Here is a 70158-nt window from a genome sequence, read left to right as displayed (position 1 = left end):
GGGTTCAGCGTGAGGTTCTTAGACTTTAAGGTACAAAACCTGATCGCCACCGCAGACCTTCGGTTTCCGATACGCTTGGAAAACCTGAACCAAGTGCACGGGCAGTTCAGCTCGTACGAGCCAGAACTGTTTCCGGGGCTGATCTACCGGATGGTGAAGCCGCGCGTAGTCATACTGATATTCGTGAATGGAAAGCTAGTTTTTACTGGCGCCAAAAATCAGCGCGAAATCAGCGAGAGCCTCGAGAACATCTATCCCATTTTGCAGAGCTTCCGGAAAAATTAGTCAACCATTTTGTCGATCTTGTTTCGGGCTCGTTTCCACTGCTTGGTTGCGCTTACGTTTTACTCAGTTTTAGTTCAATTATAACTTTTATTCTAGCATTTTTGTGTACTAAATTAATGTTTTTTACTTCAGTTCTTATTTTTTACCTTGGTACTAGAGGCTTGGCAATATTTTTTTTATCATAAGCATGTTTAAATACATAAATACGTGAATATTTGTAATAAAATATGTTTCAAAAAATGTTGTGACCAATTTGTGTAAGAATTCAATGAATTTCGTGTTCTTTGCAAGGTAAGGTAACAGCGAAAGAATAAATCTTATACTTTATGCCGCCCATTTACTACGGTATCGCTGGCTATTAACGATCATATGTAACGTAATGTTTATAAACCGCCTAATTAAGTTGTGAAAAATTGTCCGAAAATTCATTCGATTGACGAAAAAATTAAATTTTTGTACTCCTTTCTTATCGAAATCTTCTTAAAACATATACTAAATCTAAAGAACATTTCAATCGTTCATTGGACAAGTGATAAGAAACCGTCTCGAAGGCTTATCTTATCTTTAGTTTATCATCCGTAGAAAGCAATGGGTACCCGCGTGAGACGGTGCAGCAACAGAGCATTCCATTCCAGGACGGATGGCTCCTTGAAGTCTGAAGTCATACAGTTGGCTGACGCTATAGTTTTGTCACCGCCGTCGCCGTCGGCATACCGCAAGAGCGACTGCGAACGTGTCTGCCGGTCTAGTGCCGGTCGTATGAGCTCATCATGGCTGAGATTTTCGCCATCTTCCGCACCGGATTTCAAACCCCTTCCAGGCAGACAGCATAAGCAAAAATGAGAAAGTGAAACCACGTTCCGAGTCTGCCACCCGAGAGTGACAGAGTAAAACGATTTTGGAGCGAATCCTTTAGGCTATCGATTTTGGCAAGAAAGTGTAGAGAAAACAAAAAGGAAGTGCAAATGGGGTGCTTCATTGATCCAAACTTTGGTCCATCGCATGAATTGGATTCTTCAAATGCAAAAATGGTGCCAAAAAACGAGATTAAATTCGTATGCTTGCACAAGTGCGATCCTTCTGTTCGACCAGTCCGGCCGGAGTCTCTGAAGAGTCTGTCACGGGTCTCGAGAGTGGGAGGTCGTTGAACGCCGCCCGCCATGTGCCTCGATAGTTGCATAATGCATTCGACGGTTCGGCAGGTTGTGCGGACGAAGCACAAATGGGCATTTTGTTTCGCTTTCGTGTAATAACTAAGTAAATTGACCCTTTTCGCCCGTTTCGACACAAAATATACATCAAACAATGGCAGAATTTTACGACCCGTAAGTAGGTCAATGTGGTGATAGAGCTACCAGTACTTTGCGTCCGAACGAACCGCCGGAAAGTCGGTAGCCGGGACAATTACGGCAAAACACGGGTGTGCCAACGTTCGATGATGAAGGGTTCCCTGATTCCGGTCTTTTTGATGGGGTCATCAAACTTGGGGAGTCGCGTTCCGTAAGCAGTGAATGACTCACACATTTTTCTTATAGTTTCCTCGAAGTATCGAAACGAATTATTAGTGAAGCATTTGTTGAAATCTATATCTGTATATACGTGTATAAAAAAGAAAGTCGTGTTAGTTACACTATTTTTAATTAAAAAATGGCTGAACCAATTTGGGTGAAAATTTGTAGGAAGCAGGTGTACCAGTGTACCGATAACTGATACCCGCAATTCGGTCCCCCGACAATTGATCCCAGTAACCATAGACAAAATTACGTATAGCTTTCATTTTTGTAACTGTGAAAATTGAACAATAATTTTTTTCAGAAAACGGAAACGAAACATTCACTCCACCTGGGCTGGGCTTCCCGGAGATCGGCGGCGCTGGCGGGGCCAACGGGACCGTCTCGATATCCGCCTCGAGCACGACCCTCTTGGCGTATCAGCCACCCGCGGGTCCCACTCCTCCGGGGAGGGGGGTTGCCATACAAACGTAACATAAAATACAGCATAACTCGGGTTGTTTTCGAACAAATCGAACTAAATTCTGCCAGTGGGAGTTTTGCCATGCATCCACCGGGAAGCGAGAAGGGAAGCCTATCGGATACGTCACCAGGAAGTAGAATCCTCTGAAACGCTGGATAATCGAGAAATGAGAATAAAAATGGCGGGGCGATGCACTCCGGCAACAGCTACTACACAATAAAATGTCATGTCAATAAAAACAATAAAAATAAAATCATAGGCCATTGATAAATCCTTTTACATTTTTGTTATTCAAACCCGTCCTGGTTATGAGTGAATGGTAGGTCCTTAATATGGCCACCCGTGCCGTGTGCTGCGTCGTGATCGAGCACGCCGCTCACGCGTTCGAGCATGCGCCTCTAACAGCTCCATTATCTCGGACCCGTGTATTTGGTTACTACTGAGTCGCAGCAGCGTGTGCTTCTTACCCCGTCGGCGGTAAATCTGCTGGAAAGACGGAAACAGGATATCTCCCTGCAGTGGTCGTCCGAACGCTGGAGGATGTAATCCGTAGCAGGACTATCCGTAGCCCGATGCGCTTAGAGTTATAAAACCATAATAATTGTGCAATTTCGCAGAGCACCACTTGAGTTGTTTTATTGAATTTGAATTACCGCACGATGCGTAACGGCAGCTCCGATGATTCCGTACTACTTGCGAATTACGTACCAATTCTCGCTACTCAAGATATTGTTACATTGGCCGTTGGTAGTTTATAAAGTTAGTTACTGTTGTTCCGGAACTCAATTCACTTGTATGAAGCCGACTGAGGAGAGTAGTTGAAAAATCGATAGAATCTCATCAGAAGCCAACGATAATTTATGCCAAAACAAGTCCGCTTTATCGAGCATGTTGACATCACTTTCCAGACCCTAGAGCCTTACGATGTAGGCATACTATTTCGGCCTACCGATGCCACACTATGCTGTTGTCCGATGCTCGCATAAAAGCAACACGCTTGTTCCAAAGCACTGAACTGACCTGACCTGACCGTAGCGTTGGTTCCCTTAGCGAGACTCAGGCAGTTGCAGGATGTTTGTTGAGGGAGATGATGACACGACATAGACCCCGAGTAAAAATATATTTAATTCGTTTCTTGAATGGTGTAGTCCGTTTGGAATAATGTGACCCCGGGGAGATTGCTTCCATCGGGATTTAATGCTGATGAACAGCAGCGACATCGAACGAACCACAATTGGTTAATATAAGACGAAGAGATCGAAAGCTATTCTACAGAAAATTAGATAGAAATAAAGTAAACCGAGTATCTTTTGATAATAATAACGATCATCCATGAGAAGGATTTGTTTCCCCATTTGTCCGCTACTTTGGAATAATATCAGTTACTCCTCACGGTACGTTGCAACTCATAAGCTTTAATAGATCAAGAAAAGGTTTGGTTTACGGTAAAGTATTGGTCCACTTCGATTTCTTTCTAAGCATTTAACTGCCCTCAAAAATGGTTGAAATAACAAAATTCATCAAGCTCAACACACTACAATACACTTTCTGCTGCTGTCGAATGGTTTTTGGGCACTCTCGTGCAGATCATTAGCGAAGAGATGCCAACAGTGCCAGAAGAACAATAAAATACACCGAAGAAACCTTACGTTGAAAAGCCTGAAGTTGTTTAATTATTTAGAATTCCTGACGGTCCTGACTGTCAGTTCGTAAGATAGGCTAACAAACGGTTTCGCCGTGGCGGAACGGTCCGTCCTGGCCAGGTCCGTCGTTGCCTCTGGATGTCCCAGAGTAAGCAGCCCACGCACCGGTTCCTCGGACCGGAATGTGTGCGCATGTGACCGGCCCGCGTTTGTGCGGTGTGCTATTTTGCCAGCTGCCAGCGTCGCAGCCGTTGCTACGCGGAGGCGGCAGTTCTTCGTTCGCTACTGCCACGGACCCCAGGATTCACCACCGGTCGACTTGCGAAACAGCCTCGGCCACCGGTGCCATCGCCTCTTAGGCAAATTGAGTGGGCCACTGCGAGGGAAGGCGTGCGCGCGCGCGTCGCCCCGCACCGGTGTGTGATTGTTTCTCGTTGCAAAACACTGTCCGAAATTCAATTTGCCCGTTGCCCGTGAAGTTCACACAGGAATCAGGACATCCACCGTCCTAGCGCTCACAAGGGTCAACCCCGGTGGCCCATCTCACGGTTGGGGTTTCGTGGCAGATCAAATCCCACTTTCGCTTATCTAAAGTGAAGTCTTGGCAACCTCCGAACGACGGCGGCCGGGGATAAACCGTTCCGGGGTCCAATGATGCCGCCACCGGGGCGCTTTGTTCGCGCCAAGCAGCTGCGTGTTTGGTTCCTTTTTTTCACCCTTCTTTTTCAGAGGTGGCGGCTCTCGGTTGGAGCAGTAATTTTGCCTAGTGCCTTGGGGACCTCGCTAACTGGCCGTTTTCTACGGCGAAAATCGAACGACCATTCTGCTCGGTTTCGGTTCGACCTTTGACATTTAGCGCACAGGGCCCGGGATCCCGGGTTTTCCACCGCTCGTGTCACGGACCAGCCAAAGTTGGTTCGTGCTCCGAAGCATCCGACCGACCGAGTGTGAGCGAGGCAGAAAGAGCGCGCGAGAGAGAGAGATAGAGAAAGGTATCCTCGTGCAGCATGTTGCTTCTGGGATAATGAAATAACAGTCCACTGGATCGGGGCCCGGTCGGTCCTCGGTGAAACATCTTCACCCACGGAACGCTCCGGTAGCGACCCCCCAGCCTGTTGCCTGTTGATCTTTGTCTCACCTTCGTCTCGCGGCCCTCGTCCCCCTTCGTCTGCCTCGCTGGCAATTTTTATCTTAGATCACCGCTCCTGGTGGCGGGTTTTGAGACAGCCTAGTAGGTATCAAATTTCCACCATTTGGCGATTACGCGGCGTTAACTCGGCGATCTTGTGGTCGTTAGTGCGTTAAGCAGGAGCGAACTGCTTCTCAATCGCTGGTCACACGCTGGTCTCGAGGTGTCCGGGAAGCATTCACGCTCGAGGACGACACGAGTGTTAAGGTGTCCTCTCGGTCCCGGGCACACAGTCGAAGGGCTACGTTGGCCGTTCCCGTTAACTCATTTCCACAAATCGCAAATTAACTTAATTGATGTGACCTTTCACCACGACGCCCGGTCTCGGTGGTCGGTGCATTGCATTTATTTCCATTTTATTGACCGCTGCAGGGATGCGGTGCAGGGACAAAACATAACAAAAAAATCTCAATTACACCCAGACGAGATCATAATCACCAAACCGAACGATAAACCGCCCTCCGCTAATTGTTTCGCGAACAATGGAACCCCCTCACAAGCGTGTTTGTGGCGTGTGTGAGCTGCTTTTGTTCACCGGAAAACCCGGCTACGAGTTTTCCGAACCGACCCACAACTACACGCACACACAGTCGGGCGGACGGCCTATTGACATATGGCCTTTCGCACAATTGGCGCTCATTGCCAGCGAAAGGCGAGGGCGTGAAAACTCATTTTCCGAATGAATTCCACGAAAGCGGAAAACGATGGCACTCGCACTTTATTAACCGCCTAGCGTCCGAGTGTTTCGGGTGGTTTAGTTTTTCCGCGAACTCACTACGAGAGTGGGACACCACGGAGCTGTATTGCTGTAACTGGGCAGGTGGCCTGTGACCGGTTTGCCGCAGTTAAGCGCTTCGTTTCATTAGCACCAGCATCGGACGACGGGAAAACACACTTCGGGCGACATTTCCCATTACGACGGGGGCGCCGGGACACTGCACGCTTAGTTTGCGTGCCGGGACCGGTGCCCACTCGCAGCTGTGCGGTGGGTTTAATGAATTCCCATCAAACTCCGGCCCCGATCGGGCTCGACGACGGATGCGCGCGGGGAAGGAGCATTCCGGTAAGCATTCCGGCACACAGCACGCCGGTTGACCTCGTCCGGCGCATGTGAGGGGGATTTCCGATGACTGCACGGACATTTCCCCGAATCTTACCACCAGCAGCAGGAGCACCAGTGGCGCCGGTGACGATTATTACACGCGCTGCTTGACGCATCGATGCCAGCAGCACCATCAACTGGCGTCTAATGGATTCCACTGATTGTGTTTCGATTACGATTCGCATAATTTTGCACCGCCCCGAGACCGAGGCCGTGTAGGTTCACCCTGTCCCCTGTCTGCTGTTGTGTGTCCGAAATTCGATCAGACGGATCAAACCAACCAATATATTCAACCCACGGAGGGGTTTTGGTTTGCGTTGCCTTCCGGAAATTTGAATTACATTTTGTGGAAAGAATCAATTTTTCTGAGAATTACTGAGAAAATCTGCATCCGAATCGTGGGATGCTGATTAACAGAAACGGAAACGAAATGAAGGTACACGTTAAGGGCAATGATCCGAGCACGTGGAACCACGAAAATGCAAGGCTGCAGCTACTGAGGCCTTCCACAGTCAGATATCATCACTTAGCGTAGGAAAACAACCCGTAGATTTCCAGCATTTGAGAAAATGCTGCTCAAAATGCACCCTTCGCGATTGTTCGTAGCGGACAGAAACTGTGTGGTTTTAAAAGAATTAAATGCATAATTAACCTTAACGCTTGTTTATGTCTTTTGGTTATTTGTATGGATTTATATAGATTACTCTTCTAGGGATTGCCGACCGTAGTTTGCAATGGATTACTCTCAGCTAATCCAGTAAATGCTCCAAACCTCTTTCCTAGCTCTGGAGCGAGAATATCAACACCCGGGCAAAAATTGAGCTGAAGTGTAATATTCGCCAAAAGCTGCTAATTCCCTACAAAACTACACTTATTTTTACTTATTGGCCTAGACTTAGCCGCAATCTGTGCCAAGCTATTCAAAGTTTACCAATTACAGGGTTTTCAAATAGTGGAACGTTATAGCACGGCATTTCTCATTGTAACGCTGCGATTTCTCATTTTTCCGGGACATTTACAATATTGTGTCAGGGAGGTAAATTTAGGATTGATTTCAGGAACTTGTTCTGAATAAGTTAATGTTTTTCTATGTGACAAGGGATAAAGTGTCCTTGATGTATTTTTAGTTAGACTATAGAATCAAAACAGTGTCCACGGAGCGACCTTTGTTCATTTCACGCACAAAATTTAATGGAACTGCCTTGTTGAATAGTTTCAGTCATTATGAATAACGAAGAATTCACTTTTAATTGTTTCTCCTCACTTTTTGGCCACAGTGTTATTTGATGGCTATATGTGAATTACAGCTAAACCTAGCACGATTTGAGTGTGTAATAGTGTTGCAAGATTTGATCGACCAGTGGAATCCACAGTTGTCTCATTTGTTACAGAAATGGACCAACATGCCCTACCGGTTTTATGTTCCGCTACATTTTTCCTAACCACAAAATGGGACCAGAAGACAGCGGCAGCAATTGTGGCCGCCCATGGTTAGCGATTGGGTGAATATTGGTTTTCATCGTTAAGCGTTCCACGCCGGGCCGGAAGGCGAACGTTGCAGAATCGCGACCTTTTCCGGCTTGTTTCCAAGGAAAATGGAATACAAGCACTCTGCTGCTCTGGCCAGCTCGAGCATGCCAAATGCTCCGCCACGCAAGATAACATCTCACTGTCACGTACAATCGACATGGCAGGCTGGTGAAGTTGATTGAAATATTACTTCTGCAAGCGTGGCCACGCGCCCACTGACCCGCCCGCACGCTGAAAGGACACCCGGCACCCGGCCGCCGCTGCTGTTGCCAGAGCGCCAGAACGCCAGCCTTCGAACGCCAAAAGGGTGTAGATGGAGGGTGAAAAATGATCTTACAAACGAGGGAAGCTGTCGGGTTTCGCGCCAAACCAACCATGCTGCAGGTCCGTCAATAAGTGGTGTGTGCGTTGTTTTAGTTCGCCAACGCAACTAGTTGCCGGACGTTGGATCGAAGAGAAAATGGCACCAAGTTAAACCGCGCAAGAAGCGATTTGCTTCGGGAGCGAAGTCAAATATCTTTTAAAGTTTTTCCCTTTATGTAATTCATCGTCACAACTCTGGCATTTATACAAAAGTCTTACCATTGTGGACCACCTTTTATGTTGCGTAAAATTTGAAGCCATTGTTCCGGGCGTTCATAATAAAAATGGCAACTGTTGGCCAAGAAGTCGTAGCAATGGTTTGTCAAAGTTGGAAAACTTGGAATCCCCTGGGTCCGACAGGATTGACCGTGCAATTTGACATTGAGTGCCGAGAACATTATTTGCACATTCCAGCTAAGAGAATTCAGAAGAAAGGTAGCATTTAATATTATGCCCATCCATTCGCAGTTAGTAATGCGTCAGGACTGGATGAACTGGAGTGTTTTAAGTAGAATTAGCGTGTAGATTAACTTACCCATCCAACGTTAGATATTCGAAATAGAATTGGGGAATTTAGAACTCATTTGGATTTCTTTCAAAAAAATTTCCCGATAAAACAATATAAGCCAAAAAGAATTTCCTCTTCCGTATGTATATAATATATATATGTATAAGTATATATATATTTGTGTTTATTTTATGTACAAAGCAGCTGACCGGAGTGGTTGTGACGAGCTGTCGCACTCACTCGATATAAATGTTGTAAATTATCATTAATGCATAGAGAAGATATGTACATTTGTAATGTGTTTATCTGGTTTTCGTTCTTATGATGGTTGGTTTCAATATTTTCTTATGCTGTTATCTGTTTACTCCTCTGTAGTGGAGTTGCGTAAAAGTGCTGGGATACTGTAGGTGGCATATCATTAGCATCGTTTTCATCTGCCTTCCGACCTTTGATAGTGTTTTGTTTGTTTGCTTGAGAAAGTAGAACCCTTTTTTGCACAATGTTACACGTACACATTAGGCTAACACGTTTCGTTCACACTCAAGCCACGGCCATCGCGGGTGCCGCCATTATCATTACTATCACCAGGCAAAGTTTCATTGTCTATGTCGTTTTGTAGTTCACTTTGTCAATTTCCTTCAATCGCTGACACCGTGGAAAGGGCGTGTGTGTGACACGAGAATTATCGAACAGATAGTAATTCGGTAGCACAACATTGGCCTCCCTATGCCATACGATGCTGCCATGAACCTTAACCCTATACTTTGGTAGCTTTCGCCTCTCGCGGTAGGTGCCTGGTTCCAGCTTTTTTTTTTAATACTTAAGTAATTTGTGCAGGTAACAGCATTGTCAAATTTGTTTTAAGTACTTTGCAACTCCTGTCCCTATCATGCTCGATAGTGCAGCCGGTTCTGCCGGGGGCGTGCCAGAGGCCTATCAACTACGAGGACATTGACTCTACACGCGCAACCATCCACACGTTTCATTCGAGCACACAAACACCGATGGTGCCACTTTCACCGTTCCCTGCCGAAACTCCTTTCATCCTTTCATTTTTCACACACACACACAGAGTCACGCGAACAAAAGAAGGAGCCCCGGAACTCCAGTTTAGTGTCGGGTTATCCCCTTCATAAATTGGATGTTTAGCTTTGCAAAAGAATATAAAATATAATCAATTTCCATTGATCGATGCAGACCATCCCTTTTGCTGCTGTCCGTCTCTCGCAACCTTCGCCTGGCGCATTCTGTCGAAAAGTTGGCACTACTTCAAAAGTATTCATTTATGCTGTTCGCCCCCCGTTTTCGCTTCGTAGCAAATGGAAAACTCTTCTTCACAGATCAATCAGTGCGGGTAGCAAATAAAGAATAAGGAGCGATAAGATAGAATGTTAGAAAGAGAGAGCAACAGTGGGGCCTTTTCCCGTTCACACTCAGTCGCACAGTCATTCAGTTTTGCCGGTTGCACCGACAAATAGGTTGTTTTAAAAACGATTGAATATTTATTGTCAAACTTTGTGTGTCTGTGTGTGTCTGATCCGGTCCCGATTCTGTGAACCGGTTCTTGCTTCTTAGCGCTATCATCTTTAGTACATTCAATGCCGCCCTTATTCTGCGGCAACCTCAAACTGGAGCCTTTTCCGACCGGCCCCCTATCCTTGTACAGCTTTTTGTCCCTTCGGAAAAGTTTCGGAAATTGCGGCCCAAAACGCCAAGGGACGCGGAGACCGCAAATCGCCGTCCCGGTAAGGGTTGCTGAGCAGTTCCTACATTTTCTTACAAAAAAAAAATCGAACATCCCGAAACAAAAAACCGAATGGTTTCGTTGCGATCGCACGGAATCAACGCTTCTCCTGCTGCTGCTACTTGGTCAGTGGCTTGGGAGAGGGATATGGTTCCTGTTTTGATCCCTGCCCCAGGACTGACCCAATTCGATGATGCCATGCGTGTTTTTTTTTTGGTTTGGTTTTCTTAGCAGTCGGTTTGGGGTGAATGTCCTCCTCTGTGGTAGACCCTGTGCCCATGGTTCGTGCAGTTGGCACGCGGCCAAAAGGGCGCCTGAACCCACGGGAAGCCTGCTCCGGCCTTGGTCTGTGCCACAGCGGTGTCCCGGCCCCGGACTGTGGCAATTTCGGTTCGATTGACTCTGTTCGATCGCAAGGAAACTATTGCTCACAAGAAGTGGACTAAACTATAACTATAATTTGCAAACTGGAAGAGGTGGTTCTCTTTGGCACGTTGCTGTATATCCCTTGGCGTTTGGACGTGCTTAGGTCACCCGAGAAGCAAACCCGGTTTGTGGTACTTAGTTTATTCCTGCTTTCGGAGCGTGAGAGCGGATTGAAAAAGTGCTTCAGTTGTCGCTGCGTGAAATTCGTTCGTAGGTTTTTTTAGCCTTAAGAATACTGTTAGAAGGAATATTTGTTAATATTGTAATGGCCGCCGGCAAACTTTGCAACGCAATCAAGAAACATTTTAACCGAACATAGCCCGGAGTGTGGCGTTCGAGAAGGTGGTTGAGCAATGCATTTTTAACCGAATCTGGATGATGAAAACTTTCAATAGAGAAGCCATTTTGCTCAATAAAAAGCGTACGTGTTTCAGATAATTTACAGGAAACTGTACAGATGTTCGCTCGTGTAGGCGAGCTGATAGTAGTAGCCATAGTAGTGGTGTCCACATTCCGCGAATGTCCTTAAAGCTCTTTATCTCTCTGTCCCTCTCTCTCGCTCTCTCTCTCGCGTTTTGCGCCATCCAGAAGAGTGTGCACCAGAGGCCGTACCGGTTAGAGGTTTATGTTAAATATTTTACTATTTATAACACTTTGTTCAATAGATTTGTTAATAGCTACATGCAGTCCATGCTCTCTGTACGTTTTGTAGGTTTTTCCACTTTGGTTAGGCTGCGATGCTGTGCGGTGTTGTAACGCGTTTTGCATGCTTTCTTATCGTTATACTGAAACGTAGCTGCCAAATGCGCATGAATGGGTGAAAATTAGGAAGCTTCTTTAGAAGTGTGTTCCACAGTGGGTGCGTTACTTAATTAGTGCACGGTCGCTCCAAGCTCTTACTCCCCCTCGCCTGCTATGCTCGCTGCTTGATATTTGATTGTTGGTTATTAGGAGGTGTGTGTGAGGCTAGTTTGCAATTTGTCATCTTTGTCCACTTTGCTTACTATTTACACGGCGGTCAAAATGATGCGCGAACGAAAGGCGTGTTATTGCGCAACCCAAGCATTGCTCAAAGCAGGCCGCCTGCATTTTGTTTGGTGCTCGAGTCCGATTGTTAACACGGATAGCGCACAAACAATCACAAGCGCGTAGGAAATTATACAATATGTATATGTATATATATATATGTATCGGAAACATTAACTGTAGATGCTCTAGAATTGCTGTTACTGCCCCCCGTTAGGTCCTCGGGTGGCGTAATGTACAATGCCGCCACTAGGGATTACATCTATATGAACCGTAGTTAGACGTGAAAGTGTCACCATCATCTGTTAAGTCGAACATCTTCCGACCATCCATTATGTAGTGTGTTGCTTCTTAACTGATATTGTGTCACTCGACGGCTCGGCTCGCGCACACACAGGCCCAGTGTTCGGTAGGTGGCAGACATAGGACCCCGGAAACTGGTGCGCCCAAACATCACCGTTTCCGGCGGTCCACCGGTCCGCTACCACTCCACGCACTGGTGGCGTGTGGCGCGCGAGTTGCTAGTTCGACTGTGTCATTCCTCCTCTGGTTGCGCACTCAGTTTAGTCCGTAGTCGGCGGACATACCACTCAACGGGGGCGCTAGCTGCCATTTGGAAGGGACTTTGCCACATCTGTATGCCTTTAGGTGAGAGCTTACAATATCTGCATTGTGTCTATGTGTGTGTGTGTTGTGTAAAATGTTGGCCGACTCGTCCGACCCATCCGAACTGGAGAAAACACTGTCCAGCCCCCAACACTTCCGGCCAGTGAATTGACACGCCGCTTATATGCCTAGTGTGCCGCCGACATCTCCGACATCTGGACAGCCGTGAAAAAGTGACAATCCCAATTTGCATCACGCATCCTGCAAATCCCAACTCGCACAGACTGGCGAAGCGCAACTGGTATGGTCACTTTTGAGCTCCAGGTCCAGGATGGCGGATGTATTGTGTAGGTATAAATGTATAACAAGACTCCACTCCGCGCTCGCTTTGCGAACGACCTCTAGGAGTTGTGTCCTCTCTCTAGTGTTGTGTTCTTCTACTTCTCCTCAAATATTTACACACTTCGTGTTTCAGTCTCAGCTTTTGGTTTTGTTTCGTTTTAGGTATATAATAGGTGTGTTGTTGTGCGCGAGTGTTCCAGAGACTTCGACACACACTGTCAGACAGATCAGATGCCGGACCGGGCTCGCCTACTTGGCCTCGCCAACCTCATCTCTATTGGGATGGGATGCAAAACTAAAACACGCTTGAGCAGATAGCGTTCCCAGTATGCTACGGCGAACTATGGTTTTTTTTACGGGGGTCACTATCTTGAAGTAATTGCGAATTGCGTTAAACAGCCATATTTGAAGACTTCCCTGCCTGCCTATCGAGTGGGGGAGGAAGTAGGACTCAGCGTGTAGCGCTTACTTACGCGAAACCCCGAGCGACTTATGCCGACCGCTTCAGACCGTCCAGCTGCTGGACGAGCGATTCCTCGTTCGACACGAACCGCTTGTGGATGTGGGCCAGCTGTTTCTGGTGCTCGAGCTGCTGGCGCAGATCTGCGTCCTGTTTTGGGCGAGGAAAAGACAGAAGAGGGCATACCAAAGATGGTAAGCAAGAGAACGCCAGGGAGAGAGTGACATCCAGCCGGACTTACCTCAAGGTTCTGACGCATGGTGATCATCGCTTTGAGCGTGTCGTAGATCTTGCTCGATTTGATCTGCTTCAACTTGCTGGCTTCGTCCATCTTTAGCACTCCGTCGCCTCCGTCCTGCGGTGGTTGTGCTTGGACCGCGCTAAGCAAGCTCGCCGCAAACGCGTTCCGTGGGCTGGTTGGTCTCGGTAGGACGACCTCCTTCTGGCCGTTGCCCACCGGCTTGGGCTGGTGCTGGGCACCGCTGGGCTTGTCCGTCGTCGTCGGGCTCGTGGTGGTGCCGCTGGGAAGTACCTTAGCGCCGGCCGGCTTTGCCGTCGTCGTGCCTGTGCTGGCGAAGGTCGCTTTCTTGGGCTGCACGTTGCGCTTGCGGTCCCAGTGGCTCCAGGAGTCATCGTCGTCCTCGTCATACTCGGTGTCGTAGTCTCCGTACGACGCAGCCGCAGCTCCGTAGCTCGGGCTGTCCCTCTGCCAGGGTTCCGGAGCAACGGGCGGTGCCGCCGGATGCTGGTAGTCGCTGGACAGGGTGCGCAGTAGCTTCTGCTGTCGTTCCAGCAGTTGCTGCTTCTTCGCCTGCTCCAGTTGCTCCTTCTGTTTGCGCTGCTGTTCCAGCAGGTCTCGCTGTTGCTGCTGGATGGACTGCTGCTTCTGGGAGTGATGCACGGCGGACGTGGTGGTCATCGGTGGCGGCGGCGGCGGTGGCGGTTGCTGGTTCTTCAGCACGAACGGGGCCATCCGGTCCACGAACATTGGCGGCAACCGCTGGCTGGGGGTGGTCTTCTGCTGCTGCTGGTGCTGGTGTATCAGCGATTTCAGCTCCTGGACCTCCTCGTCGTCCTCGTCGTCCTCGTCGTCGGCTTCGTCATCTTCCTCGCCGTCTTCGAGCCGATTGCGGGCCATACTGTTGCGCAGGCTGCTCAGTTTGCTGAACGCGTTCCGGTTGTTGGTCGAACCGTAGCCAGGATCTGAAACGCCACCACCCGTGCCGTAGCCGTAACTGTCCCGGTAGCCCGCGCTCGGAGCGTCGTACTCGTAGTCCGGTTCCGGTTCATCGTACTCGTCAAAGTCCTCCTCGGCCGACGAGTCCGGGTACAGCTGTGCTGGCGGCTGTGGCGGCTGAGGCACCTTGCCACGTCCGAAGTTCTGCAGCTGCTGGTTGTAGAGGATCAGGTTGCGCAGGAAGGTCGAGTCCGGACGCGACGGGCTCTCGTACCACTGCTCCTGGCCGACCGGATAGTAGTCACGGGCCCGCTCCCGCTCGTCTTCCTGCAGCATTTCCTCGTGTAGGTCGTCGAGCGGGTTGCTCGACTCGTGTTCGTCCGAGTAGCTGTAGCTGGGGCCGTGCGAGTAGTAGTACGGTGTCGGCTTGTACTCGCCCCGGTACGTGGGCAACCCGTACGAGGTGTACCGCTCGTTGTTCCGCTGGTACCGACGGTGCGGCAGCTGTGGCGGTAGCGCCTGTGGCGGCGGCGGCCTGTAGTAGAAGCTTCCGGCCCCGTCGCTTCCGCCGTAATAGCCCAGGTCGTCGTAGTAGTCGGCCGTCGGCTGGTACGGCGCAAACGGGAAGTACTGCGGCGGGACCTGCGGCTCGTAGTACCGGGCACTCGCCGGCAGATGGTGGTACACCGGCAGGGCTAGCGCCTGGCCACCACCGGGAGCCGGGATCACATTGCCCCGGGTGTACCGCTTCGTCCCGAACACGGGATAACTCGGCAGGGAGCTTGCCGTGTCCGTGCCCGTTGCCGTCGCCACGGTCGCCGTGCCAAGGGTCAGCAGGCTGCAACCGTAGAAGAGAACCGCCACCTGGGACCACATCCTGGAAGTGGGAGATTCCCTGAGGGCGTGAAAGAAGACGGTGTAAGAGAAGAAGGATAATGGAAGCGCCTCGGTGATAATAACTGCCCAGGACCCCGCGGCCTTGAACGATTGCGACGCTGACGCACGGACGGGCCGGCGACGACGACGTCTGATTATCCCGTTCCGCCTTCGAAGGCCTTCAAGGATAACCAGCGCCAGCGCCAGAGAGATACCGAACCCCGGAAAAGGGCCCCCTTTGACCGGGTTGGGGTTGAGACGAGACGCCATTTGCGTCATCGGTGCTAGACAAAGACCGCAACGCGCGCGACAGAGCGCACTCCACACACACATACACTACACCGGGTGTAGTGTGTGTGTGTGTGTCGTGGCCACGCACGTTTCAGAATTGCTCGACGGTTACTGTAGATCCGCCGCCGAGACCTTGACAACCCTTAACCTTTGAGCTCGCCGCCTGGCTAGCACCTTCTTCACCCCGAATCAAGGATCAGCTACGTCGAGGACCAGTGGTGGTGGTGGACATGAATCACACCGCTTTATTTGACCATAATCATTATCATTTATCTTGCTCGCTCGCGTTCGCTGGACGTTCGACTTGCGTCATTCGACCGGACCAGAGATGTGGTGTCTCCGTTGGAGTGGATCACCCCAACCCAAGCTCGGGTTTTGCTCCGATTCTCCAACAGCTCCTGCCGACCGGCGGGAAAAGTGTTTTTCCCGCACGCGACCCTCCACGCCGGTTCTGCGGTTCAGATGGTGGAGCTATTTCGGGAGCTCTCTTCTCACTTCGCCTGACTTCTTTTATTGTCCCTTTATTAGTGTCCGGGGGCCGGCGCGCTGCCAACAAGTTTTCGACTTTCCAGACCGGTCCACAGAGCAAGCGAGCGACCGGCAAGCTCCACTCCGTCGGTGCCGGTGCAGAGATATGAAGTTGACGATAAAAAGTGAGCACATCAACCGCGAGAGTTCCGCGCGGCTAGGCTAGCTGTCGCCAGTAGGACCGGCCGCCGGAATGCGTCATCGCCGACCGACCGACCCGAAACGACCGAACTTCTCCGGACACGGACCAGTTCGACCGCTTGTTTGCCAAAAATAACGGGCGCAACTGGAACACGCCACGCCATCACTTCATACAAACGGGACGGGACGGTCCTTCCAGACGCCCGGCCCTTGCCCGGCCAGAGTGTGTCCTGGGGCGACGAAAAAATGGGTGGCTTCATTAGCAGGAAGCTGGTTGTGATTTTGTTTATGGCCCCCGTTTCGGTGGCGCCTCCGTGCCTTCCCGCCACTTAGCTCCGTCGTCAATCACGATCTCTAAAAACTCGCACATTCCTTCGCGTACATTTCTGGACAACTTTAACATTCCAACCACCGGACCGGCTCCCTGGACGGTTAGCGAAACTCCCGTCCCGGAGGACGAGTTGGCAAAACATCGCTCAACGGTGCCCTTCGTCAGCGCCGAGCATTTTCCCAGGAAATGCTGCGGGCCTCTGGGATTCCGAGCTTCGCTTCAAGGTTTCCCACAACCCGCGTCAGTTCAAGGCTTGTCCTTTCTGCTTGTCCCCCCCGGGGGCCTTATTTCACAATCCGAATCCCCAGTCCCTGGCAGCGCACTTCAAACAGGCGGCCACAACTTGCGCCCTTCAATCGGAAGTTGCGCTGGAAGTTGTTTGTGGCGTCTTTGAAGATCTTAGGCCGCGGATCCACGGAACTCTAGGCTGGAAGTGGCGATGACTACCGAAAAGTGGTTCTCTCTCTCTATCTTTCTCTCTCTGTTCGACAGTACCGGAATACAGGGTGGCTCGATCTGACAACTGCACGAGAACCGGTTCTGGTTCCTTTACCGGAGCGCTGCTCTGGGCACGCTCTTTGAACCGCGTCAACACAAGGACAATTTGCATTCACGGGAGAACCCACGGTCACCTTCGGGAAATCGTTATTCAAGCCGGAAAATCCAGAGCGAAGCCAAGGCCGGGAAGTCAAACTTCCCGGAACCATCCATTCATTACTGAGCGGGCGACCGGAGAGCGGCTTTCGAAGTAGAAACTTTTATTTGGTAAGCTCTTCAATTCTATGGTCCCGAGATTTGGGGACTATTTAGATTGGGGACAGAGGGGGCCACTTCCACCGCCGTCCGGAGACGTGTCCTAACAATGGCCTGGCACTCGAGCAACAGGAAGCGTGACCCCGGCGTGTTAGTGAAGTGAGTCCCGCTGCAGCAGTCCGGGGACATAATGGGGACAGCTTAATTGGGTGCTCGCAGCTCGCAGCCGGAACCACCAGCACCAGCACCAACGGCCTGTTTCAGTGTGGGGCACGAACAGACCGCAAGCACGCACACACACACACAAGCCCAGGATGGGGGCTTTGGAGCACCGGAGCACCTATTTGACCTATATTGCTGTCAACAGGTCGGTCACGCGCTGCAGAAGGTTTGATGACCGAGTCCTGCAACCCCCGGGCCAGGTATTCGGGCCGAGCGGTGTTGCAATGATTGCATTTATGGCCCAGGCCCTCTTGACACCGAACCCCGAGCCGAGCCTACCGAAACTGGGTCAACAACACTGGGACGGACGGTTTGGGAACTTTGTACTTACTTGGAGTTGCGGATGGAGTTGCACTGGAGCCTCTTCTGAAGTTTCACTTCTCGCACTAAACTGTGGCCTTCGTCCACTATCTAAATGTTCGCTTATCTCACTAGAGCAGGTTGCTATCAGTCACTACACTTCTACGCAGGAGCACCTTTGGCTGGTGTTGATCATCCTGGTCCGTGGTGGTGGTCTGCGCCTTCCAAGCGTCGGGAACTGACTGTGGGAAAGCTTCGAGAGCCGTTCGCCTATTTGCCTCGATGTCCCCGGGGCAGGAGAGGTAGTGCGTAGGCGTTCTCGCCCTACGCCCACCCACGCCGCACTGCTCCACACGCACACACTCTCCACTCCGCTGTTCGACCTACACACGTGCGTGCGCTGAAATAGGTCTTTCGGGAGTTGTCGCTTCGGGAGTCGGGCCACAGGATGTCACTTCTTCTTTTTACACTCGATTACACTGAACTCATCCTTTTTTTCTGTTATGTCTCTCTGTGTTTGTGTATGTGTTGTGAGTTTCACCTTCCGGTTCGGAGAGCTACGAGAGCTGCTCGTCGACTGGCTGCCGTTGGAATATATCTGATCCGTCGCGCTCCGATCCGGTTCCTTATATAGATTCACCGACCCCCTTTCCGATGGCCGCGTCGGGCTTCGGGTCGTGCTCCAGTTCGCGCCCGGTTCGGGGCGGTCGCCCACACGTTTTGAATGAAATTTCCCCCCGGCATCACGTGCCACACGCCACACCGCGGCCATTTCCCGGTCCAACTCGGCACCGAAGCGCGCCCGTGTTGCGCCTTCGTGTGCTGCGCAGAACGCCGGACGGCCGCCCATTGAGCAAAGTTCCGGGTTCAGTGTGTGTGTGTGTGTTTGTGTGGTACGTGGTCCGTGGTGGTGTTTACGTTCGGTTCACTTCCCTGGTTCGGAAGTCTCTGCAAAACGTCATCGGTTCGGAGCTTTCTTTCATCCCCGGCACCGGATCGCAGCGGAAAGCTTCCGAACTCCGACGAAAGTGTCTCGCGTGTGTGTGTGCGTGTCAGAAGGACTTTGCGGTCCCCAGTGGGGGACTGTTATGACGTCGGTACGGTTCCTTGCAGGGCACACTGCAACATGGCGCAGTATCGCGTCCCGCACACACACACACACACACGAACGCGTTGAGGTGGTGTGCGAAAGCTCAGTGGCGGCCACACGGTGTGATGACGGTGCTGATGCGGTGGCAGGGAGTCTATTTTTAGCCCAGAGCTCAATTGCGCCGCGTTGCCATTTTGTTTTTGCTTCCGCCGATTGGATGAAGTTTCTCCCCGCTAAGCCCTTTGTCACCCGGGATCGGAACGTCCCGTTCGTTCGTTTGGCACCGTGCCATCATGGACGAGTGCAGGTCCTGTGTGTGTGTTCGTCCCCATCTAGGGATCCTTTCTCCATTAGCCCTTTACGTGCCCTCTAAGAAGGAGCCTGCGGGGTTCTTGGACACCGCTTGGTGGAAAATAGTTTCTACTGTTCCGTGTGCGCGCGTGTGTGTGTGTTTCGCCGGCCGTTGTCGAAGGGAGCGAGCGCGTCAATGAAAGCGTTCGCTGCTGTCCTGGGTGGGGATTCCCCTTTGTCTCGCGTCACTAACGGCCACTTAGTACCGTGATCCTTGCGGCCGGCGTTCGACTTTTGACCGAATGTTTGTCCGGGTGTCCTTCTCGTTTGGGTCGCAATTTTTTTACGCTAAACCCTCTCGGGTAGTTACCAGGACCCCGGGAACCAACCTGGTTTGATGACGTTGTATGTTGGAGCAAAACGGCTTCCGAAAAGAGCCAATCCCTCCACGCGGCGCCATTCACTCGCATCGGGGATTCATTAAAAGTTGTGAATGGGTGGACAACTCCGCCGTTTGATTAATAATGCAGTTTTTAATTAGTTCGCCAGCATTACTGGCCAGCATAGAAAGAGGGACGAACGGGTGGCTAGCTGGTCAGCTGGTTCCTAGGCCAAGCTTTGCGCCCGTGGCCGGGTCCGCATTACGTCCGCAATGTTTGTCCGGGGCTCGGGGCAAAAACCAATCGCTACACACGCCACACCAGCGACTTAGAGCTGCCTCGGGTGGTCGGGGGCTCGGGGGTCGTCCTGCGGAAAATGGCTCCTACGTCTCGGCTCGGCCACCTTCACCCGGCACCATCAGCTTTTTCTCACGCAACCGCACAGCTTTCGAGTTCGCCCGGTTCCATTCAACATTAGCTAACGTCGACGACTGTGGTGCCGCAGAAGAGAGGGAAAGAAAGATTGAGCGAAAGAGAGAGCGAGAGTGAGGGTGCCAGTGTAAAGCTTTCATTCACAAAAACCTACCAGAACCCTGAGCCATCCCATGCCCATTTCCCCCGGATTCGGTCCGTGGTGGGGCCAAAAAGGAGAGCGAGAGAGGACTAATGGGAAAACGCCGAGCATCGAGAACGAAGTAACCACAGTTCTCGGGGGTGCATCGGGGGAGGTGCGTTCGACTTCTTATCGAGCTGAGCCCGAGCCCGGGGTGTGCTGGTGTGTGTGAAGGCTCGCATCGCGGTTCGGTGTGTTGGTGTGTAGAACAGTTTGGTCGTAGGAGTTTCGTTGCGGTGAAGTTTTCCGTTGGCCGACCGACTTCTTGGGTTGTCCCAAGCGATGCACTTCGGCCAAAGCACTGCATTACGCCCACGGCCGGTCCGTCTATTGATCGCGAAGCAGAAAAGGGACCGCTCTTGCCGGAATCCGGCTAGCGTCTTCTCCGGAGCCACTCCCGGACCGTTCACGGGCGAGAAGACGGTCGTTGGATGTTTATGAATTTTCCGACCACTTTTCGGGGCGAGTGGGGGCGGTACGGAGACGGTTGATTGGTGGGGAAGGGGGCTCTAATTAATTCTCGCCCGTTTCGCGCTTTTCGGTAGTCGGCCGTCAGCCAGTGTCCACCTACGCCTCGGGGCACTCGGCGAATTTAATGGAGGGGCCCACGCTCCCGAATATCCCAGGGCCGGGCTGTCATTTTCTAGCGCCCACACATCGCACAAACTGGGTGTGTGTGTTCCAAGGAACCAAGCACAAAGCAGCTCAATATGGCTACGGATTAGGATGCAGATTTTCATTTTGTTTCCAGTTTATTGGCCTACGGACAGAGACAGATTCGAGCTCATGGCTTGAAGAGCACTAGTTTTATAATTGTTAATGATGATGGTCATTGAATTTATACGTCAGTCTAGAAAAATAGAATAGTCTGAAGCTAGTCATACAAAACCGGGGCCTATTTCTAGGTCCAGTCCGCCCAGGAGTTGCGATGATCTCAACGAGGCCACTCAAAAGAGTCTCAGACTTCGAGATCAGCCATACGATTTCTATATTTCTGTTGCATATTCATATTGAAATGATCAACCAGGGCTATAAATACGGCCCGGTGCGTTCTTCTAAGATTAAAAAAAACCAGGGCTCTCACAGTTAGTTCGGTTACAGCAACATGTTGGATAATGGCCCGTGCTCGGCTCGGTGCTCGAGAGTTTAAACTTTCAACTGAACACAACGTACTGGAACGTGCCGTAAACTGAGACCCAGCAATGCAACTGCACTCCGTTTTGCATCATCCAAAGAGCAAGTCGTAATACGCTCAAAAGTGTGTGGCAAAACGTGGCTTACGTAATTCCTTTTGTGCTCCTAAAAGCTCACAACGCTGAGTACGTAAATGAGGCGCATTAGTGTGAAGAAAAATACCCCAAAATGTAAAACATATGGAAACATCCCTCGACGCGGCGACGGCTGCGACACATCCTGGCCCATCTGATGCGCAATAACCGAGACGACGGCATCCCCGGTAAGATCGAAGCATTGTTTCTCCAGAAGCAATCAGTGAAATGAGGGCCCCCTTGCTGTGTGCTCGTCCCATTATCTCGCCCGCGGATCGGTGGAAGAATGGATCCGGATGGGCCTTCCCGCCTTGCTAATGCCAGGCTAACCGGTGGATCTATTTTTAGACGCGCGCCATATGGAAGGTTCTGCGTCAGCCGAGGGCGAGATTTATTCGTGCCGTCCTGTGGTGGCGGTGTGTTCTACTGACTTTTGTGGCTGTCCTTGTTGCGCTCGTTATCTCGCACCCAGCCGGTACGCAAACAGTGGGCTTAGCGTCGTTATCTAAAAGTGTGCTCCCGTCGCCCCGTTTCGGTTCGTGTTGCAGCATAAAGACCCCGCAGTGTCCCCCTTATGCGCGCCGACGCTCGTCAACCGGGCACGCTGACATTTTTCCCCGTGAACAATGCGTATCCCTTCGGGTGCGCTGCGCCGCGCAAAGTTGAGGAAGCATTAGTTTGAGGAAAAGATTTCTGTTAAAATTCATTGTTCTTTTGGTGGGCCTGCCGCCTTTGCCAGGAACAGGATTTAATACGCTGCCACCGAAGCCTTAAGTTGTGCCGATTTCCAGCCTTCCCAACATGGATTTGGTAAAGGAAGAATTATCCAACAATTCTTTGTTGTTCGGATACTCGCCGAAAAGTATAGTTTAAGGGGCTTCCGAGTGGTTCTGGGTTTTTTGGCGTTTTCGGGGGATTTTCACGCAAAGTTAGTTAATAAAACTGATCCAATCGGAACACTTCGGTGCACTTCCTGAAGACTGGAAGCCCGCAAAAAGGGGTATGCATTGGACCCCAATGGAACCCACGTAGACACGAGCGACAGGGCACAGAGCAAACAGTAAACATCTGCATGGCGACAGTCGGGCTAGCCGTGTTAAAAATAACTTCCACACTCCGTCGCCCAACTCCTTCGGAAGGACCTCCACATCGTTTCCCGAACGATGTCCAAAACTACCGTCGTCGATAATAGTTTTCGGTTCCGCCTTCGCGTCATCGTACGAAACGCGACCGCTAAATGGCAACGGTCTCAATGGCTCCGTCTCCGCCTGTGTCTACCGGAACTGGGCTTGCACCCAACTGGAAGCTGGCTTCCCGCAAGCCCCTTCAGCCGACCAGCCGAGGGCCGGTCGGTTGGATATGGCACATAATTTTCTCCTTCCAATCGGCCGACGCGTTGAGTACTCTCAAAGTTCCGTGGGAGTGAGCCCCGCGAGTTCCGTTATGGAGGTCATTAAAATGGATATTACGGGCACGGGCATAAGAAACTCCATAAATCGAACGAAGCTGAACACTGGACAGCTTTTATTGTATGTAAGGTCGTACTTTGGGTCGTCAATGGCCAAATATTTGATTCCCAGTTGAACCGCTAATTCCGCTGTTCAACCACCGCGGTGACATAATAAGTTGCTGCTCTTACGCTTCGTCCTGTCATTCGCAGTCGAATGACTACGTAACACAACCCCTTTCAAATGACGCAACCGTGGGGCATCATTTATGTTTCCGATGCTTCGACACGTAAGATGATGGGTTCGATTATCTATCGGGCGGAAGCATCGCTTAGGAATGGTGTGATTATGAGATTAGCATCCGCTCCAAACGTTGCACAGTTACAAGCAAGTTGGAAACGGAAGTAAATGCTCTCCGCGTTGGGCAAAGGTCATGCTGTGCCATAGTTTTATGTATGGGCCCTAAGTGCATCGTCGCGTTTCGTCCGGTTTATGATTCAATTCGGCTGACGTCACGGGGGCGTTCCGGGATCGCGACTCACGACTCTCTCACGCTAACGGGAGGCAACTTCTTGCAAATTCTTGCGGTTAACGACGATTCGGAAAGCCAACCGTATCTAAAACTGGAGAATAAATGAAATAAATATGTTGTTTTGGCCACAAACAACGGAATTTTGCACCTTATTTAGCATGGGAAAGCACCATTGTGACACTAATCTACCGATGTCACCGTTCGATCCATCACCGGGGAGCCAACACATCATCTCCAAACATGTCACATGCGCTGCGCCGATTCATCCAATTTCCCCTCCTTGGCCTAGTGCGTTGGTTTGGCCCGGGCCGTGGGACCCGGACGCTGTACGGTTACTCGCCTGTGTATGTTTCGCTCATTGTATTTCATGAATTTGAAGTAGCTACGATCGGAGCTGGGCTCCAACTTTGGAACCGCACTCGGTGGAAAGTAATTTCACAGTGTCATCGTGCGTGACACGTCGTCGCTGAGCTTGCCGAGCTACGTGGCCATCCGTGGGTCCATATGCTGGCAATATGGTCGCCCAGGAGTCTCGGACCGGAGCCTAGCTTTTGCGGAGGCGTAAGACGACGATCGTTGCGCATGTCCAACCCGGCGGCCGTTCCGTTTTGTGATGGGGTGCGGTTTGACTAATCAAATTTTGTTCCTTCGCCCGGACGCAGTGAGTGTGTGCCAAAACTGCATCCAACGCAAAGTATGGCCGACAGTAGGCAGTTGGCCAGCCCAGGCCACAGCTCCGTGCTAGAGCTACAAAAGTGGCAAAACGAAAAGCCTCTAATTTCGCTCCCGATTCTCCACGATGGAGACGCCTGGTGGCCGACGCGAAGCGGCGACGGTTTCTCAGTTTGCGTGGCCACTGGATCCTTTCAAAGGGAGTTCCTTAAAAGTACTACGCATCCTAAATGAATTACCCGAACAACCTCATGAACAACAAACTACCAAACTATCCCCTCCGATTTGGTTCCCCGATTGGAGCCCCGACGATTCATAAAGGACGCAACAAGGGGAGACGCGTCAAATACCCGACCCACGGGCACCGGTTGAAGTTTATTTATTCAAATAAATATCGATCCACACACGCGCACAGGCACACATGTTGATTGGGACTTGGTCCTCTAGGGGCGCACCGAGAAGTTTTGCCTGCCACGTTGTGTGGCCCCGGCCTGACCTGAAAATCAATTACAACTCCGTCGGTTGGTACCGGGCGTGATACCGTGGCGTGGAAGTATTTCCGGATGTCGGCCCTGCGACGATCGGCAAGAAAGGATAACCGTTCAAGCGCGAGCAAATCGAGTGACACGGGTGCGCGCATTTCGTCAACGCCAGCCTAACCCGGCCCAAAGTATGGATTTTCACCTCACTGTTCAGCGGGCAGGTTCCGGAATAGACTTCGTCGATATTGAATTTTCCGGGTCGTTTCGTTCATTACCAATTGGCAAAGTCGTGTGCCAGGATGTGGCAGGGCAATCCCAGCGGATGATATGCATTATCGGAAATTGTCTCGCGCGAAAAAACGGGCAACTATCACCATCATTAGCGACCCATTTTGGGTTTCCACTTTAACCAGCGCACAATACCGATTCCGAACGGTTGCACCATCGATTTTAGCTATCGAGCGCTGGAGTTAAAAATATCATTTCACTCCTCAGTAGGTAATTTATTATTGAAAAAGAACGTTCGTTAAACTATTCACTACAATCGGTTCCCGAGGCTATTTCTATCGCCGGAGCCGTGGCAGAGCTGGCAAATAATGAGAATCACGATCCGCAGCTCCGTTTACAGAAACCTCGGCCACCGACGGTAAAACGTTTCTAAGAATAGCTACGTGATTTCCATTTACAACCGGTGCCACCGCCGGCGGGTGTTGTTGTTTGCCGGACCGGAAGCGCCCGGGGGTGTTGCACGGTAAGCCACAAAACCAATTTCTGGTCACTGCGAGCCCCCGGGGCTCGATCCGACCAACCTCGGCATCGCTCCTCCCGAAGTCATGAAAATCATTAAACGCTTCTTTGGCAACGGCCGGCCGCTTTCCACATGGACGAAATTTCCTTGACAATCGGACGGTTTAAAAATAATCTACGGGTCGACCTGCAGGACCCAGGTGCGACGCACTTTCAGGACACAATCTGGGCACAATCTGGGCACGGCAATCGCACACGAACGCTAAGGGCAACGTTGCGTTAATAACATGTTTGCATTTCCGTGACAATTGGGGTGAAGGCGTGTCGGGTTCACCGAAGTGATGCGCACCAGCTGGCCGCTACTGATTGATCTTGCCCAACCACACATTGCGTAGTTAGTGGTCTCTCCTGGATTGACAGGTGCCCAATTTTCGGTGCTAGTCAGCGGACCCCAGATGTGCATCAAATTGGTTTCGTCTAACACGCGTTTCTATGTCGCTCGATTGATAGTTGATTTAATGATCCGTTTTCAACAAGCTGATACAAGGGTTGAAAGATTTTGGTCGTTAACCCGCGAAATACGATTTCGGTGGACGATCCCATTGTTGTGTCGCCAACTGCCAACTAAAATAAAAACTGACGTTTAAACCGTCCGCCCCAAACGGTACTAAAAGCTTATCTGCACGCCCTCCCTTGGGCCGGTGTTCCGGCCCGGTGTTGATGTAATTTACAACCGACCGGCAATTCTCTCCAATTTTCCCGCTCCAGTCACGTAGGGCATCAAGGAATCGTGAGGACTTTCGACGGCGGAGCTACGGTGCTGGATGTAGACGAAAAAAAAACCATCGATTGCGGTTGTGATATTTTTAGTGCTGATGGAAGGCTAGTCATTCCGCTAAATTTAGCACTCCACCGATAGCCTTCGCGTTTTGTTTGTCCGCCGGTTGGATGGACTCGGTGTTTTAGTTTTTTCTATAGTCCCGTTTAATGATGCCACGGCCAGTGGAAGTGTACACCCGCAGAGCTCGCCGGTGGCCTCTCCGATATCGATCGATCAGAACAGTGGCCGTTAGTTGGGAGGCGAAAAGTTGCGTTGCGAAAAGGATTTTATTAATAAAACCGAGGAGGAATTGATAAGGTTTTTGCGTTTGCTCGGAAATTTGTCCATAATTTACTCCGAATAAATCCCGAAGATGATGTTTTCCTCGGGCGAACTGTAAATAGCAATAACACCATTACCCGAGCGATGGATATCCTTAGCCTGCTTGCCATTAGCATGCCCGGTACAGCATGTGTGCGCCGGTGCATTCATGTGGCACAATCGTACAATGTAAAGCAGCTCCGGCCATACGGTCGGAGTCGGTGTTCCATAAATTTCGCGGAAACCTGAAAATAGCGGTAAGTGTCACCGGCGGTGTCATGTGCCCCAAAGGCAACATAACCGGTGTCTTCCTTGAGAATGTCGTCGCTGGAAATCTCACACCTCTGGCCCGGCCCATGATTAACGAAGTTCCGGCCCCGCGGCATTGGCAACGAACCGTAACTTTCCACGTCGCATTTAATTTTGTGAGCACGGAAAATGGAAAACGCATCAACTCGTGCCTCTGCTTCCGTTTTGCTGTTGTTTGTTCGGATCGCGGGTAGCGCAGGAGAGATAATCAAAGCTGTCGGGAAGCTACTTCAATCGATCAACGGGAAGTCGCCGCTTCCAGTGCACCGTTCGTCCTGTCGAGCCGCGCGTGTCACTGTGAATCGATCGCAGTCGATGAACGACCGAGGAAGAGGTGCTAAATTGTGCTGATTGGAGCTAAAAATAGACCGCGCCACCGGCGGTAGCCGCTGGTGGTTTTGGTAGTTCGAACGTCACATCACGCAAGGTCCAAAGTTTTCACTTGATGTTCGAACACCTCCCACCATACGCGGTGCTTTCTCACGCGATTCCGGGTCTGGACTGCTGTTGCCTCTAATTTATGCGGCGACGTGGCACTACCGAAAAACCCGGGGCCGGGGCGCTCTTCAGGTGGCGCTGATAAAAATAGCGACCGAACGTGGCATGTACGCATCAGCGGTCGCGCACCATATTGTACAGAAAGCTTGTCCATCTACTGCGTAGTACCTGCGGGGCACTATTCGAAGGGCGTCGGAATATTTGGGAAATTGTCATAAACCTTGGTCATGGGACTGATGTCACGTCAGAAAGCCGTCGTCCCAGGGCAAATCTGAGCGCAAGGGTTCGTCTCCTAACTGTAAACCAATTATACCAACAATAGAGAATGGATTATCAATTAGCAATAGACCAACGACAAACCACAGCAAACCATCAACATTCGACGGAGGAAATGCCACTGCATCTGGCATCTTCCGTGATGGTTAGTCGATAAGTTTGTTAAGTTGATAGAATTTAGGAACAGTATTAATAGGTACTAGGTCTAAGAGTTGAGAACCGGACTGTTAAAAAGGTGGCTGTACCTGTCGATTGGGACTTCCCAGTTTAGCGGTTTATTCATCATTACCTTGTTTTGACATCATTTAAATGAGTTCAGGTAAAAAAAAAAAAATAGTTTGCAACCGATCTTTGAAAGGGTTAGATCATGCCAACTTTTGTGCCTAAAAATGACGTTTTGCGGGGATTATAATTTTTCTGCTCCGCTTGAAGAAACCTGCTTCGGAATTGCATCAAATGTTTGTCGGGACTTGTGTTTGGAAGTTCGCAGTGCTTTCAGTGGTTTAAAAAATTTCAAAATGGCGATTTTAACTTAACAAAAAACAGCGTCCAAGGACTCATAGAAATGGATTTTCTGATAGGACAGAAAGGTGTGGTGTTTCACAAGCTCCTACAACCTGATGAGAACGTTAATTCCGATCGCTACTGACAACAAATGATCAATTTGAACCATGCATTGATCGAAAATGACCAAAAAGCCGTTCCTGTTTTCTGAAATGGAGGCGCCTGGTGGCCCGTGGCAACAAGCACCAGGCGCCCCAAAAAACAAAACTGTTTCAGGATACTATCAAATCACTTGGATGGGAGCTGCTATCCCTCCCCGCGTTATTCACCAGACTTGGTTCTTTCCGAATATCATTCATTTTCTTCGATGGGACACGTATTTGCTGATCAGCCCTTCGTTTTTCTACGAGAAAGTCGAAATCGGATGACTTATCAGTTTACTTAAAAAGTTCGAAGAGTTCTTTCGTCTGGGAATCCATGATTTAGCAGAGAGATAGGAGAAATGTATAACTAGCGATGGCACATACTTTGAATAAAAGAGAACATCGCATTAAAATTTTATAAACGTTTTTTGCGTGTTAAAAACAGTCCGGTTCTCAACTCTTAGACCTAGTAAGTACCACCCAGTCCGTTTTTTTTTTATAGAAAAACACTGTTAAAGTAGAACAATTGTGTTTCGCATTGGATATAATCATTTTAGTGTTTCATATTTTCATAGTCCATCATTTTTTACGCATTTGTTCAAGTACAAGAGCCTTTCGCGGCTTCTTTGAACTCGTTTAATCATTTCGAGCAGTGGTCCTTATGGGACACGAAAAATTCTTGTTCGTTAAGTCTTTCAAACTTCTATTTCAAAAGAGAAGGAGAAACATTGATTTTGTTGATGTCGGCGGCAGTGGCTTAAGGCTTAGGCCTCAGCCTTCAAACCCCCCGAGGATTCGCCAAATCTTTTAACAAAGCTAAGTCTTCTCCCATTAAGCGGGTTTCCATTGTAATACTCTTAAATGTCCCTGACAAAAATCATCAATTCTGTCTCGAAAAGAGAACAGTTATAGCGTTTAGCGTGATTTTGGTAGCGCTTGAAACCGAAATTTGTTCACATTTTTGGCTAATGTCATATCAATGCTCGAAACCGTATTAACGTCTCTTGCGTAGCTGCGGTAGCCATCGATCTTTTGCTATGCGAATGCCATATAACATTTATACGAAGATGCTTTATTTCTCTCGATTCTCTGCTAAATCCCAATCGTACGATTAGGCGCTCACAGCCAGTAAACCGTCCCGAGGTTTCAGCCTCAAAACAGCTTCACCCACGTGCAACATTATCTTTCGGGCGTGTCGGAGCAAATCAGCAGCAGAGTTTCATTGGCAAACACAGTCAAATGTCAAAGGTGGTCTCCAATTTCTGGCGACGCCGGCAAGGTTTTGCGCGAACATAAAAACCCGAAACTCATGCATTAGCGCACATTGCTGTTTTCTTAGTCCACAAAATCGAGCCCAAGGGACCTCGAGACCAACACCGGCAGATTTCATTTCACTGAGCCCACATTACCAGAAAATTTGCCAGAAAGGTATGCCGTAGGCCCGTTCGTTGGTTCCGGTGCTGGCCTTCGTCTCCTGCGAGATGCAGCGAGGTGAACTTTGAACTTTTCAGCTACAATCGAAAATTAAGCTAAAGAAGTTAAGAAAAATATTTAACCTTCCAGGGACAGAAAGTGAGCTTTGTGTTTATTAACTTTCACCGGTGGCCTTCACCGTGCCCCGTCGGGCGTCCCTCTCTAACCTCCGAGCTGCGGGCTAATCTTAAGGTCAGGTGCCACAGGTGGGTTTCCCATTGCCACCATCGCTAGCTGCCGATTGTCTGCTGCAAAAGCGGTGGCCGGTGGGCTTCTACACGGCGACGAATTGTGAACGATCTATAGGGCTATAGGATTGTTTAAGGACAATAATATATAGGGAACCAAATTCAATTTGGGTGGAAAATCCATTAATTATGATGAAAAGGGAGGTGGTGCTGACAAGCTGTTTCTGGCGAATGGTGTGACCTTATTAACATGACATGCCAATGACTTCCAATTACTTGGATACATGAAGTGGAGTTCGGGTTCGATCGAGGTTAATGTGCACGTACATAATAATGCCACAAATTAAGTTACCATTTCCATGACCCCACCGATCTTTTCGTGACCCAATTGACTGTGTGTGCTGGTCGGAATCGAATCAAGGGGTTCCCCTTGCGGATTATCGCTCCCTTCCGGTTTCTCTCGAGGGGCAACCATCCGCGGGCGAGTTCGTTGACTTTTCCACGACTCATTCTGTCCCGAGGGCGGACGTTGAACGAACTGTTGGCCGATCGATCGAACCGCTTCGATCGGATTGAGCCCGGGCCCGGAAGTGGCGCTAATTCGTGCACGGGAATGGCAGCCACCGGTGGACGTGGTTGTTCCATTATTTACTAATGTACACTGTCTGCCATTTCCCGAGTGCGAAAACAGGAAGCACCAAGCATGAGGGCCACCAGGACGAAGGCCTCCGCTCCCGGAGGCAGCTACTGGTTGACCCAGATTTTGGCAGAGGATGGATACATTCAGAAAGAAGTTTTCCCTGCTACCGGACTGTATGGAGACCGCATCCTTCAGGACGGTGGCAATTTTTAAGTCAATATTTTCCGTGCCCGCCCGTTGAAGGACCGGCAGCGAGCAAGCTGAGCAAACGTCCCACGGGAGATCCATGGCTAAATCAATTTAATGGCACAGAACCCGTAAAGTCAGCGGAATATGCAGCAAATGCGTGCACCGGAACGATCCATAGATGGAACGAAACTATGCAAAGAATCGCCCGGTCGCAACCATTTATCTATATATCAGGCTGGGGAAAAAGTAATCCATTATTTTCTCGGTAGATGACTTTAGTGATCGATATCTCGTGAAGTATCGATCGTACAGCTTTAAATTTGGGCTTGTTTTAAAGCTGATACTTCACACTTAAAAAGATGTTTTCACTGTTTATTGTTTGTTCCATTGTGAGTTATAGGGTGTAAACAATGGAAGTCACCAAAGAAAAAATTGGGTATATTTTACAATTTTTCTTTGAAAAAGGCGAAAATTCAAGTTAGGGCGCCGAAATTTTGCATGGTGTTTATGGTCCCGATGCTCTAACAGCTAGCTACGTTAAATTTTGGCTTCGTTGACCCTATTCAGTTATTTTTTTTGTTAAAGCCTAGGCAGACACGTCATCGAAAATGTCGATAAAATCACAGAAATAATCAAAGTTGATCGGCATATTAGTACTCAGAGCATCGGCCAGGAGCTAAAGATTAACTACCAAACAGTTTTAAGCCATTTGCGCAAAGCTGGATCCACAAAGAAGCTCGATGTTTGGGAGCCACCCTATTTACACTAAAAAACATTATGGCTTGAAATTCCATCGGCGAAGTTTTGGCTAAACGGAATGAAAACGAACCATTTCTTAAACGGATAGGTACTAGGAATGAGGAATGGGATACATACGACAATACTGTCTGAAAACGATCGTGGTCTAAGCCTGGTGAAACATCTTACCCGGTGGTCAAACCAGGACTTACGGCCAGTTAGGTTCTACTGGGTATATGGTGGGACCATTTCAAGGTGCACCATTTCAACCGGACTGCGATTGACGGTCATGGTCCTGACTGATTTTCCCTCAATATGCCAGAGTCCAAGCTTTTGGAGTGTTTCGCTGCGCTGAGCTGGCGCAAAGTAATGCTGCTCGGTAGGCTTGCCGCTCCTGGCACATATCAATTGTCCCCAGGCCGGCTGCCAATGCCGGTGCCTAGGTTCCCCGTTTATTGTGTATTTATTTTTTATTTATTTATTTATTTTGTTGCAATCTTCCGCTTTGGTTTGACGTTGGCTTTTCTTTCTTTCTTTTGGCGCTACAACCGCTAAGCAGTCTTGGCCTGCACCAGAGACAATGTCAATCTCTGATGCTCTTTTTCTGTAAAATTTTAATTTTTACGGACGGGATTATTAGCCCCGCGCCAACCCCCCTCGGTCACGCCGGTATCGGGAATCGAAACCATGGCCGGTTGAGTGACAACCGATCCCGCGATGCGAACCCAGGCCAGCTGCGCTGACAGCGAAGAGCGTTACCGACTGCTCTATCAGCGGGGGTCGTTGGCTAGTGCGCGTGAAAACGAAACACGGATTTGAAACGTTTTTTGTCAAGTTTCCAAACCGAAATGGCCCTGTGGAATTTTTAGGAATTGTTGAGAATTTAGGAATTGTTGAGTTTTTAGTTCAGTGTTTATTTTAATTAATGTGAAGATCGCCGCACGAGTAATTTTTGATTCGCACTTAGTAGGAATTAGTGTCGCACGGATCAAATTAGTCTGCTCTGCTTTGCTAGGCTAGTTCGATCTCAGCCCGCCTAATCCTCGTCGTCTCTGTTCACCCACTCCTCTCTCTCTGCTCTCTCACTCTCGCTTCTATCGCTCGGTCACGGTCGATCGGTGACCCTTTCCTTGCGTCTCTCCAGCGCCCTCTGTCGTTTAGAGCGCTTATCGACTTATCGCTTATCTGGGAATGGTACCAATATTTACAACAGGCCCATTGGCAAAGGTCAGGAACGCGACTAACTGCCGCGCTGCTCAAAATGGAGATCAAACGAAGCCGTGGGATTGCATTATGCTTAGGTTGAAAAATTACAACCAGCGACGAATGAATTAGTCACGTAAACACGTGTGGACCACTGGTGTGTCGTACCTCAAAACACTATAAATTTGTTCCATGACAAATTGTTGAGTGTAGCACAAGCGGCCCAACTCATGTGCAACTCAGTTAATTAAAAACACAATACTCAACATGGAGTTCAAACGAAGCCGCGAGATTGCATTATACTTACCAGCTTACATATATATACCAGCGACGATTGAATTAGTTTTGAGTCTTAAGCAGGTCTCCGGCGAGAGAGAAAGCAGTATTTATTAACACTGTCGCAAAAAACTAAATTGTTCTGGACAAAGTTTGTGAAGCCCGACCTCTTCAATGGGACAGTCTTTGGCCTACTGTAGCTGTTGAAAAATAGCTCCTTTTGCTCAGTAGGCATAGTGATTCAGTCGAGGCTTAAGCGTATGAGTGTTTGTGCGCGTCTAGTAGGCCATAAAATGTTGCAACGCAACGCTCTTACATCGCTTCGATCGGTTCGAAAGTGTGAAAAGCGAGTTCAAGCAGTTGGCCGCTTATTTCATGCACATCGATTCGATTTCAATTACGTGTTTCTGATTTTTACGATTCATCGTTAATTCAACTTGCCCGAATGGCAGAAAATAGGGCACATTCAGATCCGGCGAGCGCTCGCGAGAGTGCAATCCGACTACATCCGGGACGTGCTCCAGCCGGGAGTCAGACAAGCCGGCGCCAGTCCGTCGCGGCTGGAGTTTCGCGTCTCGGGACCCACTTTTGGAACTCTGCCAGGATTCCCGGGCATAGGAAATTTATGCTTTAGACGCTTCCGGGTGTGGAGGATCCCCGGGCGTAGAACGCTGATTGCTATCGCGTTTACCCCGTTCTAAAACGCGGTCAGTGAACTGTGCGCTCCGATTCCCGACAAACAAGATTATGGCCCTTTTTTGCGCCAGCTATACACTGTTACGTTTTATGGATCAATTTTGTGCTGGATTTTAAGCTGCACCCCACTATTAATATATTCTTGATAAAACACAAGGGTTAAATCCTTTTTTTACCCATTCATTTCCGAATAAAGATAAGTTTTGCCATGCGTTGTGCCACGGAGTATAATCTTTATCAAGGTACCTCTCACGGTCATTTACTTAAAATGCATAAAACGATTAAAATCCCAAAATACAAGAAAGCTATCGCTGACTACGCTCGTTTCCGTGAGATGTCGCGCGTGTTCCCAATACTTCTTTTCGAAGCTTGTCTGGTCTGCACTGCGCCTGTTTTGGCCGACAAGCGGAGCTTTTCATTCATAAAATCGTCCTCGGCGTTTTTCCTGTCCCTTTGTGGGGTTTGGCTCGCCAACACACACACATACACACAGACGCACAAAAGAGAGTTCCACAGCCAAGCCAAGGCCACAAGCACCTGTAACGCGAGTCGGAAAGCGGAAAACTCTGGTCCCGATGACTTGCATTCCACCAGGGATTCGAATATGCATCGCGATACAACGGTTCCACACAATGAACGGATCTACGTCAGAGCCGAGTTGTGTGTACACAAACACACAAACATGCGCCGAAGGAGGCGGCAGCGAACCAACGACTTGCGAACTTTCGCCGAGGGCACTTTCGGGTCTCTCCGGAGTGGAGGGTTTTTTCTCATTTTCAGCCGTAATTTACTGACAGCCCATAAATTTCCCCATTTCGCAACTGGCGGAATCTTTCGGGCCTCCTGGCACCGAAAATGCGTCTTTTCGTTTTCCGGCTAGCAGTTTCCCCGTCAGGTCCCGTGATGTACTCAGCCGCAGCCGTGTGGCTGTGGATCATGTCATCAGGTCACATTATTGGTGTTTTTCATGTCACCCTCGGCCAGTGCGGCGTACTCCTACGCACGAAAAGGGACATCCTTACCGGAAAAACATCTTACGATACAAACAAATTTCAAAGCGACCGAAAAGCCTGCCCAACAAATGGGTGAGAAAACAAAGCTCACGCGCGCGTTATCCAATAGCTGCCACCATTTGGCTCCCACACGATTTCCCTCGTGTTCCGCGACGGTGATAAGGTTGGAGCGACAAGAAAGGAAGTCAACCCAAAATGAATCCCACGATATTCGATGTTTATAGATTAATGTGTGACACGCCGCACGTTGTGAGGCCCATTGAGGTTATCCAAGCCCGTGTGTGAATCACACCGGGATGAATGAATGTAGCGGACGGATCCATCGAATAGTCCAAACACGTCCAGCTCATTTTCTCAGTCCCGATGCCCAAACGACTCTGGTCAACTTTGGGCCCTCTGATGTGCTTCGATGTGTGTGTTTTATAAGTCGGCCCGTTTTCCAACCCACCGCAACCCACCACGACACCGGAAGGGGGATTCACAAAATTATCAATGAATCTTGCTTCCCGGAAAACCCATCACTAAGCCTCCGCACCGAGGGAAACAGAAACGAACGTCACACGGCTGCGCATTTTTTCTTAGACCTTCCACGCAAAAAAGATATGGCGTAACATCCACCGGAAGGGGTGTGGATTGGAAATCGGCTTTCGCCCACCTTCGATCGTGAGAAATGTGCCCACAAACTCCTTCCGCCAGTCGTCTTCCGGTGGTAGCCGAACGCTACGCCCACGGACTACCGTTCGTAGAACGGGCCACGTTTTGGGGCCTGTAATTCGTGATTGGTGGCCATTGATGACTCCCGGAATCCGGTGCCGGTGCCAGGGGGGCTCAGTGTTTAATTTCCTGCGGCAAACACCTCCGTTCCTGCGTTCGGGTTGTGTTTGTCGCCCGAGGTGTGCTGCGGTTGTGTGGTGGCCCCACTATTCACGAAATAGCTTGGCATAGTCCTGTCAGCAGCAGCAGCAGCACGAGGACAATCGGTGGTTGTGCAGTTATATTTTCATGTGCGTAGCGAACTGACCTGCAGTTTGCTTTATTAGATAACTTCATGCCGAGCGTAAAGGAAACGTTTCGTTACGAGCGTCGGTTTATTGCTCGGGCTGCGGTTTATGTACACACATTAATATGTTTACGGCTCATGAACACTAAAATCAGGGTCTACGGAATCTACTAAACAGCAAGCATGCTTTATTGAAAACAATTCCACCAAAAAATAAAACTAATTTTCTATTTTGAAACCATTGTCCACAGTTGTTGTGAAACGTTCCGGAACAGCTGGTTCCGAACGCAGCAACTATTGCTTATCGATGCGCAGGGCGATGCAATAAATTTGTAACCGTCGTTGCGATTGCGACAAGAAGTAGCAAAACCATTAATTATGCTTCTTATCACACCTTATCGTACGGGTAAAAGGGTTACCCCATATTCGGGCGACAAAAAGAGACCGAAAGCGAGCTTGTCCTATGAATGTTGATTTTTGCTCACAGCAACGGATAAAAGTTTGAAGACTACCTGAATGAAGGAAGAATACATTTCCCGTCCGTGGCTCCGGCTGTTCGGTGTGAATAATTATGCAAATGATGACATAAAGCTTCCGAGGGACTGGTCCAGCTGGAAAGCAACACTCTTCGTGCACTACCCGGAACAGGTCCAAAGTGTTGGCACTCGATTTGTGATTCCTTCGTGGCTGTCGCGTTGAGCGAGGGCGCAGGCGCTGGCCCATTCGTGCCAGTGTGTGGGTTCGTGTCGCAAGAGAAAGCGAGACCGGCGAGGATGTTCCGCTTGGGTGTATGTCCGGGAAAAGGAAAAGGCTACACCAAACATGCAGCGGAAAAAGGGGCTTGGGAAGGAGCTTTCGCGGTAAAGCTTCAGCCGTCGTCACGCTTGGGCCTCGGGCTCAGTTTTATTCCGTTCGTCGTCGAGTGAACTACGAAAACCACATCAACAGTGTAGACGACGCTCTGAAGGTTGGTTTCCGCAGCGCAACTTTGACATTTCAACGGTGGCCGAGCGACCTTACCTCGCGTCTCGGTCGGTGGGTGGAAATCTTGTTTCCGGTTTACCGTGGCCCCACATGGCGCTGTTGTTCAACGGGTGACGGTGTCGTTGTGGTAGTGTGCTCGAGTGTAAAACCCCCTATCTTGGTGTTAGTTCCATTTGGGTCACCTTTTTCTTTTGTACACAACAAAAGGCAAATGTGCCGTCTTATCAATTATGTCGCGCCATTTTGCACCCTTTCGAGAAAGCAAAATATTGAGGGCCGCTATTTGTGTCTAATGCACTTGGTGATTGGATCGTGGCAATTTAGAATGTTTGAATGAACCTTACCAAGCAGCGCTCGACAAAGTTTTATTGTTTTATCAAACAATCTACTGGAAACGTTATTAAATTGTGACACAACATTGTCGGATCGGCTGGCTAACAATGGCCTGTTCTGTTTGATTACAACCATCGTTTCGCTCGGAGTGCGAAGGGGTTTCCGTGGCAAAAATCGATTTCCTCGGCCTCTATCAAATGGTGGCGATGATCTAATTAATTATACATTCATGAGAGCGTCACTGAAGCGTCGGGACACGGAGGACTTTACATTGCGATAGGTACAGGAGTTTATTTATATAAATTGAAGGTCACCTGATCCTGTGGGGGGAAAAGAGTGCAAAGAGTGACACTGTTGTTTAGAAAATACACACGAAGCCTCCAGCCAGACGTCACCGAGTTCCGCATTTCGTTGATGGTGCTGCTCTCTAACGGGGTGCCTTACGTATTTTCTCCTTTCGATGCATTGAGTAGGAAAACCGATGTCTATGACGGGCACTTTACGACCGACTAGCAGTAACTACACACACGCGGAAGTAGTTTCCCATGTTTCGCAACAAGTGGTCGATTCCTTTCCGCCTCGAGTCGTGTAAGCAAAAGGTACTCAGGTCGACAAATGAACGCATAAAGTCCTTACAGTTCCGATCTCGGTGCTGCTCTTCTCTGCAAGCTCCGCTCGCTAAGCTCGGTGAACGCTGACCTAATCCTGTGGGCAATAAATCACACAATAAGGTCAACATCAGGCACCCTTCTATTGCTGGGACATCACAACGCTTGCCCATCGCGTAACACAATATACTATTTTCTCCCCATTCGGTTTGCCAGGAGAGCTTTACGGTGTGCTCGTTACGAAGCGCGGCACAGCATGTACGTCCTTTTGGTTTTAGCCTCGCTGATGGCTGCTAACCCAGCGTTAGCGTACTTATCAGCGGGCCTGAAGGTAAGTGGCACACGACGGTACAATAATACGGCCCCCTCGCTGAGGCTGACTCCTGCATTCGCATCATCTTCCTGCAGGATCAGTTTCTGTCGGACGTGCTGTTGCGTGAGCTGGCCGATAGGATGGGGAAGGATTTGGCGGAGGCAGCTGACTCGTACATCGACCCGGCAGCCCTAGACGACCTGTCCGTCGGTCGGCTGGCAATGATGGCGCGCGTGACGAAAGACCTGGAGTCGGAGCAGCTCGATTACGACGCCCTGTTGGATGGTTCGAACCCGAACCCGTCGCCGCGCGATCAGGAGTACCTGCAGCATAGCTCTCTCTGGGGGCACCAGTACGTTTCGGGTGGTGCCGGCGAAGGACCCAACCGCCCGAAGCCACAGGTGAAGACCGACGCCAGCCTGCCCGCGTACTGCAATCCACCGAATCCGTGCCCGGTCGGATACACGGAGGATCAGGGTTGCACGATGGACTTCGAGAATACGGCCGCCTTTAGCCGCGAGTATCAGGGAGCGCAGGACTGTATGTGCGACACCGAGCACATGTTCAACTGTCAGGCGACGGCACAGAGCGAAGGCAACCCGCAGATGGACTCCGACTTGGAGAGCTTCATCGCCCGGCAGTTTCACACGCAGGAGCACAAGAACCTGGTGGCCAAGAAGTTCCACGTCAAGAAGGTATGCTTCGAGCACGATGCTCAGGGGTCTCACTGCTGATTGACATTTACTATTTGCGGTTTTAGAGCTCCAATCCGTTCTTACTTGGCGAGAAGCTACCGGTGGCCGCCAAGAAGGGATTCAACGTGAACGTCTAGGTGAGTCCAAGGCTGGCGTACGCGCAAAGCGCACCTCTGACGACCGACCGGTTGCAACACCCGTGCACAAAAGAGGACCAGCAAAAGAAAACCTGTAAGAAAATCTCTAAATAATCATCAACGGACAATGGCAATGAAAATCAAATAATCCTCCCTACCTTAGGTTATAAGGCACCAGCAAACGATACACTCACATCCTATCCAATCACAAGTGGGACCGAGCAAACGAACAGAACAGAATTACGACTAAAATTTTGCAGTAGCCGTAGCTGGGCACAATAGGCATGAATTTTCTCGTTTCCCGAATCCGCACGGTCGGAGGGATGCTCTGCAAAGGCAGGAAGTACTCACTAACTGTCTAACTTTTCACTCTGGCTAGACGATTGATGTTAGGACAGAAACCAGCAACTTTATGGCACCCTTTTTGAAAGCGTTAGGATCGCCTGCTGATCAATTCACAACCGGGCGAGGAATCTCTGACACTCGACACTTTTACCCACCACCTTTTCCCGGGGGCACTATTAAGCCGGTCCCCGGCACGGCCAGGCGATCCGATAGAGTGTATTCATTGTTACGGTCTTAGCAGACACTTTCAGAAGCCAGTGGCGTAACATAGCCGACACGTTCAATAAATGTAAGAAAGTACGCCTTTACTGCTAGCCTCTTTCAACACGTTCGACGATCAATGTTTAACGGCAGATGCTAAAACTAGTGGAGTAAGGTTACTTCCAAATCTATATTTTTCTACCACGCAACTAGCAGCACTTAAAACCGGAGCTTTCACAAATAAACATTACGCTTTGACGATGAACAAAAACAGCTTATAATACCCTTTCCATCACGAAACGGAATACAGATAAAGAACCCCCAATTGAATTCCTCGGTACCAGCCACTGAGTCGAAAAAAAATTCAAATACGTGTTAACCTAACAATAAGTAACTAAAGTAACCTGAACAACACCGAACCTTGATTTTGATTGTGTTGTGTAGGCCCATTATTCTCAAAATTGCAAACGGAGTCAATTCTATCAGTCAAGATGACCAGCAAATACCTTGCAGCTACTTTACCCCCAGCAAAGTAGAAAATATGCAATCTTCGTTCTGGAAACTACACCCTGTCCCATGAAATCGTTGTTGCTTTTAGACTTTGGTTTCACAGGCCGTCTGTTAAAGTATGGAAGAAGTTCCAAGTGCACTTGCTGTGTGGACGTGCGCAACGATAAGCCTCTTTCCTGATCTCTTTGTCGCAAAACCCAACAACAGCCGGGTTCGGTAACATTTCGGTTCCGAAATCCACAGCCCCACTTCATCCGGGCAGTTATCGTGTGAACCGAGGGCGAAAGGAAATGAGATGCTCGTTGAGATTTTCCACAACGAGTCGTCACGTTGGTGCAACTTACCGCATAGTTTATGCAAATTTTTGTTTACGGTCGAACCTTCATAGATGTAAGCTTTTCGGTTTCTTTCAATTTTGCTGATTAAAGAGAACAACCAATCATGCTGCTCGCAAGAGCACCAGCCAAATGCTATTCCGTAGACATAGTGTAGTATATCTTTAACAACAGTAGGGATAGTGAAACATCGTGAATGTCACCAAACAAATAAATTAGCAATGAACAGCTGTGATTTTCTTCTGCCCTGCAACACACGCGAAACTGATGTTCGAGTGTGTTGAGTCCAAACGCCAAAGATCAGTTTCGGAGGCAAAGAAAATCACACCATCGATTCCTGGGCTGCCGAGTTACCATCAGGGCGCCAGGGTCGGGAAATTATCGAGCCTAATATTCAACCGTAAGAAGGAAGAAAACAGTATCGCAATCGACTAGAAATTTGACTATAACTTCTTCGCAACAAATTACACACCGTGCAGATCAACAGGTTGCAAAACAAACAGCAAGATGGCAAACCTTTTTGCATTCCACCGCAAAGAACAAGGTTGCTGTTGGAAGCACGACTAACACTTAAACAGAATGCGACACAATGAGCAATGTTGCAACCTTGATCGATAGGGTTGATCTTCGTGTCCGTTTCGGCTGGCTGCATCTACATCTTGAGCCATGGGCTTTGGACCGCCGGTAAGCCATCAAGGCGAACGAACATCGAACGGTAGAGGCGTGAATGGTGTTGCGAAAAATGAAATGCAACTACATTCCATCGACAGTTGGATTCCATTTCCTTCGCCCAACACGCACGCTTCCATCGGATTCGGCGGATTCGGAGCCCACTTTTTCGAAGTGGACACCAACGGCAACCCATCGCGCAACATGATTACACTGAATTGCATTACACACAAATGACACAAACGAGAGCGCGCGAGTTGTACGCGCGCGAAACACACGGACCAGAGTGTTGGGATGTGACTAGGGCGTGAGAAACATGTATACATGTTAAGAGCAACATACCAATTTAAAACCACACACCACAAATTACTGTTAGTGATACGAGAGAGAGAGAGATAACGAGCGGCTAAACGCGAGAATGCATATTGTAAAATGGCATATTTATATTATTCACACTGATAAAGTCGCCGTGACTGGCGATGAGCACGGAGAGAGCAAAAATTATATATATACATAAATACATGTAATCTACTTTTGTATTTATATCCATAAATATTATATATATACACACAAACTCACCTTACATAAACAGTATGCCGAGGTAGTGGTAATAGGAACGTGTAACGAGATCAGAACAAAATCGAAACAAAGCAGCTGTTTAGTATTTCGATTATTTTAATAAATATGACAATATTCAACTAATAATTATAGTATACACGCAAATACACAAACACACCGATTTAACATGCCGTTTTCTAGCGCCCCCCTATAATCCCGGCGCCATTCTAATTGCCCGCGGAGGCCAATGCAAAATCGTGTGTCGTACCGTACTCTCCGCTATTTACATCATCGTAGACCAAACCAACCGAAAGGAATGGATGCATGCTAAACGTATGTGCTTATGTTAAAACAATCGAAGAGCTTTAGTACAGTTTTTTTCTAAGTTGATAAAACCTATAGTTTCAAATCAGAATGTTCACTAGTGACCATTGATTAGTGCCACGACCTCATTCGACAGAATGCCAAAAAACGGCTAAGGCCACATGTTCTTGAGCCACGTGTTGGCTACAACTGAGTGCACCTGAAATGGAGCAGAAAGAAGCGCACAGGAGTGGAAAGTACACCCAGATCAACCGAAACCATATGCCAGTTCATGAATGCTTCTAAGACCCCTTCTATAGTATTAAAACACACACACAAAATGGCAGCTAACCCTATCCTCCTTTTGTAACTTCACCCGTCTTTCACTCACGCGAAACATTGAACATGCTTTCTTACCCGGTAACTTAAACCAATATATCAATTCCAAATTAAATGAATACAGTTTTCGAGTCTCCGGACTACTGTTAGTCAACACAAGATAACATGTTGTTGAAATAAGAATAACCAACTCTATCAGAGCAATAGTTACAGGACAGGAAGAGATGATGCGACTGGAACGAAACAGAACACCTATCAGCAGCGTACGTCTAGTACAGTCACGCCTGAACGGCAAACCACAAGTTCCGTACACTAGAAACTTATAGAACCACACATCTGAATCGAATGAGAGCGGGCACAACACCCACAGAAGCAGAAGTCGAAGAACACGGGGAAAGAACGAAAAAAATGAAAAGTTAAACTAAAAACAACTTGCAAAAAAATTAAATAGAAATATATCATAAACCTTCAGTGTCGTATTTATGCATCATCACGGTTCCTGTTTGTTATTTTTAGTAGTTTCTATCGTGCAACCGTTGATGTTTACTATCTGTTTGAAGTGCACTTTGTTCCACTTTCCAACTCGTTCCCAGTAACTGTCCGTTTGAACGACGCAATTTGTGGAGCTTTTCCCACGAAGCTGAAACGTGTGTAGAGAACTGCGTCTATAACTCCATGTTTAATGTTTCTGATCTTCACTGTGAATCGGGTACGTACAAAGGGGAAACGGCTGGCGAACTCGACCCATGGGCATAAACCGGGGGCCACAGCCACTAGCAATATTTGAACACTTTCCACGAACTCATAACGAACTTTAGTCACAAACGTCAAATCAAATTAAAAGCGCCTTTTGCGGGAATCGATTGCGTCCTGATTGATCGATTGTAGATTGAGTTCGATAATTATTTGCAATGGATCCACCAAATGTGGCCGCGATTTATGGCATCGTGCAGATGATGCAAAAGAACGACAAGTTATTCGAAGTGAAAGTACCCACCAAAGCAGACGAGAGCTCGTTCAACGCTTTGTCGAATCTCCTCGAGTCGGCACCGTTTCGCTTCTACGTCACCGACAAAGAAGGTAGGCGGCGCGCCGTATTTTTGCGCAACCAAACGATAATACCGTTTTTGTTGGCCCTTCTTTTAGAAAGCTTCTCCATTTTGCGTGTCGAACTCTGCGGCATTCTGGAATTTGGCAGGAAAACGGAGATGCTCTTAGAAAATATCGTTTGCGAGAACCCTTCGAAAGACAAGCGCATAAACCGAGCAACCAAATGGAAGAGTTGCACTGAAAGACGCACCGTCGCGAACAAGTCCGCCTTTGATATGTGTAACTTGAAAGTGTTCTTGAAATGCACATCCGATGCGCAGCAAACTCTGGTTCCGATTGCGTCGCGCGAAACTCCCAGAACCGCGCAGAATCGCGCCAAGTTGCCTATTGCGGCATGCCGGGAGGATATCAACGACTGGTTAGCTTCTGACGCACCCGTGGCCATAGTCTGCGGTCCCCTCGACAACTCGCGCAGCGTGCAAATGGTCCAGTACGTTCTGGAGTACTGCCAGACGCACTCGGAACGGTGCCGAACGGTTTGCGTTCTGCCTGACGACCTGAGAGTGTTGCTGACTGCGGACACGATTGCCCAGGAGCGTGCGGAAACCGTGGGCAAAACGGTCGGATATGATATCGGCATCAGTAACCGACTCAGCCACGTTTCGAACGTTGCGGTGTGCTCCATTCGGACACTGCTGTCCAATCTTATGGCGCCCACGGGTAACGCACTGTTCGCGGTGTTTACTCACCTAATCGTGGACGATGTCGGTCAGTGCTCGGTTGGCATGGACTTGCTCCTGTCTCTGTTGAAAGAAAAGCATCACTTCCACCCAACACTGAAGTTGCTACTACTATCGTCCAAGGCACAAGTGACTAAAGTCGCCGGGTACTTCGGGGCGTCAGTGTTGTCCGTTCCGGAATCAACCTCTACGAGGAGTCTGCAGGATTCACACCCAGTCGTCGCCCAGAATGTTTATTTGGCCACAATTCTAGCCGAAGTTTCCACCAACAGAGTGATCACGAAACTGAAGCAAGCTCCGCAAGGTTGGGATTTGTACAAGGTAGCTGATCATTACGCTCCCCAGCGGTACCAGTATATCGATGACAGTGGCACAGAGTATTTGGACGGGCTTCTGGAAGACTATTGGTATTCACCAAAGACGACACCGAACGATTTCGACGTACTCTGTAAAAATCCCTTTCTGGTGGACTACCAGCACTCGCGCACCCGAATGTCCGCGCTCATGATTGCGGCTAGCAAAGGTAAGCCTCGGGGATGTGTGCCATGTTTTGATGTTTTTAACACGCATGTTCACTTCGCCAGGATCTCTTCCGGACGTTAGTGTATTGCTAAGCTTGGGTGCCAACCTCTTCGTGCGGGGCAAGCACGATCTCCGGGCCAAGGATTGGTGTGCCGATGAGGCCAACAGTCCTTGCTGGAAGCTCATGGATCTCTGCTACGAGCAACACTGCGACCAACCTCCGAAGATTCGGCTAGAGACCTCCCTACTGTGGTTATATCAAAGGATTCACAATCCTTACTCGATCGACCGCCAGATGGTGGTGGACATTGTTGAGTACATCTACACAAATTTGGACCACGGAAAGATACTCGTAGTACTACCAGAGTTCACCGATGTCCTCGGATGCTACAAACTACTGCGGGCGTCCAGCAGTGTACCGACGCGAGAACAATCATTCGTGTTCTGCCACAGCCAGTTGACGGAGGACGAAATTATGTTGGAGTTTGGAAGGATCGGTGACTCAATTTTTCAGGTTATTCTCTTGGAAGAGCAACTTTTCGAAGCTCTACCTACCATGGATGCTGTCGACTACGTTATCGATACGGGATTGAGCACATTCCGGGATTACAATGTATCGAGAAATTCGCACTCAATGGCGTTCACATTCATACCACTGGAAACGGCCTTCGTTCGGAGTGGGCTCGCCAAACGGATTTGCTTCCATCTGTACTCGTGCGAGCAGCAGGAACGGATGGCAACGAAGAAAGCAACGAATCGCCGCATTACCGCACGACCAGAAGAAACGCTACACGCCTTGCTGTGTCGCCCTAGCTCGGCTCCGCCGGTTGTTCAGTTTTTCAGCAACGCGCTCATTGACGCACCGGATGCCAATGTGAAGCGATCGTTAGAGCTTCTGACGAAGATCGGTGCAATCACCGCGGTGGATCTGGCCCCAACCAACCTGGGACTGTTGGTGGCTAACCTGTGCTCCAGTGTGCAGCTCGGTAAAACCATTCTATACGCCATCATGTTTCGGTGTCTCGATCCCGTGCTGACGATAGTGGCCAGCCTCTGCGCGGGCACCAGTCCGTTCGTTGAGCCGGCGGATAAAATGCAACGTAAAGTGATCGCCGGGATCAAGAAGGGTCTCGATCATGGCACGCAAAGCGATTGCTTCGTGCTGCTGCGTCTGTTTTTGCTCTGGAACACGGCCAAGCTGAACGATGAATCAATGGTGAAACAGTATCGTTTGAGGTGGGGAGCCATGCAGGCCATCAACAACACCCGTGTCATGCTGATGAGTCATCTGCGCGCGATCGACATCGTCAAAGTGGGCGGCGAAACGAACGTTAACGTACTGAACGAAAATTCGGGAAATTGGAGCACGGTCAAAGCGTGCCTTGCCGCGGGGTTGTATCCGAACGTGGCAAAGGTGGACTACGCGAAGAAATGCCTCGTCTGCTGCAGCGAGGCCGGGCACAATCTGGAGCCGCATCCGCTGTCCGTGATCAACGTGGAAGAAATGGCGTCCGCGTGGGCCGTGTACGTGTACAAGTTGGATCCTAGTCCCTGTTGGCAGGTTGACGATGGCTCCCAGAACTGTACTCCGGCGATGACTCAGATGGTCGAAAACACCGTCATTTCGAACTGGACAATGGCGCTAATGTGTGGAAACCCTCCGACCGGCCTCGGGAAACTCATTGAATCCTCGCAGAGCGATGAACTGATTATCGACCGAAAGTACGTATTTCAGATGCCGGGTCCTGCCCTCGACAAAGTACGGTACCTTCGCCGTTCGCTTACGCACCTTTTCCACAAATTTACCGAGAAACCATCGGCGGTGCTGGAGGATCCCGTGGCAAAACAGACGACCGCGAAGATCAGTGAGATACTGCACAACGAAGAGGTGCGTCGAATTTCGTTCAACACCGGAACTCGTCCAAAAATAGTTAAGAAATGTATGCTCGGCGTCTACTCAATGACAAACAGCGCTACGATCGACAGCGTCGGAACCAACGGACCCTGAGGCCGGCCCTTTTGGCCATCTATAATTTACAGATCTTTATTTTTCACTTTTCTTCTACTGTCGTTAACGGCTGCGGCGCCCAAGAGTGCTTAAAACGTTATATAGTACAGTTAAAAAGAGTCGACACGTTAAAGGATAGCCGGCACTGGTCGTCGACGACGGTCGTCTTACAGCCGGTTACTTACGGGCGAAGAAATCAGCATAGTCCTACCGCGTGGACAAGCAATTGTGTGTGTGTGTGTGTGGTGTGGTTTAAAAGTGCCTTAGACGATAGGCAGTAAAATAAATAAATCGTTTACCCATGGAGGCCGCCTGGCCGGGGGTCGTAACCTAAACTAAACTGAGCATTAGAGTTGCACACTTCTACCTACGTATTGTGGACGCAGTTCCTGCTCGAAGCTTACTTCGCCCCACGCGCCCTAACTAGTTGAGGTGACAGACATGGCTGTGATGACGATCGAGTCCCGTTCCTTTAGCCTGTAGCGGTCTGCCAACATCCCACAGGCAGCTTTCATCCAGTACACTAGAGTCGGTTGGTCGGAAGGGAATGCGTGGAATGCTCTCTAATGATGCGAGTAGATATGCCGGGTATCGGTAGCATCCAGTAGCTCTGCGGACTGCTTCTAGAGAAACGCACTAAATACTTGCATCTAAATACTACGGACCTTAAGGACGCCCCTGTCTCGCACACGTACACACACATATACACATCGGCGATCTTACAGTCGACTGATCCGCGGGCTGCTTCTTACACTAATTCCAACGGACCCTCCCATCGGGGAGTCGATAAGAACATTCAACCACTTCACGATGGCGGCCCAGATGGATCGGTACGTGATCACGCAAAACCACCGCTCGGTTTCTTGACCTGCGGAAAGAACGCTTCGATCGGCAGGATCGGATCCTCGGTGGCGAGCGTAAAGTAGCCGGGTACCTTACGCGACAGCAGGCCCTTGTTGACGGACTTGAAGCTGCCCCGGTCCTTGTGGCCGGTGCCCGACAGCGTCAGTTCGACCACCCGCTTCGAGTAGTCCGACGAGGCACTGTTCAGATCGTAATCGTCGGTGCTGGTGACGGCGGTGTTCGGGTCTTTGGGAGATATCTTCATGATTGCCGTCTCGTGGTGCCGGTAGCCCTCGGTGGTGCTGGGCACACTGTTGCCCCGCGTGGAACTCTCCTCTTGCCCACCGAATCGATGCGGCGAACCACTGTCCCCGAGCGTGCCCAGATCATCGATCGGTCGCGTCTGCTCGGCCGATGACGATAGCAAATTGTCCTGATCGCTTGCCGGAACCACCGGTTCATCCCGCTTCTGGGTGGCATCGTCTGCCACGCCCGCCCCACTCGGTGGCTGGTCGGATTCCTTCTTGCGGTTGAAGTTTTGAATGCGTTGCCGTAGCGTAATCTTCGGCGGACGCCGGTTGATCAGCGAAGCCGTCGTGTTGAAGGTTGACCCAGACGACGACAGGGCCGTAGTCCGATTGGTTCCGAGGTCCGATTTGGTGCGACCGCGGTTCGCAAGCGTTCCGACACCGGCCGGTTGGCTGCGGTTGGCGCTCGGTACCGACGACGTTTCGGTGACGGCAGGCTTCTTCACCGTGAACCTATTGTATGTGCGGGTTCCGTGCGGCCGGAAGGAGCTGCGGGTCGTGGTTTCGTTGCCGGTCCGTTCCGTCGTGGCACCCACGCCGGTGGGGGCGATCTCGTTCGTTTCGAGTGTTTTGTTGAGCCGTGCGTTCAACAGGAACCGGTTGCGTGTCGGGAAGCGCAGCTTAGTCGCCGTAGTCGTCTCCGGCTCGCTGCCGGCGGTCGGCGTTGGAGTGGCAGTTGCCGTACGGTTCAACTTGTTCCGGTACTCCTTGATACTGAACCGAGGCCGATTCAGTTCTCCGCCTCGTCCGGGCGCACTAGATTTGTTCTGCGCCTCGGAGAAGTTGAGCATCGATTCGTCCGAGTTGAACACGGCCGCCACGGCGCCGGCATCGGTTGTCGAAGCCACCGTCGAGGAGGACGCCGGAAGTCGAATCTGTTGCCGTGTGTTGACCTTCGCACCCGCCTCGCCCACCGTTTCTTCCTGCGAGTCTTTGGCCTTGGATTGCGGTGCGGGACGGTACCGAGAACGGAGACCTCCGCCGACGGCCGGAACCGGCAGCCCGGAGTCACTCGGCGCTACGAACGTGCTCGTCACGCTTGTGCTCGAACTCGACGAGATGGTCGTCGTGGCCGGTGGCAGCGTTCCGACGGACGGTTCCGTTCCGCCCAGTAGCGAAGCTTTGTCCTCCTCTCGCTGGTTCAGCACCGTGAACCGATTGCGCGTAAAGTGTGGCTTCTTGCGGAACTTTTTGATGACCGTGCCGTCAAACTCCTCGTTCGATGCAAACGTGGCCAGTGGTGGTGGAGTCGGTTGGGTCGTCGTTAGCGCAGCTTCCGCCTCTGCTGGCGGAACCGTGGTGACCGGTTTCGGTCGGAAGCGGATTCGATTACGATTACGAGCGTCGAGTGTGGTGACGGCATTGGTCGTCGTTTCCGTTGACTCCGGCTCGGTGGAGTACTCCGTCGTCGTGGTACTGCTGTGGTGCGGTGGTTTAGGCCGTCTCCTTCGGTTCGCCGAGCCTGTTCCCTTTGCTCCCTGGCTGCCCCGGCTCGGTGCCACGGTCGTTACCATCGGCAGGATGGGTGACTCCTCCGCCCCGAAATACGGTCCGATCGTAACGATCTCGAGCTGCAGATCCTCCTGGCGGTTCTCCTCCTCCGCGTCGGTCGTGTACTTGTACTTGTTCTTCGACTTGGGCGGAATCAAGGTGGGATCGGCGATCGCGTCCTCGATCGTGAAGAAACTGTGCGTGATGACCGGTTCCTCCGTCGACTGGTCCCACGGTGAGCTGGTGGTGGCGCTCACGCTGGCCGGAGTCGTCGTCGTGGAGGCCGTCGATGATGGGCGCCGGTTCGGCGGAAGTCCCGTGTAGGACGGGTGCATCAGCTTGTGGTGCTTGTACTCGTTCTCGACCGGCCGGAACAGGTGCTTGAACACGTTCGGTTTTTCGGTCGTCAGATACTTCTCGCGGTTGAACCAAGAACCGTCGCCCAGCTCATTGAACGGGGTCACCAGAACCGGCGACTGGTGCTGCTGCTGGAAGTGATGCTCCCCGTTGTGGAACGAATGCTGGGGTGAGTTGTAGTGGTGCTGCTGCTGCTGCGGATAGTATTGCTGCCGCGGGAGTGTCGTGGCCGTGGGGAACTGCGTCGTAGTGGTGGTTGAAGTGGCGGTACTCGAGACCGGTGACCCGGAAGTCGGGCGCGGAAACTCGTAGCTGAACCGATTGGCGTCCTGGAGCGGCGAGTGGGGATTGTGGATGTTGTACTTGCTGAGGATCTCGATCGGATCCTTGCTCGGCGAGGATTCGGCGAGATGGTTCAGCACCGTCGGCAGGAACGCCTGCTGCGTGCTCGGTGGCGGCGGGACCAAGTTCTTGCTGTACTCGTCATGGATTTCGTTGTACTTGGTCGGCAGCTGCTTGCCGGGCGCTTCCTTGAACTTCACTATCTCGAACGGTTTGTGCTCGATCGGCAGCGGCTGCTGGGTACTGTAGCTGCCGAATGCTGCCCCTCCGAAGGGTGACCCGCTACCGAACTCTGCCAGCGCCTCTTGATCCGTTTGGTGCGTCTGCTGGAACAGCTGCGACTGCTGGGAGAAACTGTGCTTGGAAGACGATCCAGTTTGCGGTGCTACCGGCGGTGCTGGGTGTTGAGTTTTCAGATTAAAGTTGTTGTACTTGTTGCCCGAAATGTAGGACGAACTTTGCTGCTGCTGCTGCTGGACTTGCTGGAAGAATGGCGTCAGCACGCTCGGTGGCAGGTGAGGAAACAGAGGCGTCGAGTCGATACCCCCGGCTCCCTTCGTCAGTTCCTTTTCGGCCGAAGAGGGCGTAACGTACTTCTTCGGGAACTCACCAAGATCGGCCGGGATCTGGTTGAAGTGCGGGAATGAAAACTTCCCGACCGGCCCCAACGGTTGCTGCTGTTGCTGCTGCTGCTGCTGCTGGATGTAGTTCAGCTTCTTGAACTGGGCCACACTCGGAGTGTAGGCGGGCGCGTTGAAGAAGCTCTTCAGCGTTTGCGTATCGAAACTCGGCACACCGGAGTTGAGCTGCCCGAGGAACTTTGTCTTCGACGGCTGGCTGAGGACTGCGGGCGATTGGCCGAACTGGATGTACGTACCGTACAGGAGGTTCGGATTGATAAACTGCTCTAGCCGGTTCGAACTAGTCGCTATGGGTTGCTTGGGTCGGAAGCCGGCGATTGCCATATGCGACTGCAGCTTGTTGATCACCGGGTGTGGCTTCAACGTGGACTTCTGGACGATTAGCGGTGCGCTGTCCCTACGGGAGTCGACGGGAGAGGATAGATTGTTAGTGACCTCAGTCGGCCGCCCTTTCGCTGCCGAACTCACCTGAACTGCCCGTTGAATTTGGCCGATTTAACACCGACCGCACCGTGCGAGGAAATGGCGGCCGTTATCTTCGGCGTCGAACTGTGAACCATGTTGAGTGTGGTGATTTGGTCAGACTTAACGAACGGTTTCGACGGTGGCAACGGTTTGTTGGACGACGGCGAGTAGATCGTCTGCAGCAGCTGCGTGGTCATGTACTTCGGTGCAGCAGGAGTGTGCCCGTAGGATGGGCCCGCACCCTGCGCCAAGTTGCTGTGGTGATGGTAGTGTTGCTGCTGTTGCTGCTGAAGAAGATGTGCCCCGGGGGCCTGCTGATGGGTGGTGATCTGCACCTTCATGCCGTTCTGCTGCGAATACTGGGCGATGGGTTGGTTGAATTGCTTCAGGATGTGCGCATTGTGCTGCGCGATGTGAACCAATTCGTCCTTGCTCGTCGTGTCGAAGCTGGCCACGCTGATCAGCTGCTGGTGCTGCTGGTGCTGCTGGTGCTGCTGGTGCTGCTGGTGGGGCTGTGACTGTGCCTGGGGCACATGATACGGTATCGGTCGCCACGGTACCTAGCGAAGCCGGAGAGCAGAGACGTGCATTAGCCGAAATGTCACGAGCAACCATCTTTCAAAACCAATCTCGCCACGGTGGCTCGGTGCCATTAGCTACCGCGAAGTGCGCCATTAATCGATTCCAAACGATGAAAGTGAGAGAAGAAAAGTGAACGCGTCTGGTGGCGGGGCCCAGTGGTCGGCGTAGAAGTAGTGCAGCGTGAGACGCAAACAACTTTCCATCACCAGAACCTCGCGGGCAGATGCTTCGGCCAATCCGTAACGCTTCGTAAGATCCGTTTCGAAGCGCCGCCAACCGTTCGCACGTAGCGTGATTGCACCGCTCGGCCGCGCGCGGAACGCAAATCGCTTAATGCCGAGCAGAGAGAGATTGGCCACGGTACGCTGGGACCGCCAGGGAGAAACTGAGCAGAAAATAATTTCCAACAAATTACCGTCCAACTAATTGATAATGATCGTTCCGAGAGGGTGTTAAATTCGGGGTGGATCTCGCGCCTTACCGCGGAACCATCAGTTCCGGGGCGTGAAAAACACAGTCCGGCAAGTTGATTTCCGCCGGAGCCATCGAGTACGTGACTTCAAATTGCCTGGGTAAGGTCAGACGGTTAGAAGAGAACGTCTGAAGTCCCACAGAAATTGAAAATGTGGCCCAACAATCGCCATTTAATAAATGGCCTTTAAAGTGACGAAGAAATCTCTATGGCGATGGCGCGCAAAGATTCAGGGCGGAGATTACGGGGCGCGAAGCCAACAGAAAAGGAAACTCACTCAGTGTGAAATATGCTTATCGTCCCAAGAGATGCGCGATTGCCATTTTCTCAGCCTCACATCCAAAGCGGAACCAACGCGCAATGCAACTACACCTACACGCCATCATTCGCCGGTGGAATATTTATGCTCCGCGTTTTCACGCACGAACCACTTACAGCATAGCGTAGGAGATATTGCCAATGTTAATTGAAGATGCGTACAGAGAGGTACAGGCTGGCTACCAGCCAGCCAGCCACCAGCCAGCATGTCAACAGCGCCGCTAGTGAAGCAAAGCACTTCGGCGCCGTCGGAATGTCGGAAAAGGCGTACATTTCTCTCCCGGCACTCGAGCCACGGGAGAAATCAAGAAAACGCATTTTGTTGTGAGCTTTGTTTCTGTTATTACTTTTCCCTCCCGCCATTTGATCCGACCGTTGCGCCGACCACCTGTGCCAATCAAACTGTGTAATGGGAATCGAAGCGGCTTGGAGACTGCGTTTTCCCGACGATTGAGCATGATTCGGTTGCGCGCCTCTCCAGACGGCTTATGGCGTGCTGTGCTTTTCTCCGTTCCGTTGCTGCTTTCTAAACAGCGGGCGGGTGCTTTACGATGTAACTTTGTCGAGTGATTCTAACGCCCTGCGATGTCGTTTCCAGCCAGAACCCAGAGCTCTATTACCGAGAATCACTAACGGTTGCGCAACGCCAGAAGGGATAGAATAAATTAACAACATCATATTTCAACCTCCGAAGCACATTAAATGGGTAGCTTCTGTGTTATCAAGCAATCATTACTGCGTTATTACACCAGCCGTCGGAGCACTTGAAAGGTTCAGGGAGGATTTTCCGAACCACCGGCTCGCCACTGCAATCTCTCAGCCCACGTTTCGGCTGGACGCTCGTTGAGCGTTTGGTTGTAAGCCTTGGCCAAACCTGGCCAACAGCCCGGCATCATAAAACCATAATTTTCACCTCTACCCGCGTGGCGCCATGCTTGCGCAGCCATTACGCGCGCACCGTGTTGTTATTGCCATTAGGTTTGTTTAACAACCAATCCTTTACTTGGGAGTGTTTTATTCTTGCAATTAGTAGACCCTTTGGCGTGTGTGTAGATCGGGGCGCCACGTCGAATAGAAAGCAAAACACGACGGTACAAGAAAACTATAAACCCCGGTGGAGGGTGACAATCGTGACTGCATTGTGGCTGTTTCCCAAGCACATTAAGATTTGAAAAGCTGTAAGAATCCCGAGCCAACGGAGATAGGAAGAAGACAAAATTAGAATAACCTGACGGCAGAGTGGCCGTCCACTTATAACGGGGCACGGGATAGGTCATAAAAAGTTTGAGAAAATACCATTGTGTGCTTTGGTGTCGGGGTTCGCATGCTACCTTTCGGAGGAGCCGCCACGTTTTCTTGGCGAATAATTCTTTACAGATAGCAAACCTTCCCAATTAGTCCCCTGGCGCGCAGGGGCGTGGCCCTAAAACCATTATCTCCAACTCGTGATCCATCGTAAGGAAATCTTAATTCGCTTTACGAGCAACGATAAGCTGTGTGATTACAATTTTTTGGCGAAGATAATAGCTTAAGAGTGGACTGAAGGTAAGCATTGAAACGATAGCATACGATCTGCGGGAAATCCATTTTCATTCTCACAGACGGAAATGGGTCATTTCGTGATACAAATGCCACTTATGTAAGATTGTGCTTCATTTTAGTACCATCCTGCTACATTCTTACTACCTTTTGACTCTGAAAAGAAGGATCAAAATGTGGCGAACTAAGATCAAAGAAGATCGGCAACCTGGTATTAGCCTCGTTTTTTCTTACTTCTGCTGCCAGGAAGTCCAGATTCTTCTATTTTATCGTGTAAACATCGGTGTCTGGGAGAAATTTATTACAAAAAGACGATTTGGTGATCGCTCGAGATGTGAGAACCCCGATATAGAACTTCATCTCAACGGATTGATTTATTTCTCTGCTTTGAGATCATTTGATACTCTTTGAATAGCTTGATTGCGGAAAATTCTAAGCCCTAGCCCGTGATTGTTTTATGTGGACAGTCTTGTCCGCGGTTTGTGTTACAACATTCTGAGTCCAATGCTTCCGTTCTCGCGCGAAGCGTACCGGATTTTTGTTGATCGTTATCGCTTCGCCGCCCGAAAGAGATTGATTTGCAGAAGGGAAGAACGTAAGAATTCGGTTTTTATGTCGCCTTTTACAAACCCCACAGTGGTTTTGCTCGTTGTGGTCCGTTAGCTTGTTCGGTGTTCAGTTTATCTGTTATTAATTTATCTGTTTACGCAGCGTTTCCTTTGCGGTGAACCTTTTGATCGATCCCTATTGAAAAGTCAGGATTTTCGAATCGTTCCCAAGTGTACCGTTTTCATCCGACATTTTTATCGTTATTCTCTGCTATGCTGACGTTCCATTTCGAAACGAACCAGATCCAAGTTTTTGTCTAATTCATGCCCTGTAACGTTGCCTCTCGTTGAAATGGTGCCACATTGTCTTTGCTAGACTCCCATTGTGCCACGAGCAACACTAATTCCACGTTGCTTCAAGAACCAACCCCTCAAGGGTTGACAAATGTCGAGGGGAACACTTATGAAAAAAGACGCTATTGCCAATACCTGGAACTGAGGGTGGAGAAACATTCGCCGTGCCGCAAGTCGGCTTGAGAAAAAGCAAACCAAAGTTCGCATGCTAATAACATATTTATGCAACCTCTTTCTGGGTTCCACTTGCAGTCCACATGCCGGTGGCACAGTTTGTCGGATAATTAATTCCCATCTTTAATGCTTCGCTGCTTTCACATCGGCGCCGTACCGACCCGAGGGCCACCTGCAAGGCGCAGCGCCGTCGCGGCGATCGCGTTATGAGCTTAGAACTCCCATGGTGGCCCCCCTTTTCGCGGAAGCAACGATAGCAAAAGTGATGGAAAGAACACCCCGTGGTAGGAAAAGTTTCCCATCCCGGCGGGGTGCCGATGCGTACAATTGTCGAGCCCCGTTCCCGCCCAGCCCACCAGTCCGGGGCAGCCGTTAGAGAACCGAGTCCGATGGCCACCGAGCGCCACGGCGTGTGTCTTATTTATATGCACTAAAATAAAACCTCGGTCCGGGAGGTTAATTCAATGTTGAACATCGGCAATGGGGCGCAGCATAAACAGCGGTAACAACTCCTGCTGCACCTCGCCGCAGCATAATGTGATGTGAAACAGCCTCCAAACGGTGGCGGCGATGGGTGTTTCACTTTGCCTCGCCACCGGGCGGCATGCTGCCCATTGGATGGAGCTTTCCCGAGATGAGCGCAACACTAGAAAGTATTGTTTTATGGCTCGTTACTGGTTTCTGCGCAAATCCAACGTATCACTCGTGGTGTAGTGAGCGAGAAAATTTGCAACTAGCCTATTGTACGCCGTACGGCGCCACGTGTTACGTGAGCCCAAGGAGCCGATCGCGGGTTTCTCTACCGCCCTCTGGTCAGTGCTTTTCATTGCGTCCTTCGGAAATGCACCCGAATGTGTGATAGAACAACACACTAAACATGAAAGCTGAACAAAGCTGTTTTCGAATAATGAATTAAATACGGCCCAAGTTTACAACTCGCTAAGTTAATGATTGACCGGCAAACAGGGCATTAGGTTTGCGTTGAGCAGCGAAATGCGTATTCTTTGGTTGATGGACTACGAGTTGCCAAATTACTGCAACCAGCCAAATTGTGCTTCATTATCTTATCGAAAATACCACCTTCATCTCCGAATCAGTGTGGGATTTACATTAAATTAATCGGAGCCGTTACGAAACAGCGCCAACAGAGCGAGCGTAGCGAATCTATTTTCGCTTCGCCAAGTGTGGAAACAAAGTACTGCAGCCAAATAAACGAAAAGCACTCGGCACCTTTTTTGGGGGACTGTAATTATGCTACCTACCAACAACATTACTTCCTCATGCATGGCCCGCCCCGCCGTCAAAATGAGCCTCGAACTCACGCACCCGTGCCGACCCGCGCACGCCAGCCATTTACGGTAATGAGTGGTTCTTTGCATAAGCATTACGATTGTCGAAATGATAGTGAGCTTTGCGCTTCGGTTGGCTGTTTTCGGCCGTCGGCATGTTGTGAGAGAAAGTGAACATCGGGGTAATTACTGCTGTACCATGAAAGTGGCAATCAAATGGTAACACGCCCAGATGTGTGTGGATAGGTGACAGAATGTTGAACAAAAAAGCGCCGTCGAGATTTATGTAAAATACCGGAAGCCCTGCCGTGGCCGGTGCTGCTGCTGCTGGTTGTTTGTCCAGGAAGTTAGTGTGATCACCGACGAGAGGCAGCAATGTTTGGGGTGTTATATGAAGATCACTCCAAGTTTGTAGGACACCGTGCGACTTCACAATTAATCAAATTCACCGTTGGCGGCATTAGTTCGCTGGAAGCACCGCAATCTCGGAACCGAAGGCAGACCTTCGGGCCAAAGTGAAACATAGCCGGCAGGGGCTCTGGCTATTGGCGTTTAATTAAATCACACAAAGCCTTCGCTCCTGGCACTTTTCACGTGCGATCGTATCATACAACCCGGCGTTACCCGGAGGAACTTGGATCCCGGATCGCATATTGCCTAGAGAAAGTACACATCGAGGACCCCGGACCCGCAAATAGGTTTATGGTGCTTATGCCCTCCGGGTAGAATTGTGGGAACCCTCCCTTGTGCCCGGCGGAAGCATAATCTCCAACCTCCAACGGTGTGCCAAAAATGGATCAGTCAACGCAACCCGGCCTCATTTTACGGCACAACCCAGGACAGTGAAATATTCCTTTCCATCATCACCGCTCACCGATGCCGGGTGACCGTTGTGACCTCAATTTGGCACGTCCGAAACACCGCTTTTCGACGGCTTTGCCTTCCCAAAAGTGCGCACGTGAAGCGGCTGGCGGAACTTTAATTTACGTTCCTGGCCGGAAGCTATGGAGCACATTTGTGAATGTGCCAGTGATCAGTTCCTTCCGCGCGGTTGATCGATAATTTCCACGTTTTAATCGATGGCGATCTCTCAATTAGTCCCAGTGACGGACGGTGGCGTGTGGTATGGTTTCCGCGCGAAAATCCGTTACAAGCGCTGCGGAGCGGAAGAGGATGGCGAGCCGGCGAGCTTCGATTGCTCAGTGGGTCACCATCTTCTGGTTGTTAATATAAATAATCTGCCATCAAACTATGGCCACGAAGAATGATCTTTGCAAGCAAAAACGCTTTGATGCTTCCAGTTTTGGCGCACTCCTTGGCGTGCGCCAAAAAGCATAAGTTATTAAAGCGGCGGAACCATGAAATAAGCTACAATCGGCCGATGACGACATCGTTGGCTTACTTCGCCGTTTGCCCTATGGGAAAAATATGCAAATGGCAAGATGACACCAAAAGATAGCAGGAGATTTTAATGCGACCGAAGCCGGGACCCCTTTGGCGGGAGGCTCGCGTGATCAGAAGCTGTTTAGCAACGGCTACGGTTTCCGGCCGGAGCTGGAGTGGTGCAAAAGAATTAATTACGCAACTTGATGGTTCTTCGGTGGCAGGATGCGATTATTTGTCCCGCCGATTGGACAAGAGCGTATCGCACCTTCGCGGGACTTCGGGCGGTCATAATAAAGCCGTAACAGTTTCCGCATTCCGACATAACGGACCAGAATGGCATTGGAAGGTGGTTGAAGGTACAGTTAAGGTGTAGTTAAGCTACTTAAGCAATGATGAGGATGCGATGGGTTTTTTTTCTCGTTCTACAGTTACATTAGTTCAGTCATGTCAACTAACCGAGGATCGGAGACGACTAGAGCAGGTTCGACAATTAAACACAATTTCGGACTTCGGGCGTGGCAAAGAATGGGAAAACAAACTAATCGACTTGGACCAATTACCGTAACTCGTTTTACACTCCTAGAGCTAGAGCGCAGGAGAAAGATTAGAAGCTTCTACTTACTGATAATTCTAGTGCCCTCGGTTCGGCATTCTCACTGTGACCGCGGTGGAAGGTAATTACAGTCAGCCATATTCCTGCAAAAGAGGTGGAAAATTAAATCAGTCAAAATAAGGCTAGCAGACGGTATGATTAGAAACGAGCTACGCCCTCGGAGCGTCACACCGCGCAGAGTCAGGTGGGTGCGGGTATATTTTAGAGAGGTTTTCCCAGCGGAAGCTTGTTGGCCGTGTGCTGCTTTTCGAAGAGGACTAATTAACACAAGACGAGCATGTCTCTAGGCGTGGAGTATGATTGGTTTCGACATCCAATTTCTCTGTGCCAAGCGAAACTTCCTCCCATGCCATGTGGAGCGTTGGAAACCGACAGAACGGCGGAAGTTCATCAAAATCCATCCATGGTCGGTCTTGCGGGGCACCCAGTTGCCTCCAGTAATCGCGGCAGGTATCGGCACCGACCGAAATCGGTGTCAAATCGGTGCAAAATTAGTGAAAGGTATTAAAGATCACGGTTTATGTGAGAAACCCCAGCACAGGAACTGGAGACTGTGGACTCACGAACGGGGTGTTGATGATGAGTCGATGCTTTTATTTCTCCCACATCTCCCACGCAGCGAACTTGGGACAAGGGCCCCATATCGGGCGCTACCATCTACCGGCGGGCAGACATCTTATTTCGCTGCTCTCCCCTTGGGGCCTTTCCCCCCTGGTGCGGAGCCCAATCGGTTAGTCAGTCAGTCGGTTAATTGGCTACGCCGACGTGTGGCCAACGCGCGGCCTAAACGGTTCGTCTCCGTTAGCTTCGGTAGGCAGGCTGTTCAATCAGCTGCGGCTTGAAGTTTGGATTTGGATACATTTTACGGCAGCCCGATTATCGCCGATATCGGTGAGCTTCGAATTGCTTCATCGTTACAAGTTACACAATGTGATTGATAGTTAGTCTACTTTCGAGCAAGCACAACATTGACAATAGGAGTTTAAATTTTCGTTTAAATCGTATTACTACACCCGTGGCCATTATGTGTACGACTCCGATTCGTCGATCGTTCACTCGGTTTGATCCCGTTAGCCTGGCTTCACATAATGGGTGGGACATCGTTGAGTAAACTAATTTTCTCAATCTTGTATGCGTCCACCTTCAGCGATCAAAATGTCGCCTGTTTTAATCAACGCCTAGAATATTCTGTCGAAATTACCATATCGGGCACAAAATTTGTTTTCAATCGATTCTCCGCACACAAGAATTAATTAAAAATTAATGGCATTAAATATCTATATATTTAAAAAGAGCCCAAATTAGACATCTAACTAGCGTTCGGAGACAAATGATGCCTTGGTGTTTGGGCGTATCAAGCACCGCGCAGCATACATTAATACATATTACCGTGCATTAGCATCATTCATTCTCCGGTGCGTAAATGTGCCCCTCGTGGACGTGAGTGGTAAAAATAGCGGGCCATCCCGCGGCCATTCCCGCGGTCTAATCCTGACCACAGGAGAGAAAACGGTGCGCGACAAATGGCGCGCCGCCGTAATGGTAGCCAATAAATTTGCACCCAAAACGTGTCCGTTTTGTAGCCCCCGTAATGGTCGGGATCACGAGTCGTTCGTATCGGATTTGGCGCTTACCTGGAGCCCCCCCGTTGTGGCGTTTGGACTTGAGAAATGTAATCGTCATTTCGCGAGCCAAGCGCGCGATTAAGCTATCACCGAAGCGCCGATCGATTTCGGGTTGATCGGACCTGGGGAACCGTGCCGTGGCTACGATCCGATTGTGTGACACGCGGCAGAGCCCAGCCAGCACAGGGACCAATTAAGAACGGTTTTTATAGCTAGTCCAACCCTGCGTCAGCAGGCAGCAGAACGGCGGTCCGTGATTAAGACATTAATGATCCAGACTACAGGGCCAGAGAACTGGTCCCAACGGACTGATCAACAGAACCCGCGAAAGAGAGTGAGCGAGCCAGAAATACAATGCCTCCCGCAATGCTGGAGTTCTTCTCCGTCGTGACCTACCGCGAGATGGCCGATGAAAGGCGCAAGTTACGACGGAGGTGGCGTGGCGTTGATTGGGACGTGGGCTTTGAAGCCGTGGAGTGGTGAATCGCTGGCCGGACCGGACGCCATAAATATTCGGAGGTTCGTTCTTCGCGACGACGCTCGGCCGCGGTGCCAAAACACGTCGCGCTGATCGAAGAATCTTAACGAAATGGAATAGCATTCCTGCCCCGTAGTACTAATGACTTTGGGGCGAGTGAGTCGGCGCCCAATAATAGGCCACCGGCCGCGGCAATCCATGGGACGAACGGTACCTCCGAGAGCGTAACGAGCCAGACGAGTGATCGACACTTCATACATTCGACATTTTTCTCATTCTTGTCTCACTTCCCCATGGTCGTGCGTAATATTACCGTGCGACTTGCGCGCCACTCTTACATCTCGATTAAACGCTTATTTATACGCAGACCTCATCACGCGCGGCGAGATCCGGTTCTGCGCGCGTTCCGCCGCATTAGGTCAGTGGTGAAAGAGCTTCGGTCCCGGCCAAACCGGCTTCGGTGACGAGCGGAAAGCAGTAGCAGCACTCGGTCACAACAACGAGACCCAAAGTCACTTGGTCAAGGCCAGGGCTCACCGCAGGGTACCCTAAGGCAGCAACCGAGGGTCTGCCTGAGGGTTCTGGCGCATTGTTATGATCTTCAATTAAGTGATAAAGTGACTCGAAATACAGTTATCGCGTTGTCCGGCAGTTGGTCCGTCCCTTCCCGTCCCGTGGCGGAACGGAGAACGGAGAGAGGGCTAAAGCGCTGTACACTAACAAGCAATTAGCTCGATCGTGACGACGCTTAACGGGATTTTTGGACTTTCGGGCCGAGAACTTCAGCTTCGGGCGCGCCCCTTATTTGCAAACGCGCTCGAGGCAAATCTCAAGCCGATCAAACGACGCTTCCAGCCACGTTGATTGTTAGTCCGGACTCCCGGGCGGTCCCAAAACAGGGTGGAACCGGGCGGGGAGACGTGGAGATTTGGAATTGTTCGGACCATGTGCTCATGGGAACTGCCTTAATTTACTCGCGCGCAAGGTTTGGTGGTGATAAAGTGCCGAGTGTGAATAGCTCGAAAGGGACACGCCAGGTTCCAATTCTTCAGCACTCTAGAGCCATGGAAACGCGTACAACGCGCGGCCCTACAGGCTGTCCTACAAAGCAAGGTAACGGCGCACTGCACCACGTGTTGGGCGAGAAGAATAAAATGTAGAGCAGCGTGTGAACATTTACTTGCGTGCCACATGCCATCCCCGAGGGCCCCAACCTAATAAATTAGCGCTAAAACAGTCGTTCTTAATTGTTCTCCAACTCCCAGGCGCGGTTAGCGGCAGACACGAACCAAGGCGTTCGATCTGTAACGGAATGTGCGTTGACGCTTCCGTCCGGACGCGAGAGTTCCACAGAATGCAACGGTCGCCCGGTCTGGGCATGACGGTCCCTGGGAAAACTCGTCAAACCCGATCCCGGGAGGTGTTGGAGCGAAGGGCCCAGGATGAAAACAGGTTGACCCACCGGCGCAACCGTGGTTGCGCTATAAATTAGAATAATCCAACCCCGCTGGAAGGGCTGCTCGCACTCTGGCCTATTCTACTTACGGATGATTAAATTCAGATTGCTGCCGAGCCCCATCTTTCGGCCGCGCTCATGGACGCGCCCGAGGCGGTGCCCAAATCGTAGATGGCGCCGCGGCCCGCTGGTATCCGTACGCAGAGGCTGCTCCTGTGCGAGATCTATTTCTGCTCCCTCGGCCTCCGGCTTCTTCGGCGTCAGCGCTCCAGCACCAACAGGCAGGACTTAACTGGACTTTCTCTTGGTGGGTGTGTGGAATTGCAACAACAACAACAACAGCAAATATCGAATCCCGTAACTAGCAGCACACCCTTCGTGGCGGGCGCTTTCCCTTGCACTTTGCTTCGATTTCACCCCCTGCGTATCGATCGCTGGTCGGCCGGTGTCGGCGTGTCTGATTCAAATTAATAACATATAATTTCTGCGCTTGGGAAGGCACTTAGTTTCGGCGCCTGGTTTACGCTAGGCGTACACTTTCACACACAGTTTACCACGGACAAACACGGATTAACTGCTGTCGGATCACACTCGGAACACTCCTCTTCAAAACGATCGCACTGATCTTCGCAGTCGATTTGCCACGACTCGACCAAATCTGACTGACTGTGTCACTGCAGTACACTGTGGTCACCAGGAGATCTGGTGCATCTCCTGTCTGCCAACGATCGACAGTCCCGAGCGGCCGCGGGCCTCGGGTGCGATATTCCTCACGGACCCACGGGTTAGCACAGCGATCTTCACACTCACGGGGATCACCAAAAGTGCACTTGGCTATGCTGTCTCTGCGGTACGGTGCTGTCTGCGCGCGCTGTCGACGACGGTATGAACCTGGGGATTGCTATAAAACTATGTTAAACCATTTTGTTCCACTACGCACCCCTTTCTTTGGCCCGAGTCCGCCCGAGGAGCCCGTTTTTTTTTCTTTCCTCTCTTTCGTGCCTTCTCTCTCTCGCTCTCTATCAGGCGTGTGTTGTGCGTTTTGCTATCCCTTTCCGTTCGGTCGACGGAGCCTCGATTCGAAGCTCTCTCTCTCCTTCGCACTTCGGGGCACTTGTCTTGATCGGGCTTTCTTTCGTTTGGGGTTTCTCTTCGTCGATCGGTTCGCCGTCGTCGGGTTTTTTATGCTCTTCGCACCCCTTTCTTCGCGCACCCGATCGTGGTGGACCCTACCACCCCGAACGGTGCGCGATCGTTTGTTTGTTTCGATTTAAGCATCGCGAACCACCCCGTAAAGGCAGCATCGCACACTGGCTGGATGCACACCTCGGTTTCGCGATCGATCGGTCCGCCCGGCGGAGCACATTTTTATGTTTACAATTATTGGTTTCAATTCACCAATTGTTTTGCATTCCTTTGCTGTTTTAATGCGAAAGTTTTCCTACAGTAAGCCATACAGTCGGTTGTTAATTTAATATTAAAAACAGCTTGAAAATCCTGGTGTGCTGCCGGCTGGGTGGCCCGCCCCGAGTGCTCCATAGCTTCGGCCGCTAGTTTTCCCTCTTGCTCCTGCTCGGTGCGGTGCGGTGAGACGAGAAAAAAACGCGAACCGGCCTCCTCTGGAAACGGGTTGCGAACGAAAGCGGGAAGCGAACGGGTCCGGAGGGCACCGAAAGCGGTTTTATGGCCCATTGGCTTATTTTCACCCCGGTGCGCGCGCAGGCCCGGCCCGGCCCGGCCGGCCACGTGCCTCGCACCTCCGCCAGAGATCGATGTCCCTTGCGATCTCGGGCGACTATCGAGTCGATTGAACTTGAAAACGGTCGACGACAGGTTCGGCCTGCGCGCTCCGGGCTCTGGGCACCTGTTCCCGGCCCTCGGGAGCTCCGAAGTTCAAGTTTGCCGGGCCGGGCGAAGCTTTTCCGTCCGATCGGCGCCGATGTGGTTGGGTGGATGCTTTCGATTGCGTTTGCGTCTTCGATCGCTTGCCCGATCATACGTCAGCATCCAAAGTAGCGGATACTTCTGATTTTTCGTTTTTGCATCCGAGGAGTCCATTAACCCAAGGTGGCTCATCGTAAACGTAAGTCCCATTCGGTGGTCCCGGCGTAAACAAAATTGCCCAAGCATTGTAGAGAACGATTGGGCCGGGAACAGTTGAACGATCATGGGAGTGGATCATTCGGGCTGGATAAAGCACACCCTCTGAGGCTTTTAAGGCTCCCGAAAACGGTTCGCCCCTTTTTAACGGGGTGTGGATTTTATAGCGGCGCCATTTCCTGCCACCGACATGATCGGTTCCACGAGCTGCAATTTTCAACCCGATGACGGCTTCTGTAAAGGAAAGTTCTTCGGCTGCGGCGGCCGGTGGAAACTTTTACTTTTTATTGGACTCCACGTGGTCAGCGACAGCGAACGTGCGAAATCGATTAAGGACCGGCAGGGATGACATTGGAAAGTGTGTGTTTATGATATAACATGGGCCGCACCCGGGAGGGCCACCGATGGTTGTTTGGGCCAACCACTTGGAGCCCGTTTGTAAGCGAAATGGTGGCGTCGATTGAGGAGGCGCTAATCGCTTCCTGCGTTGCGTACGTTTCTAAAACAACATAATTAGCGCCGACCACTCCGGGAGCCATTGCTCTAATAATGTGATTCTTCTAAACGGGCTGTGGTGCGCTGGTGGCGATCTACGTGTTGATCGAATAATAGGAGATAATTATGTGCCAGCACCAGCAGCAGCATCGCTGGGCAGGATTTCTTTTAACGGGCCGACCGGAGTGATCGTGACTTGTGTCCGTTTACTTACCCCGACAGTGGATCATTAGGTGGTCAACTGGGCGGCACCGATAAGACCTCCGGGAAGGAGAAAGTGAAGAAACTCCTCCTAAACAGAGCGCCGGCCCGGGACGGGAATCTTCCGAAAAGCCCGAGAAGGAAAATTGAACGATCCGAAGGTTCGTTGGGATTCGAAATCCATCGAAACCCTTCGCGAGAGAAATTTTTCCAATGGCGCCACTTTGCCTGGTTCTGGGATCGAACTATTCGAGGGCCTGCTTTCGCAACTGCCACCGCAGCGCCTTACATATTGTCTCCCAAATTTGCGTGCCTTTCCGTAAAACGTTTAACCGGAGTTATTAGGGGAATCGGTTTAATGTCCATTCGTTGCACCAGCCCGAACGCCGAATCACGGCCTCTGAGGCAACTGATGGGTGAACAATTCAATTTGACGCCTTGTAGAAACCAGATTTTGCACCGAATGGCCATCGAAACGGCAGAAATGCGCGAAAGTTAGCGGGGCATGGGCCAGGCGTTTGTTTGGCGTGAATCTTTCAGCGCGGAGCCCACGGCTCGAGGAGCCCGTTTCGTGAAGAAAGTGAACACACGCACACACGAAGAGTCCGCGCGATTGCGCGGAGGAGATCTCGTTTCACGATCGGCCTGGAATGCTGGAAAAGTGCTGGCTGGCTGGCTGGCTTGTTTACGTCGGTTTCTCGGTTTGCAAAATCTCCGGCCGCCTCCCGGAGTGACCGGCCGCGAGTCGAGCGCCGAAGATCCAAACCGGGGTAACGGGGCCACCGACGTGCGCCGATCGCACCGAATCAGCCACCGCCGCCGATCGGTTGTTGTTCGAGTGACCCAATGGTCGGCAATTTTTAATCTCAGCAATAGGAGCGAACAACACATGGCGAGCATCGTGAAAAACCCGTGGGGCGCGTATCGAAGCCCAATATCGATTGGTTATGGTTGCATGGTGTTATTATCGATTGTTTCCTTTCGGACTATGTGTTTTTATGTAATGCGAGCGCTCGCGCGCGCTGAAACCGAGATGCATTGCGAATGGCGTTGCGATGATTTGATGATTGCATCGCGCCCGTGGAGTGATTTTCTGCCGATCCATGAGGGTGTCATTCAATTTAAATCGACTGCCGCACCACGAGTCGACACGGGTCTGAAAGAGATGAGTAATTCTTTCGAAACATCGCCGGCACCTTCGAGAAAGAACCACCCACCTTGGAGCGGCCCACCCGGGAGAAAGCCTTCGAAAGTCCTGTCTCGGGCCCCCTTCGTGAGGGCATGCCGCGTCCGTTTTGCGTGACCGTCCACCAGTGCACCGGCTAATCAAACAAGCATAACACAAAACGCAATCCATCTCCCGGCGCCGGAAACCCGGTATGGCCGGCTGGCACGGCTGGTGCAGAATAAATCAAACGCGAGCGCGGGCGTTGCGTGGACCGGAATGCAAAGCAGCCAGTCCGTCGATCGGCTGCGCGTGCCTCGTTCGAAATTGGAGAAAGAAAAGCGAAATTTATGACGAAATGGTCGTCGTCGTCGTCGTCGTCGCATAACGTTACGCATCACGGTGACAAACGCGGCGATAGATGCCGTGTTTCGGGCGAACAGATTGTCGTTTCGAGAGAGAGAGAAAAAAAAGCGGCAATCCTGTTGGGTCGTTGTTGGCGACCGATCGCGTTTCGCTTTCATTTGCGTACGCACACGCCGTAACGTAGCTCGCCGTCGGCGGCGTTACGCGTGACGGTTCTCGTGTTGGCGGGCTGCGACCGTTTACCGCGGTTCCGGCCACGGCCACGGCCATGTGTCGCAATCTCGTCGCGTAAAACACGGGCGCCTTCCAGCGCAACGGCCGGCGTTCCGGAGAAAATCGGCCAACCAACCGGGATGAAGCAGGTTTCGATTTCGATAGCTGGCGATAAATTGTGTGGAGACGGCTGACGGAGCCACCAAACCGGCTGGGTCGAAAGCAAGTAGTGCAGCCAGCTTGCCTTCAATTCGAAGCCCGAAACGGGAAGGCTTTTTACGATAAGACGTCCGTGAGATTTCCGTTACCGGGCTGACCGTGAACCGGTCCGATCGTAGCGAGGCTGTGGCGATGAATTTATGAGCGATCATCAATCAGAAAATTCGGGCTCGAAAACGCAGCGCCCGTGGTAAATTGGTAATAGGGAAATTAGGATTTAATTTTTGGTCCCCCCTGGAGCGCCAGAACCTGTTAGGCTGCACCAGCTTCATCGACATGGACCTTGGACCTGAATGCACTACGTCAGTACAATTCAGCCCAAACGGGGCGGAAAAGCATGGACCAAAAAAGGATGTCTTCCGTTTCGAAAGCATGAAAAGTAATTTCTTATGTGCCACTTCGAATCAACCGTTGAAGCTCATAATGCTACAACAAAAACGAACCAAAGCCAACCCGACCGATTATACGACGCGGCACGCGAAGCACCTCTAAAATGTTTTAAACATTTCAAGTTTTCCTTCTCCTCCGCACATGGAGCCAGCCAGGGTTGCACTTTCCCGAGAGGATCCTACAGCGAACAGGGAAGCCGGACGATCAGAAGCAATCACACGATCAGCTCGCGTCGCGTTCTGCCGACGGACCAAAGTGGCGCGAAGTACGAAACCACGAATTCTTCAGGCCTGCGTGGGCAGAGCCTGGCACGCAGCGATCCGAAACCGGGCGGAAAACATCGCGTGCAGCATCGGCTGGAAAACGGTGCGCAACAGCGTATCGGCGCAGCAGCATCAACGGCAACGCCAACGTGGGCGCATCATCATCATGTAACAACTATGTACGCTAATTAACCGCAGAACGAGTGGGCCGCGAGTGGCGATTTTCTTTTGGCGGGTGAAAATCGAAAATCTTGACCAGCATCTCGTCGGCCAGCGGGCACTCGTTTTCTCGGCCCGGCTCTTTCGTGGGCACGAGAGCACTTGTGCACCACTTTCGCGCCTCGCGCCTGCTTCCCTACCTCCCGGGGAGCCCATTGGGCGGTAAATTTGCAAATTTCCAGCCCACCGTCCGCGATCGCGAAAGTCGCCAGTTTTGCAATTCGCATCCAGCCGGCGTAACGTAAAAATTCGTAACAACACCCTAACAAGCCCAGGCCCTAGGCCTAGGCACAAAATATTGTAGGGAAAGTGAGAGGACAGCGGCTCGACGGTGAGCTCGGCGGTCTCGGGTGGGTCTTTTCTAAGCCGTCGGTCGGTCCAGCAAGCGTCCGCCGTGGACCAGCGAAATGGAAAGCTATCCAATTGATTCCGAGCCCATCTTCGGAGCAACTGCACCTTCGGCGCGATAACGAGATGTTGCTTTTCGATTGGTTTAATTTCCAGTCGTTGTCGGGCTCTTTAAATCCCCTCAATCGCCTTCGATCGGTTTAAAGTGTGGCCAGACGGGCGTGATAGCAGCTCAGCAGCGCGAAATATCGATTCTACCTGGGCCAATCATGCTCGTCGATCTTCGATGATGTTTGTTTATTCTGCGAAAGGGAAATCCTCTATTCAAAATTGCCCATCAGCCAACCTGCTGATGCCGGAGATCATCGCATAAGCTACCCTATTAAGGCCTCTTCTCAGCGGCCAATTACGGCCACCTATGTGGCCACCGGTAGCGCCAAATGAAGATGGCCAGATAACCAGTGAAAAGGGTGAACCGTATTCAACAAAAAAAATGCATTTTCCTTTCTATAGCTCAGATATTTTTGGGATAAAAAACTGGAGTTTTTTGTTGAGTCCATTATGGATCGCAGAAAGCGAAAATTGAAATCCCATTTTGAAATGTTTTATTTCGTTGTTTTTTGACCACATTAAAGTGCACCCGGCGCGTGGTGCGTGGTTTGAGGCGTACTTTTATCGTTCCCTTCTCTTGCTGCGGGCAAATGTTTCTGTTTGATTTCTATTTTCAATTAGTCGCACCAAAAAAACACCCCAAAACATGGAATCGTTTTACGCAGCATATTGATGTACACCGCCCGCCGTACGCAGGTGACGATTTAACGCATCGTTCCCACCGCCATAAAAATTCACAACACATTGCGACTTTTTCTTTTCGAGGCGGCCACCGACTGAGGTGTTTTGATTTGTTTGGGAGGCAACGGTTTGAGGGTAAGTTTACATTTCTGGTGGTGGTGGTGGGCCACGAAACCGAATTCCTGCGACGAACACGCAGTGTTTTCGGCTAGTGCTTAATATTCAATCGAGTGCGCGATCGAATTGCTTCGATCTTTCTTTAACTGAATTTCACATAAAAATAATTACTTTAATCGATAAAAATATCTAAAGATATTATTTGTTTTAAAACTTTTGAGTATTTAAAATGGCTAACCCTCACTAACTCGTTTATTCGCTCATTCGACGTCCAAGTCCGTGGGAAACTATAAGTCGTGTGTATTTCACTTTTACCACTGGGCACAATGGAATTATTTAAGGATTATTTAATGTATCCAAACTAAGTCTAAATATAATTCAATCTAACTCGAACCGATGAGACTTCTATCGTTTATTAAAGCAATTGTGAAGAATGATTTGTAAATTTAAAGTAAGTTTATAATAAATCAAATCAGCTCACATTTATAAATTAGCCGGAGCACTTGGTCAACTTTTTCTCCCTAATGGCTCACCGCACAGCACAGAACCAGGACTTTTTTAATGACATTCAAAGCACACTTACCGAGCCATTGGATCCGGGTTCAGCTATGAGGCAGCACTACCAAAAATTAATTACGCGGCCCATCAAACCACGCACCAAAGGGTGACGGCGCACGTTGGGTTAATAAACCTCCCTGCGGAGGTGTCGTGACGGGAAAACGTCTCAAACGGACTAAACTCTCCCGAAACCGCCACACCACAAATCGACCGGCCGCAATGGTGGGTGTTGCAAAACCATAAAAATATGCTTTCGCTTTCATTCGGTTGCGGACGGCGTATGGGTGGCGCTACCGGTGGTCAGTGTCTACGCCACCCGTACGGCGACTCCAGCGGAAGTGGTTGCGGTTGCATTGTATTCAAATTTGACTCACGTGTGCCCCGCCGGACTAGCCGGATCCCGGCGGCATATAGTTCACCGCAGTAGTCAAGGGGAAATTTGTTACGGTGGCCACGTCGAAGGTGTTGGCGGTTCGGAACGAAAACGGCGGGCGATTGCGTCGGGCTGGGCAGTTGATCGATATCGATATTTATGCTCCGATGGGTAGCCTTTCAGAACGCACGGCACGTTGCGGTTAATGGGGAGCTGCAGCGCCGTTTGCGGCGTAAGTGAAAATGGTGGTACCCTTTTCTGACTGTTTTGCGGTGGCCATTTCCCACACCCACACACACACACTCGAAGAGCTATTTTCACGTCGGTCGAGGTGCATAATTGGCGGTCGGATCGGCACGGACCGAATGCTTATCGATCGCGATGCGATGCGATGCGTCGTCGATTTCCACGTTGTTAAGTGAAATTTTTGAGTCTGTGGTCAGTTTTTTAGGGAGTAACTCGGAATCATCTCGCAGGAGTGGCAGGTATCGTGTGAAGCAATTATGCTGTTTTGGCGTTGCTGCAAACAATTTTAAGAGGAAATTTGTAACAACAGCAACACGGTGCACCGACGGTTGGCGTGTGATTTGTGACTACGAAGGGCTTCCAGTCAAGGTTTTACTGATCAGTAGGCTTTTGCATAACGAAATGAAATGCATGTGCTCATCAATCAAATGTATAACTTATGCGTGTTGCGATACTAAGTATAATGCTTGATGTTTTGCATCCCATCTTAACTATCTCAGATTCAATAAGATTGGTAAGTTCGGTTGTTAGTTAG

At 50.5% G+C, this 70158-nt stretch overlaps 5 protein-coding genes across 6 annotated transcripts in view; 3 read left to right on the top strand and 2 right to left on the bottom strand.

Annotated features, from left to right (window-relative positions):
- LOC128272736 (TBP-related factor) overlaps positions 1-359 on the top strand; it is a 984-nt gene extending 625 nt beyond the window's left edge. The window contains exon 3 of the mRNA XM_053010605.1: positions 1-359. This exon is cut by the window's left edge and continues 235 nt beyond it. Coding sequence (XP_052866565.1) covers positions 1-285 — 285 coding nt within the window. The 3' untranslated portion in view covers positions 286-359.
- A 12869-nt stretch (positions 360-13228) lies between these two features.
- On the bottom strand, positions 13229-15251 carry LOC128270831 (uncharacterized). The gene is made up of 2 exons (XM_053008254.1): positions 13440-15251; positions 13229-13348 (listed from the first exon to the last, which is right to left on the bottom strand). Exons 1-2 carry the CDS (start codon positions 15249-15251, stop codon positions 13229-13231), a joined length of 1932 nt encoding a protein of 643 aa, XP_052864214.1.
- Positions 15252-36543: 21292 nt separating this feature from the next.
- LOC128274887 (uncharacterized) lies at positions 36544-42428 on the top strand. 2 transcript variants are annotated; one of them, XR_008269317.1, is made up of 5 exons: positions 36544-36594; positions 37769-37883; positions 37961-38560; positions 38626-38791; positions 38861-42428. XR_008269317.1 is itself a non-coding variant. In XM_053013227.1 (4 exons), exons 2-4 carry the CDS (start codon positions 37809-37811, stop codon positions 38695-38697), a joined length of 747 nt encoding a protein of 248 aa, XP_052869187.1. In that variant the 5' UTR covers positions 36544-36594; positions 37769-37808; the 3' UTR covers positions 38698-42428. The 2 variants fall into 2 exon arrangements, 1 of the variants encoding a protein (XP_052869187.1); XM_053013227.1 differs by having other exon boundaries at positions 38626-42428.
- Positions 42429-43489: 1061 nt separating this feature from the next.
- LOC128270830 (ATP-dependent DNA/RNA helicase DHX36-like) lies at positions 43490-46277 on the top strand. The gene is made up of 2 exons (XM_053008253.1): positions 43490-44270; positions 44332-46277. Exons 1-2 carry the CDS (start codon positions 43490-43492, stop codon positions 46275-46277), a joined length of 2727 nt encoding a protein of 908 aa, XP_052864213.1.
- Positions 46278-47115: 838 nt separating this feature from the next.
- On the bottom strand, positions 47116-61681 carry LOC128274212 (uncharacterized). Its single transcript, XM_053012323.1, has 4 exons — positions 61648-61681; positions 58009-58082; positions 50728-51284; positions 47116-50656 (listed from the first exon to the last, which is right to left on the bottom strand). Exons 1-4 carry the CDS (start codon positions 61679-61681, stop codon positions 47116-47118), a joined length of 4206 nt encoding a protein of 1401 aa, XP_052868283.1.
- Between the last annotated feature and the right edge of the window lie 8477 nt (positions 61682-70158).

This window comes from Anopheles cruzii, chromosome 3 (assembly GCF_943734635.1).
Source record: "Anopheles cruzii chromosome 3, idAnoCruzAS_RS32_06, whole genome shotgun sequence".
Taxonomy (NCBI): Eukaryota; Metazoa; Arthropoda; class Insecta; order Diptera; family Culicidae; genus Anopheles; species Anopheles cruzii.
The sequence above is the reverse complement of the archived record's forward strand: the minus strand, read 5'-3'. Positions and strand labels throughout refer to the sequence as shown.

Bases quoted from the DNA above. Each gene is read 5' to 3' on its own strand.
- LOC128270831 (XM_053008254.1), bottom strand. From the start codon at position 15,251: ATGTGGTCCCAGGTGGCGGTTCTCTTCTACGGTTGCAGCCTGCTGACC. The intron at 13,349-13,439 runs GTAAGTCCGGCT...CGCCCAAAACAG, and splicing joins CCATGCGTCAGAACCTTGAG to GACGCAGATCTGCGCCAGCA.
- LOC128274887 (XM_053013227.1), top strand. From the start codon at position 37,809: ATGTACGTCCTTTTGGTTTTAGCCTCGCTGATGGCTGCTAACCCAGCG. The intron at 37,884-37,960 runs GTAAGTGGCACA...ATCTTCCTGCAG, and splicing joins ACTTATCAGCGGGCCTGAAG to GATCAGTTTCTGTCGGACGT. The intron at 38,561-38,625 runs GTATGCTTCGAG...TTGCGGTTTTAG, and splicing joins AGAAGTTCCACGTCAAGAAG to AGCTCCAATCCGTTCTTACT.
- LOC128274212 (XM_053012323.1), bottom strand. From the start codon at position 61,681: ATGGGGCTCGGCAGCAATCTGAATTTAATCATCC. The intron at 58,083-61,647 runs GTAAGTAGAATA...CCTCTTTTGCAG, and splicing joins CAATCTGAATTTAATCATCC to GAATATGGCTGACTGTAATT. The intron at 50,657-50,727 runs GTGAGTTCGGCA...CGACTCCCGTAG, and splicing joins AAATTCAACGGGCAGTTCAG to GGACAGCGCACCGCTAATCG.
- LOC128270830 (XM_053008253.1), top strand. From the start codon at position 43,490: ATGGTCCAGTACGTTCTGGAGTACTGCCAGACGCACTCGGAACGGTGC. The intron at 44,271-44,331 runs GTAAGCCTCGGG...TCACTTCGCCAG, and splicing joins CATGATTGCGGCTAGCAAAG to GATCTCTTCCGGACGTTAGT.